Source organism: Alexandromys fortis, unplaced genomic scaffold, assembly GCF_014885135.2.
Source record: "Alexandromys fortis isolate MF-2015 unplaced genomic scaffold, M_Fortis_MF-2015_v1.1 scaffold_48, whole genome shotgun sequence".
Classification (NCBI taxonomy): Eukaryota; Metazoa; Chordata; class Mammalia; order Rodentia; family Cricetidae; genus Alexandromys; species Alexandromys fortis.
The window spans coordinates 4,750,069-4,815,552 of NW_026067947.1; the positions used below are offsets into that span (position 1 = coordinate 4,750,069).

Consider the following 65,484-nt stretch of genomic DNA (forward strand, 5'->3'; position numbering starts at 1 on the left):
ATATATATGGGCTGGAGAGATGGCTCATAGGCTAAGAGCACTTGCTGCTCTTGCAGAGGACCCAGGTTCAAATATGGTGGCATAATTCTAGTTCCAGGAGATCTGGTACCCTCTTCTGACCTCTGTGGGTGCTAGGCATACACATAGTGCACATACTTGCATGCATACACATAAAGTGAAAACAAATAAATCTTTTGAAAATAATAAATTCAGTGTTTGTTGTAGTAGATTTCAAAATGACTATCTGCTTTAGACTTGTATGCATTCTAATCAGGGGGAATATATATATATATGAAATATAATATATATATAATAAGGGTGATTATATATATATAGATATATATATATTCTTCCCCTTAGTGGTAGATATTGTTACATTGTCTTCAAACTTGAAGAGCCTTAGAAAACACAAGTAAATCATCTTTTTTGGTTTGTTTTCCAGTACAGGAAAACTAGGCACTGTGATATATGCCTTAATCCCAACACACTAGAGATGGAGGTGGAAGGATTCCAAAGTCAAGGTCATTCTCAGCTAGAGGAAGCCCGACTTCAAAGAAAGAGAGAAAACAGAACTGAGAGGCCAGAGAGTTACATGATTCCATGGGGCTGTGCCACTGGGTCAAAACGTCGTCACTTTGCACTGTGTCGTGTGTTTTACTGAGAGGGATTTGTGGTTTTAATCAGCACTTGAATCACAGGCTCTTTCTTTCTTCTGTCATTCAGTTTCCCTTTCAAGACAATCTGTTCCAATCCATGTACTACCCTCTCCAGCTGAAGTTTTTGGAGACAGTGCACACGCTGTGTGGACGGATCCCCCAGGTCTTTCTGAAGCAGATTGAGAAAACGATGAAAAGGGCTTACGAGAAGCACGTCATCATCCACATGGGCCCCAACTCCATAAGCTGAGTGCCCCCCTTGCTCTGAGTCAGCCTGGCATCTGTGACTGAGGACATGGATCATACGCTGCCCGGATATTTGTGTGTGGGCATATTTACTGGTGCTCTGTGACTGCTGAGGTTCAAATGCCTGGTTACATTGTGCTTGAGTTGTTTATCCCTAAAAGGGAATGTGCTTTTCTTTATTATTTTTAAATACTATTTATCTTTTTTTTAAAAAAGTTATTATCATGAATTTAAAACATTGTCTCATTGGATTGAGAAAGAAAAGGGAACTTTTCCTAGCCCTCAAATATGAGACCCTGTCAGTGTATGCAGGATGATAATTATCTGATATTCTTTAGAATCTTCCTATGCAACTTGCTCTCTCACCCCCATTAAGAAATAATGTGTGTTGGGGCTGGCAGGATGGCTCAGTGGTAACAGCATGTGCCACCATGCCTGATGGCCTGTGTTCCCGATTCCCTCGAATCGAGAGGATTCTAAGAGGATTGACTCAAGTTATCCTGACCTTCATGTGGGCCCACACTCACACCCACAAATAAAGAAATGTAATATTAAAAATAACAATAGGGATAGCTGGGCAGTGGTGGCGCACACCTTTAATCCCAGCACTTGGGAGGGAGAGGCAGGTGGATTTCTGTGAGTTCGAGGCTAGCCTGGTCTACAAGAGCTAGTTCCAGGACAGGCTCCAAAGAAACCCTGTCTCGAAAAACCAAAAAAAAAAAAAAAAAAAGAAAAGAAAAGAAAAAACAATAGGGGGCTAGAGAGATGGCTCAGTGGTTAAGAGCACTGACTGTTCTCCTTGAGGATCCAGGTTCAATTCCCAGCATCCACATGGCAGCTCAAGGCTGTCTGGAATTCTAGTTCCAGGGGCACTGAATGCTTTTCCAGAGAACCTGGATTTCATTTTTAGTACCCACATAATGGCTCACAACCATCTGTAACTCCAGCTCTAGGGGTCCAGCACCCTCTTTTATCTTCCACAGCCAATAGGCACACAGTGTGCACAAAATAATAGCTTTTAAAAATTAAAATAATAATAATATGTTATGAGACAGACAAACTTGGAGAGAATAAAGGTCAGTGAACCACAGTCAAGATTAGATTAGATGTAATCCTACCAACCCCTGGAAAAGGTTGTCACCATTGTAATGTATTTCTTTCCAGACTCGTTAAGACTTCCCTGACTTCTGTGTTTCCATTGTAACACATTTAAAACGTGCGACCTCGGTAAAGACCAGCCTCTGTGCTAAGGTTTCACATAGGAGACTAAAAAGCCAGACGAGATAATTACAGCACCGCTGTGTCTGGAAGAGGCTTTCAGACCAGCTAATTGGGGCAGCATTTCAAGATGAAGCGTATGTCTGAGAGTGCATCCCAGAAGAATTGCTGCGCTCCAAGGAGGGCGCAATCAGGAGACATTTCTATGCAACAAAAGCCTCGGAGAGAAAGCCCAAGGGATCTCTTTAGCAAAGAGGTCTGATTTTGTATTTCTCCACGGACAAGAGCACTTGACCGAACTTCTGCGCAGTGGGTAGAAATCAAAGGACAAGTTCAGGCTTTTGAGGGGGCTTTCCTTGTTGTTGTTTTAATTGTATTTTTAACTGTGTGTCTGTGTCTGTGTACGGGCATGTAAGTGCAGGTGCCTGTGGATACCAGAGCAGGAGGGCATTAAATCCCTTTGAGCTTGAATTACAAGTGGTGAGCCTCCTGACACGGGTGCTGGGCACTGAGCGTGGGTCTTCTGCAAGAGCAACAAGTGCTCTTACCCACTGAACTATCTCCCCAGCCCTTGCTTTGTTTTCTTTTGTATTTTTAAGACAACCTGCCTGCCTCCACTTCCAAGTAAGTACTGAATAGACAGGTGTGTGCCCCCACACCCAGCTCCAGTTTCAGAGTTAATGTGGTCAAAGTAAATATTTCAGTTGATTTCACAGGCAAGAAAATTCAAATTCCTGCCAATCTCAGGTCTCTACCTTTTTTTTTTTTTTCTTTTTCCGCTGTGGTTAGCCAGCGCTAAGCTTAGAAGCTTTGCAATTCTATCACCTAGCTACAGTAGAGGAAGTTCTTATTCTATCCCCAAGAGGGATCTGACTTAATCCCTAGTTGCTCTTAAGGTTGCTATCAGGGTAGGGACATTTTGCATAATGCTTTATTTATCTCAAATGACTTTGACATAAACAACCTTTTTGAAGTCTCGGGCAGCCTAGGGAACTAGGAGGGGCCTGTATCACCTCCGTGAAGTAACGGAGGGAAAAGGGACGTAGTTGATAGAAGTACATTTCTATAAAACACGTGTTTGTGTAAGATGAATCCTGTTTCCCAGGGAGGAAGAAATTGAAAATAAACACCCTGAGTCCTCTTCCTCCTACACAGAAAGCAGACAGAAAGTGAGAAGTAATAAACATTATTTTTACTAATGCGATGTAGTAGCCCGCGTATCAGAATCCAGCAGGTTATCTCCGCCCCTGTATCAGCAGAAATGGCTCGTCCTGAGGAGACAGCGGAGAACCTGTGCTACAAAGGCAGTAGGGGTAGACGCAGCTGTGGTAGTCACAGGGGCAGAGCTGGAATGCTGAGCTACGGCCACTCTCCCCTCTCGCCTACAGCCTGGTTCTCAGGGAAACCACCCTGGGATGCACAGCTCTCATTTCCACTCTTGTTTGTGTCCTCACCACTGCTGGTGACACTTATTTTGTTTTTTCCCCGGCTGTGGGCACGTGGGATGCGCAGTAAATACCCACAAACTAGGTTTTGGTGACAGAGCCAGAATATACACATACAGCACTGGCTTCGAGTCCAGTCTTGTTTTTTGTCTGTTCAGAACATTCATTGAACCCAAGAGCGCTATTTAGATTTTTCACTGGTTACCAGATCTAAAAACCTTTGGTCTGGTCTTCAGAGAAGTCTTTGAATACAAAATACAACAATGCCTTTGACTTTATGAAAACCAGGTCCACTCCCAAGGCTCTTCTGTTTGATGCCAGCTGAATCTGTAACACTGTTGCCAGTGAAGGTGTAGAATTATAGTAAATATTATTTGGCATTTGCTCATAAAGAATGAATGCCATATGTTTGATGAACCAAAATGGACATTGTTTCATGATCAAGTTCAGAAATTCACTGCTGGAGTAATTGTGTCATAGAACAGAGCAAAGTAATTCTTCTGGTTTTGTTTCTTGCTACCTTTTTGTTTTTGATTTTGTTTTTGTTTTTTAGAGACAGGGTTTTTCTGTAGCTTTGGAGCCTGGAACTAGCTCTTGTAGCCCAGGCTGGGCTCAAACTCACAGAGATCCACCTGCCTCTGCCTCCCAAGTACTGGGAGGCGTGCACCACCACTGCCTGGCTTCTTGCTGCTTTTTTAATGTTTGCTTTCCTCTTTCTGTCTCTGATATAAATATCTGGGTAGTATAGAACCTGGGCTTTAGTGGACCAAGAGACAGAACTTGGAGACCTCTGTGTAGGCAGAAGAGAAGTCCATCTAGATAGGACATTTCAGGCATTTTTAAAGTCTACACATGCATGTATGTACTCACGCCCCATGCACACACATCACATGCCTCTTTTTTTTTTTTTGTTTTTTTTGTTTTTTTGGTTTTGGTTTTTCAAGACAGGGTTTCTCTGTATTGCCTTGGCTGTGCTGGAACTCCTTTTGTAGACCAGGCTGGCCTTGAACTCACAGAGATCCACGTGCCTCTGCCTCCTAAGTGCTGGGATTAAAGGCGTGCGCCACCACCGCCCAGCCATCACATGCCTTTTAAAAGAGACGCCAACTTCGGCTCTATCTGTGAGTTGAAGAGTTATACAAGGTCAACGCTTAGGTCATTTCTTAATAACCTTGCTGCCATCTAACTCCGACAAGATTTCTCAGACATGAGAGGGTGCTTTGTTCTCATTTTTGTTCTTCACAGGTCAAAACTGGAAATATTCTCCTGAGTCTTCAACAGAAAACTCGTGTGTCACTACATGTGTGAACATATGAGAATCGGGTGCAGTTTTGCTTCGCTGGGTTGACATGCCAGTGGTGTCATTGAAAAAGCGTGTCCGTTGTTCAGAGCCCCTAAGGGGTCCTTGAGCGCATTTTTTTTTATTGGAAAATGCCGATGTTTTTGTGGTTGTACGTTTTGTTTGCAAAGAAATACATTTAAAAAAGAATAATCCAAAGACAAAAAAAATTATTACAATGAAGTAAAATAGGAGACAAGTACCAAGATGAAATAACTATCTCGTCTTTTTAAATGTCATCTCTCATTTTACCTTTTTTAAACTAAAAGCTTTAAATATGTGTTATTTGATATTACTTTTGAATTATGTATGTATGTATGTTTTTCTTTGTAAGATGTTAAGCCTAAAAGTGTATCTTAAGTATGTATAACTAGTAAAGAGTATTTAATAAGTAGCATAGTTTATTTTTAAAAAAATCATTAAAAATTTTACTGTGCTTATAATAGTGTCAGAAGTTATTTGATTTTTGTTGTTATTGTTGTTGTTGTTTGTTTGTTTTTTAGTTTTTGTTTGATTTGGTTTGGTTTCTTGAGACAGGATTTCTCAGCAGCTGTAGAACCTGTCCTGGAACTAGCTCTGTAGACCAGAGTGGCCTCAAACTCTAAACGCTAACTAATGCTGCTACCAGGGACCTGGGTACTGAAGTAGGAACTTGTGATACAATAAACCCAGTTGGATTATACCAACCCAAAAGCAAACAAAGGCTGCTCTGCCATGGCCTTTGACCTACAGAGTATGGGATGATGTTGACTTGTGTACATCTCACTTTTCATCACTCGAGAGTTCATGAAAGCGTCTTTAAACTCATTTTAGTCGGTGAATATTAAGGTAGTATAAGGCTAAAATATTAAGAGAGTGAAAGCAAAGGTGTGAGGTCCCAGACTGGTAGAACAACGACAATACCTACGCGGTTCTTGATGTTTATTGAACGAGTGGATGTTTTTCACAATATGTTTCCTTTATGATGCCACATAGTTAGGAAGGAGATGGAAGTTCAGACCATGGAACAAGTCTGGCATGTCTTCCCAAGGTCTTATTCGGAGGATTTGGAAACTATACTAAATAAATTGCTACTTGAAGGTGGGGGTGTAACTCAGGGTAGGACACTGGCCTAGCATGCTCAAGGTCCTGGTTTTGATCCCCAGCCTCTGATCCCCAAATAAAGAGGGGAAGAGGAGAAAGAAGGATGGAAAGGAAAAAGGAAAGAGAGAAAGATGCTAGGATAGAAAGCAATAAACAATAATGGTTAAAGATACATTCTACTTCCCCTTCTGGGGAGATCCATATCTGTCTTTTGTTGACTGAGGTTTCTGGCCCTCCCGGTCTCGCAGTTGTTCACCCCAAAGAAAACACACAGAGGTCTACATTAATTATAAACTGATTGGCCTAGTGGCTCATGCTTCTTATTAACTCTTATAACTTATAATTAGCCGATAATACTTGTCTGTGTTAGCCACGTGGCTTGCTACCTTTTTCCGCTGAGGCAGTAACATCTTACTTGCTCTGTATCTGGCTTCCTGTGTGTCTGGGTGACAACTGCAAACTGAAACTTCCCTCTTCCCATAATTCTCATTGCCCCGTCTCTACTTCCTGCCTGGTTGCCCTGCCTATACTTCTTGCCTGGCTACTGGCCAATCAGCATTTATTTAAAATACAAGTGACAGGGTACAGACCACAGCAGTCTCTTGTAGGGTTCTCCTTATATCCTGTCTTCTCTGGGGTTGTGGACTATAGACTGGTTATTCTTTGCTTTATATAAATATCCTTTTATGCAAGAGTACATACCGTGTTTGTCTTTCTGGGATTGAGTTATCTCACTTAGGATGGTTTTTATACCTTTTTCAGCCTAGATAGAGAGAGGAGGGCATTGGTCCTGCATCAGGTGATATGACAGACTTTGTTGACTTCCCATGGGAGGCCTCATCTTCTCTTCTCTGAAGGATAGATGGGAGGTAGGGTGGGGAAGAGATGGTGGAAGCGGGGGGGGGGAGGGGGGGGGGGGGGACACTTAGATTGGTATGTAAAAGAAGATTGTTTTTAAAATAGAATTTTAAAAAATCATAAAGTAAAATAAAAATTAAAAAAAAAAATACACTCTAGGTCAAGCACCACAGAGCATGCCTGTAATTGCAGCTCTCAAGAGACTGAGGTAACAGGATCTTGAGTTTGAAGCTAGTGAGACCATGTCGTGTGTATGTGTGTGTGTGTGTGTGTGAGCGTGTGTGTATGTGAGACACACAGAGTTGTATTAAGATCCTGAATAACAACCAACTGAGTTAGCTTCCTCTGTTTATCTTCCCTGCAACTCTTCCACGCAAAACATTATTACTCCCTGCATCCAAGTCCTCTGATCCAGATTTTCACCCTCCTGCCTGTTTTGGCTCTGATTTCCTCCTAGCTCCACTCCTCCCTGGGAAGCTCCTTTACCTCTTGTTTTTGCTCTTAGAATAATGCCCAAGCTGCTTTTCAGATCCCGAGCAGTTTCTGTGCGATTCATCCCCGGGTTTCCTCCTGGCGCTCTTTCCCCACTTCTTCCATAACTTCCAGTCTTCTCTCCAAGCCCTTTATGTCTTAGCCTCCCCTTTGCCTCCCTGATCAGAGCTTAATGAAAGAGGCATTTCTTTTTAACGGCTTCCCGTGATCCCCCAAGGATGACCAAGCCTTCTCGTACACACATTTGTATGTGTCACCCTGTACATTGTCGTGTCTGTCTATTGAAATAATGACAGTAAGCCAGGTGTGGTGATGCACACCTTTAATCCAAGCACCCAGGAGGCAGACGCAGGTGGATGTCTGTGAGCTCCAGAATACTTTGTTCTACATAATTTGGTCTCAAAAAAAAAGAAAGAAATGGTAACAATACAATACTAATGTCACTTAGTTTACTAACTACCTTCCCCAGTAGACACACCTTAAAGGAACAATACATTCTATCCTGTTCTCTGTACTGGACTTTGATGATGAACACGCACACTCCTCATCACAGTTAATAGAAGAAATAGATTATTTGGCTACATGCTCATCTGGGACCCAGTCCTATCAACAAAGCTTCAGAACATTGATTTTGGTGACCCTTAAAAATGGTTTTACCTAAGTTGGGCAGTGGTGGCATACATCTTTGTGGTGCAGAAGTAGAAAGTCCTGTTCACTGAAGGTTTATTGAGTTGTTTCGTTTCTTAGGGATTTATTTACCCATAGAAGATAAAACTATCTTCCCCAAAGCAATATGCCTTACCCTCTCTGAGGACTGGATGGGGGATTGTGGTGGGGGATTAGGTGGACAGAATGGGAGGACAGACGGGAGTGGGAACTAGTATTGGTATGTAAAATGAAAAAAAAAGATAGTTTGTTTTCTTTTAAAAATTAAATTAAATTAAAAAGAAGATAAGACTAAGGCAGAGACCATTTTAAATTATTTTCTGCTTGCTTGATTTTTCACTCTTTCCACAGACTGTTCTGTATGACTGTATGGGGGGCTTTTTCCTGAAAACCACCCTATTCCTGGTACCAATTTATTTCATCATTAACTATTTAAATAGTAAATGACAGCAAACATAGCTCATTTAGTGTGGAGGTGTGTGTGTGTGTGAGAGAGAGAGAGAGAGAGACAGAGACAGAGACAGAGACAGAGAGACAGACAGAGAGGCAGATAGAGTCAGAGACAAAGAGACAAAATATAAACTTGGATTGGTTTGGTAAGTGAAAAAGTACCTGTTTTCCACCCCCACCCCCCAAAAAAATCTGTGTATATCCAAAGGCCCAAATTATGCCAAGGTAAATGTATCTCTTTCTTCAATGCCTTTGTCATGAATATTTTATTGAAAACCTTTGGACATCCTTCTAGGATTCCAGCCATCAAATTTTTATGTCCTTTCAATAGCATCTTTCCATCTGCAGAAACTGTCTCCATGTCCAGATGATAAAATGACATTGCCAAGCTGGGCCAAAGCACCAAGAAAATTATTCTCCTAGTGTTTGTTTTTAAATAATTAAAAAACTCATTTTCCCTGAATGGTGAAGAACCATTGGCCACATAGAGACCTCCTCAGAAATAATTCAGTAATCTAACCAAATAAACAACAGAGGTATCTTGTTATAAGCCTTATCTGTTAGACAAGAGCAGTTTAGAAGTCCCCTACAATTGTAGGCAAAGTCATGAGCGTCAATGTTTCTTCCTCACTTCTTTTCTTTACCAGAATTGTGTTTGGACTGACTCCCGGGTCAGTCCGCCCACGTGTTAGCACTGCACACTCCTCATACAGCGCACTCAACTGGGGACCCAGGGTCCTCCAGCTTCTTTATCCTTTTTTTCCCATTTCTTCTCTTTTTCTCTTCTCTCATTGTAACTTTTATATATTTTTTAAAAAATGCTTCAAAATCCATGGCGGCAGTAGGCAGCAGAAATGCTGTAGGTCCCAAATGGCGGTAGTGGGCCATGTGGTGGCAGACAATGGGCCCTGGAGGCAGCCAGTCCCAGGCAGAGATGGCTGCCGGTCCCAGAGCGGTGGCGGGCCATATGGCAGCAGGCAGCGGGCCCTGGGAGCAGCCAGAAGTGGCTGCTGGTCCCTGAGCAGTGGCTGGTCCCAGGCAGGGAGACACATGGGGGGGGGGGCAGAAGACAGAGACATGGATAGACACCACTTGCAGAGTGAGGTTGAATATTTATTTAGGGGGTTACGAAGGGGGAAGGGAGAAGGGGGGCAGAGAGAGAGAGAGAGAGAAGAGGAGAAAGAGACAGAGAAGGGGGGAAGTGGAGAAGTAGGGAGAGAGGCAGAAGCGAAGCTGCCTCTCTGAGAGGAAGATGGGAAAGAGAGCGAGCTCGGGCCGGAAGCTGAAGATCAGCCTGCCTCAGCGGATGGGGGAGAGAGTGGGCGTGGCTTGTCTTTTAAAGAGACAGAAAACCATAACAGTAACCACTGCTCAGAGTGGGCCCCTGGCCTCTCTGGTTTCTGGGTCATCTGACCAAATCCAGCTAGGTTATAACATTCCACTCGCAGTCCTTGTCCACGAGTCCTGAGTGTTCACGCTGATTTGCATCCCGCCTATTTCTTGGAAGATGTTCTGTGATAGGCCTTGGGTGCCGCTGTTTTCGCAGGTTTTCACGATTTTGGCTCTGGATAGCAACCGGCTCCTCAGCTTTTTAAATTCCAGCCCGGTTTTCAATTCCAGCTGTGGCATGGTGCAGTTTTTTCGGTTCCATCCTTTTGCCCCCCTCTGTGGCTTATGGTATGGCATGGCGGCTCAGCAACAGGGCAGATCACGCCTTTAGTTCCCTCTTATTAAGCTTAAAATCCTTATAGCTCAAAAATTGTGACTTTTTTCATACAACAGGTGGTTGCCGCCATGTTGATTGGGGTCAGGTGACTTTTTCGCCATCTTGACTGAGGGCCAGGTCAGGTGACCAAATTCCACCATCTTTACTGAGGTATTCCCTGCCAGGTTCCCCAGTGGTAACTTTATTACATAGGTGACTTCACCACCATCTTGGCTGAGAGCCAGGTCAGGTGACCAAGCGCTCCCAGTTTTACTTATGTATACCCTGCCTTTTCCCCAGGTTTTCACTAAAATCCTCTTGTTAACTCTGTTACATATGTTTTGCACAGTGTCATGCCTTTGATAGGGTCCATCAAAAGCATCCATGTTGCTTAATTCCTTTTCACTTTCTATATATAATTGTTTATTACATCTCATTTCAGACTACAAAATCATAAGTCTCATATTTTAAACTGGTATGTACTCTTAAGTTTGTTAAAAATATATTAAATTGTTTTTTATTATTGTCAATTTTGTCATTAACCTTATATTACAAGCAGTTTCTTTTTCTTCTTTCGGCCTTTTTACGAGTGTAAATCTTACCTGTTAAGAGCCAGTACAGTCAAGCTCAGACCCAACCTTCCAGACAGATTCTATACTGTACCTATACCTAATAAACACCCCTCAACTGCTCAGAGATCTGGGGAATGTGATATTTAAATATTTAATTATTAAAAACTTTTCATAACTCAGGACTGTGAGGGGTGCACCCCCACACTGAGACAATGGGGATGTTCAATCGGGAACACACCAAGGCCAGCTGGCCTGGGTCTGAAAAAGCCTGGGTTAAAACTGGTCTCGCTAAGCATAGCGGACAATGAGGACTACTGAGACCTCATCAAGAACAATGGCAATGGGTTTTTGATCCTACTGCACGTATTGGCTTTATGGGAGCCTAGGCAGTTTGGATGCTCACCTTACAAGACCTGGATGGAGGTGGGTGGTCCTTGGACTTCCCACAGGGCAGAGAACCCTGATTGCTCTTTGGGCTGACGAGGGAGGGGGACTTGATTGGGGGAGGGGGAGGGAAAGGGGAGGCGGCGGTGGGGAAGAGACAGAAATCTTTAATAAATAAATAAATTAATTAAAAAAACTTTTCATAACAAAAAGAGATAGGTTGGCTCCTAGCAATAGCTCTCTGTTTCCTCTAAATAAGATAGAAGACAAACAGGCACACAGGACAACGTCCTTCTGCAGTTCGCTTTGACTGCTGAGTGCTGACTCATTGGGATAAACTGCCTTTCACCTAAACTAAAGATCTCCAGATGTGGACAGAATCTCTGGAATCCACAGCCTAGCTGCTCAGGTCAAGGTAGGCCTGTCTTCCTACAGATTTCTTAGCCCACAGGGTCTTCTGGAGCCTGGCAGGCCCTGCGCTAAACAGCAAAGGTCAAGTGCAACCTTCAGCGACCATGGAGGATCCAAAAAAGAGTAGTTCTGGGTGCCAACCAAGTAAGTTCTCTGTCATTTTTTAATCAGTAACTCAAGTAAAATCTTATCCTTCTCAAAAATTTCTGACAGTTTGATAGCTAGGAGGTTTTCCCAGGTTATCTCACCAAACAAATTTCAAATAAACTTTCTCTCTTATGCTGCCTTCCATAGTCTTAAAAATACTTTTCATTGTACAAAAATATGCCACAGTCATTATGTGTCTAAAACTTCTGTTTTCACAAACCCAAGGAATTCTTGTGAGTTCCAGGGAGCCAATCCACCTTAAACAGGTCAGATACAATTCCCTGGTCCTAAAAAAATTTTTTCCCTTAATTTAACTTTGTCCTCTGTTCTGCCAATACCTTAAGCAGGATAAGAGACACCAGACATTTCCATGCCACAAACACCGGTCAGAAGCAAAGAGGCCAGCTATGCCAGGATGTGGCCAGCACCCAGCCTTTTCTCAGGTCTCCCCCCAAAAGACGACACCCACAAATAAGCCAGAAGCAGTTTTGAGAATTCACTGCCCCAATTCCGTCAAACGGTGGTGTCCAATCTCCTGCTTTTTATTATAAAAAATAGATGGGAATGTTATGTTTTTTGTCTCTTTAAGAGGCAAGCCATGCCCACTCCCGGCGACTTCTGCTCCCCCCTCCCCACCATCTTGAATCTCTTACTGTTTCCTCTTCATGTGCACGTCTCCCCGCTTCTCCTCTTCTTTGTCTCTTTCCTCTTTCTTGTCTTCTCCTTCTTTCTCCACACTCTCTCTTTCCTCTAAGTAATAAATATTCAATCCTATTCTGTACGATGTGTCTCCCTTCTACCCGCCGCCTGCTCACACCCGCCTGCATGGCGGGACCAGCCTGCTCAATCGCTCGCCTCTGGGAAACTGCACCAGGAAGGACCTCCGGGAACCGACAGCTGTTGTCTCTGTCTGGGACTGACTACTCATAGTGGGACTGGCTGCTCCCAGAGCCTGCTGCTGCCTGCCATCACATGGCCCACTGGGGACCCGCCAGCATTTTTAAAATAATCATAAAAACTGGCACATGTGTGATACTGTAGGCAACAGTTAACAAAACTGAGATGCATTCAAATGGGAAAATGTTTAAAGTCAAGTTTTAATTAGGAGGCCAGAGAGATGGCTCTGCTCTTCCAGAGGACCATTGATTCCCAGCACCCGCATGACAGCTTGCTACCATTTGTAACTCCAGGGGGAACTAAGAGGTACAACATATTCAGAAGATATTGACATACATACAGGCATTACACATTAAACAAAAATATAGATTGAAAAAAAAGAGAAAGAATTGGTCAGGTGGTGGTAGCACACAACTTTAATCCCAGCACTCAAGGATGCAGAGGCAGGTAGATCTCTGAGTTCAAGGCCAGCTTGGTTTACAGAGTGAGTTCTGTCCAGTCCAGGACAGTCAGACCTACACAGACAAACCCTGTCTTGAAAAACCAAGCAAACAAACAAATAAACAAGCAAGCAAAAGAATTAAAGGAGTTGGTTTGTTGTACATTAGGATTGAAACTTTCTAAAGTTGCCCTCTATCTCACAGTTTCTGCGTGTACAGCTATCACTTGGCTCTCTGTGTTGTTCTCCACAACACACACACACACACACACACACACACACACACATACACACACGAGCCACAGGCAAAGCACTTCTCATTCCACTTCCCAGCCCTGGCTGCCTGAAGGCTAGCCTCTGCCACCACACCTGTTCTGCTTGCTTTATGGCGTGCTGAAGGTGCCTCAAATATGAACATTTCCTGGAATACTCTTCTAAATAGCCTGACCGGAGTGGGTGTGCCTATACCCTGGCTGACTCTCAGCAGGTGGCTAATGGAATTTTCTGCTCCACAATTTGATCCCAGAGTCCCCCAGTGGAAGAAGTCCAAAGAGCCAACAATAGGAACATCCTTGATAGTGGGTGCTTTATTGGCCTCCTTGCTTTTCTGTCTTACCTTAATCTTTCTACCCACAGTTCCGCAGTCTCGGCCCCCAGGGAAAACACTTATGCAAATCTTTGTTTTATCATCTGCCAGGGATAACACCTTTGATTTTTTTTAATTATTATTTTAAACAGCTAGCATCTCACTGATGTAGACACTTACTGAAATGGAAATCCTCTATCCTACTCAGTTCTGAGGCCTTTTGTCTGAGAATCTTAGGGGTTAAGATTCAAAATGTTCGCTTTCCTCAAGCTTCTCCAGGCAATTCTATATCTCTCTGCAATTTGAGAATTATCAGTCTGGTGTGTGACCAATGGCAGATTTTAGAAGTGTCAGGACCTGGGCATCTCTGAAAAATGAGTGTTCTCAGCCCAGCAGTGGCGCTGCACACCTTTCATCCCAGCACTCAGGAGGCAGAGTCAGGTGGATCTTTGTGAGTTCGAGGCCATCATGGTCTACAAAGTGAGTTCTAGAACAGCCACAGTTGTCACACAGAGAAACCCTGACTCAAAAAACAAAAACAACAATAAAAAGATGAGTATTCTCTTGGGAGTCCAGGAAAAGAAGATTCAATAAGAACACTGGGATTTTATTTTCTTGAGACAGGCTTTCTCTGTGTAACAGCCCTAGCTGTCCTGGAACTCACTCTGTAGACAAGGCTGGCCTTGAACTCACAGAGATCCACCTGCCTCTGCCTCCCAAGTGCTGGGGTTAAAGGCGTGCGCCACCACCTGGTTGAACACTGGGAATTTTGACAAACATAAATCAGTGTCTGTCATTCTGTCATTTGATTGTGTAACACATTCCATTGTCCCTGGATGTGGTGGCACTTGCCTTTTAATCCCAGCACTCAGGAAGCAAAGGCAAGCAGATCTCAATGAGTTGAAAGTCAACCAGATTACAAGGTAAGATCTTATCTAAAACAAACAAACAAACAAACAAAAACCCCACCAATCAGAACAAAACCCATTCTACTGTGGAGGCTGGGAACAGCTCAGTGGGTAAGATCCCTGGCTCTGCCACAACAAGGACCTAAAATCGAATTCCTCAGTACTCATGCCAGAAGGCTTGGTTGCATATAGTTGTAATCCCTGCTTTGAGGTGAGGGCAGGTGTATCCCCTGAGCCCAGTGGCTCGCTGAAAAACCCTGTCTCAAGTCACTAGGCCGAGAAAAGGAGACACACCAGGCTCTGCTCTGACCTCTGCATTTGCATGCTTGGGTGCAGGCACTCATTCAAACACACACACACACCACACACAATGAGGGATTCCCCTCTGTGTGCTGTGATTACCATTAATGAATAAAGAAACTGCCTTGGCTTGTTGATAGGGCAGAACTTAGTTAGGTGGGGAAAACTAAATAGCATGTTGGGAGAAAAAAGGCAGAGTCAGAGAGAAGCCATGTAGCCCGGAGCCGAGATAGACGCGAGAACTTTTCCCGGTAAGCCACAGCCTTGTGGCGATACACAGATTAAGAGAAATGGGTTAAATTAATATGTAAAAGTTAGCCAATAAGAAGCTACAGCTAATGGGCCAAGCAGTGCTTTAATTAATACAGTTTCTGTGTGATTATTTCTGGGCTGGGCAACCGGGAACCAACAAGCAGCCTCCTCCTCCTCCTACACACACAAACACACACACACACACACACACACCTAAATAAACAAACTTTTCATTTTATGTCCAGTGAGAATTGAGAGTTAAATTCTTCAGCATGGCTTCGCAGGCATGCCTTAGCTGCACTGTCTCCTCTTTTCTCTCACACGTCAGTCACCAACCTTTCTTCCATGTCTGCAACCACAACAGTTCAGTTTTAGCAACTGACCATATCCCCAGCCCCCAACTAGTGTTCTTTTAAGGCTAAGGGTGGGGCTGGTGCGATTACTCAGCTGGTAAAGGCACTTGCTGCCAAGCCTGAGGATCTGAGTTTGACCCCCGGGCTCACACGGTGGAAGGAGAGAACTGATGCCTGCAAGTGTGCTCTGAACACCAAGGTGTGTAGTGGCAATGCATGCCATTCTTACACACACACACACACACACACACACACACACACTAGTTTAAAACTTTTTCTTTAAAGAATAAGGGTGAGGGTTCCAAACCAGGCAGAAAATATGCCTGTGAGAAAGATAGAGATAGGAGGATCAGGGGTTCAGGGTTATCCTGGGCTATATATAAAGTTTGAGGCCAGCTTGAGGTACACAAGATTGTCCAAAAGAACCAAAAGAGGGGGTTAGGGAGATGACTCAGAGGTTAAGATCACTGGCTGCTCTTCCAGAAGTCCTGAGTTCAATTCCCAGCCTCCACATGGTGGCTCACAACAATCTATAATGAGATCTGGTGTTCTCTTCTGGCATGCAGAAATACATGTAGGCAGAACACTGTATTCATAACAAATAAATCTTAAAAAAAAAATTCAGGAAAGAGTCCAAAGAGGGGTAAGGTCAGTTGATGAAATGCTTGCTTTCATGAAACCCACAAACCAGGGCGTGTTGTGTGCTCCCACGCTTTGGAGGAGGAGTCAGAATAATCAGAAATTCCAGGTCATCTTCTCATTCACGAGTTTTGAGGCCAGCCTGGGCTACATGAGATGAGAAGAGAGACAGAGAGAGACAAAGAGACAGCTTTCAGAAGAGTCAGCTCCACCGCAGTGACCAGACCTGCCCTCTCCCTGCCCCAGAACTGCAGAAGGCTACATTTCCATCAATGAGTTAGCAGTAAATTGCCTCTGCGGTTTATAGAAAACAGATGCAATCAGGGCGTGAGGGAAGGGGACTGCACACAGCAAAAATCTGCTGCATTCTCTTGATGTCACCATTAAAGTGAACGTCACAACGACACATTACCATGCTATAGGGTAGAAAGGGATGACAGCATCTCTTCATGGCATTCCTGCCAGGCACTTCTGAATGATGCCGAGCAAGGTCCATTTTTACGAAGGACTACCTCGGATGGAGGTATATCAGTGTTCATTTCTTGATAAAATGGATAGTAATAAGTTGTCTTTGTGGTAGGAATTTACAGTAAAGTTTTGGGAGCCTGTGGTACCTCAAGCACCTGGTCTTAAGCAGCTCAGAGAAAGTGTTCTTGTATTAGTGCTGAAACTCTTTGCATCTGAAATTATTCAAAAGACAAAGGAAACAAAATCACAGATATTCTTATCAGTTGGCCTAAATAAGAACACCAGGTTATAGTCACCGAGGCAAGTCACCTGCTTAACTGGTTAAGTCACCTGGGTTGGCTTCAGGTCATAGCTGAAGAAACAGGCATTTTAGGCATTAATGATTTACCTGAGCTCTCGTAATCAGGAAGTGAGACGCTGAGAGTTAAACCTAGGTGTCAGATTTGAGATCTTTGTCTAAACCAGCGCATTCAATTTTATATTACTGACAGTGTATGTATATCTGTATGATTACATGTGTATGTCTGAGGATTTTCAAAGAAACAGAAATAATGTATCTGTGTGTGTGTGTGTGTGTGTGTGTGTGTGTGTGTGTGTGGAAGAGAGACACAGCCTCTCACTGAACCTGAACCCACTGATTCCAGTGAGCCCCAAACATCTTCCTGTCCACCTTTCCAGCACTGGGATTATACACCCACACGTGTGGGCCTAGTATGTGCTGTACACTTTCTCTCTCTCTCTCTCTCTCTCTCTCTCTCTCTCTCTCTCTCTCTCTCACACACACACACACACACACACACACACACGCGGGGGAAGTGGAGGTGAAAGGGTAAGAGGACAAGAAGGAGAGGGAGAAGAAAGGTTGAGAATTATTATAAGGATTGTCAGTACATTGGCTCTTATGATTATGGATGCTGCCCAACCTAAAATCTACCAGGTGACTTAACAAGTCAGGTCCCCTGCAGAAGCAATCAGATAGAAAATGTTTGCTCTCATTTTGGGAAAGAGGAAGACTTTGCTGTATTGAGGCCGTAGCCTGGCTGCAGGAGGCCCACCCACATTGAGGAAGGCCAGCTGTTCTCAGACGTCCAATGTAGAAACTCACTTGCAGATGTGCTCGAAGTCTACTGTCCTCCCTTCTCTGGGAACTTCCACCCCTGGCCTGTCTGCTTTAGTGGCCAGCAACAGCCAGAAGCATTCAAGGCCTTGGTGCCTAGGTAGAGTGGTATGACTGCTTGATCTGAGTCAACCAATCAAATACTTTGTAACTGAGGTGCACTGGCAGTTGTCCTTAGTAAGCCAATTAGAATGAAGGTGTGTACTTCTGAGCCAGAGAGGGTGATTCAGAGAGAAAAATAAAGAGGCAAAAAAAAAAAAAAAAGGACAAGAGGGACAGGGCTATGTAGTGATAAGAGCGGTGGGCTACGTTCCCACCCAGCTCCCGCATGGCTAGCTTTATACCCAAAATAACAACACACACATTATATTCTTTTAAACACTGCTTGGCCCATTAGCTCTATCCTCTTACTGGCTAACCCTCACATCTTGATTAACCCATGTCTAATAATCTGTGTAGCACCATGAGGTGGAAGCTTACCAGGAAGGATCTTAACCTGCGTCCATCTTACAGAGAAGAGCTATAGCATCAGCCTAACTTCCCTTCTTCCCAGCATTCTGTTCTGTTTTTTCTGCCTACTTAATTTTTTGTCCTGTCAAAGGCCAAGGCAGTTTCTTTATTAACCAATGAAAGTAACACATAGACAAATGACCTTCCTCTATCAGGGCTGGGGCAATGCATGGATGAGTAGAGAGGAAGTCCTGATCGCATAGAACGCTGCCCTCTCCCAGCAACCTCCTGTTTTGTGTTTTTCCAAGCTTCTGGAAGTCCACTTCTCAATAGCTGTCAGGCTGAATGAAGACAGACCTTTATCCAGTCTGTCTATTGATTCTCAACGTGCTCCTAACTGCAACCACGTGTGAGCACTAGCGATGACCATGGTGGTCATGACACCACAGAGCACAGCCTAGAGTCTTTAACAACAGATCCTAAGTTACTTGTCTTTTCACTAAAACCTGTTAGCTTTTGAGAGTCTGGGGGAAGGACAGGAAACCCAGTGGGTTTGTGACGTATCCTTCATACTTATTTAGAACATTGTAATCAGTCTGGTTTGTCCATCTCAGCTCTGTCTTCATATCATTTATGAGATATAAGTAAGGACTCAAAGGCAAATTTCCACAGAAATCACAGGACTTCTAAGACTTTATACAGTGCATTTTAATTTTAATTCATTTTTAACAGACACATATAGACATAAAAATTGTATAAATTTATGGGTATAATCTATATATCATGTCATTTTATTTATTTATTTATTTAGAAACAGGGAACCTTCATTTAGATCTTGCTGTCCAGAAACTCACTGGACCAGGCTGGCCTTGAACTCAGAGATTCATCAGCCTCTACTTCCCAATTATTGAGATTAAAGGCCTGTGGCACTACACCTGACTTTTGTATGATAGTTAAATCAACATAATCTTATCAATCTTCACAAACATTTATCTTTTTTATTTGTTTGTTTGTTTGAGACAGAGTTTCTTTGTACACCCCTTGCTGCCCTGGAATTCACTCTATAGACCAGGCTGGCCTCGAACTCAGAGATCTGCCTGCTCTGCCTGGGATTAAAGTGCTGAGAGTAAAGGTGTGTGTACCATTATCTCCTGGCAACATTTACCATTTCTTTATGGTTAAGATTCTAATTATTTTTTCTAGCATTATTTATTTAGTTTATCTATCTATCTATCTATCTATCTATCTATCTATCTATCTATCTAGGATTTCTCTGTGTAGCCTTGGCTGCCCTGGAACTCACTCTAGACCAGGCTGACCTCGAACTCAAAGATCCATTGCCTGCCTCTGCCTCCCTAGTGCTGGGAGTAAAGGCATGCACCACCATGCCTCGTGATGAGGATCAGTTGTGGAGTGGAAGGGGGTTGAAGTGTGAGGGACCCAGGTGAGGACAGCAGCCTTCTCAGTGAAGTCCCTACAGGCCCACCATTATTAATTTACTTAATTTTTGAGACAGGTTCTCTCTGTGTAGTCCTGGTTGTCCTGGAACTCTCACTATGTAGATCAGGCTGGCCATGAACTCAGAGATCCATTTGCCTCTGACTCCTGGAGTGCTGGGATAGTCTAACCTGTGTTCTCATGAGCAACAACTAACTTCTGCCATCAAGCCCCCCGAGGCAGAAATCCCCAGGGTCTTCTATGGTACAGCCCTTGCCCTCCACCACACACATTGATTCAATGTAGGGAGAGATCTTATATAGGCGAGATCCCAAGAATCTTGGGGAGTTCTGTGACCGGCAGTCACATCTCGGTCCTGCTTTCTTCCCAGGGAGTTTGCAGGCTGGCAAGTCAAGACATTCAGGAGAATGTAGGAAACAAACCAAAGGAAACACAGGCTCCTCTTTGCCTCTAGTCTCTTTGCAAGCCTGATCTCCAGATAAGACACAAAACAGAAGAGAAGTGCACGCAGCAAGGCCAGCCTAAGCGAACAGAGGGAAGTGGAATTTAACACAAGATCAGAAAATGTATGTATGAGGAAGGTTGCACAGTGAACTACTGCAGGGGAGGAGCTTTAAACAGAAAACTCTAAAGGAGAAAGCTGAAGAAATGACCCATGGAGGCTGGGCATGGTGATCAAGACCTGTAATCTCAACACTCAGTAGGCTAAGAAGGCAGGAGGGTAGTGAGCTGGCAGTCAGTATGGGCTACATAGCCAGTTCCAGGCCAGCCTGGTCTACAGAGTGCAATTTTGTCCATAAAAATTCGAGGTGTTGGGGGAGAAAGGGGAGAAGAAGGAGGAGAGAGAGAATAGGATAGGTGAGGGGGACAGAAGGGAGAGAAAGAGAGGGAGGAGGAGAGAAATGAGAAGGGGAGAAGAGAGAAGTGGAGAGAGGAAGGCGGAAGAAAGGGAGAGAAAAGGCGGACAAGAGATGGGAAGGGAGAGAAAGAGAAGAGGAAAGGGAGGAAGAAGTGGAGAGAGGGAAGAAAAGAAGGGGAGAGAAAAAGGAGCTAGAGGAAGACTGGAGAGAGAAGATGAGGACAAGAGAGGGAAGGAGAAAGGGGGAAGAAAGGGAGAGAGAGAGAAAGGAGGGAAGGGAGAGAGGAGGAGGAAGGAATGGGGCGGCAGGTTAATAAATAGAGGGGGTGGGGTTCAGCAGGAGAGCGCTTGCCTAGCATGCCAGAGGCCTTGGGTTCCATCCCCAGCACACAGAAAAGAAAGAGCTACGTGAATTCTGAAGAGCCACAAAAAATGTTCCATTTGACCCAAGCCGAGAGTGATGCAAGGGACAGAGGAGCGTGACAGGAACGGACTTGGCTTGTTCTCCAGAGGAAGGTTCCAGTAGAACTCCCTGTAACCTTGTAACAGTGGAATACAAGAGCCACTGGCCACTTTTGGTTCTGAGCGCTTGAAACGTGGCTGGCTCCCGTGGAACTGGTTTCTATTGAAGAATCCAGGAACTGAATTTTAAATTTCATTGAGTTTGACTCCTTGGATTTAAATATCTGCCCTTGGCTCATGGGAGCTGTATTGTACAGCGCAGAATGCTTTGATGTCAGAGACTCAGCTCTACGGTAGTTAGGGGGGTAGAAAGGAGAAGTTAAATTTCATTGTGGAGTTAGCGGTCCATTCGGAGCTGCAGGGACACACGGCATATGGCAGGGACGACCAATGGTTTCAACATCGTCCTCCCCCAAAACCTTCTTGAGATTGGACACATGTTCTGATCAGTGGTGGCCTAAAGATGGAGACAACTTGTCGGCAAAATTGACAGGGGTATTCTGGGTATGGGAGTATTTTGCTTGCGTCTACAGCCTAGGGTTAAGTGTTCGAGCCCTGCTTGTTTAAGATCAACTTTGTAATGGCTGTGTCCAGATTCTGTCTCTTGTCTCAGACAAGTCAAGCAACAGGCTTCTTCCTTTCTTTGTTGACAACGTAGTCAGTGGGCCTTGGGAAAAGAAGGTTGAATAAGCAATCATTTTTATTTTATTGTATGTGTATGTGCATGTGCGTGTGCGTCGTAGAAATCAGAGGACAACCAGAGGGAGTTAGCTTTTCTCTTTCTGCCACATGGGTACCATGGATCAAACTCTGGCTCGAAGCATCAGCTTGCTGGTCCTACATTATAAAAAAGCTGAAAGTAAAAGTATAAAACAGCTCATGCTAGTAAGAGCCAGATGTGTTAGGTTCTGAGTTCAGGGAACTGTTTTGACATAATTTGTCTCCTTTGGTCAGGGCTGAAGAGCCCCTCCTAGATTCCTGCCCTCTCCTTCCTTGTCCTGTAAGAACTGATGCCCATGATAATAAAACAGTAGCTGCCTGAACACTTTAGAATCGTAGCCAATGTGTTGATTGCCTCATAGCCACCTTCCTTCCTTCCTTCCTTCCTTCCTTCCTTCCTTCCTTCCTTCCTTCCTTCCTTCCTTTCCGTTGTGTCTAAGTATCAGGGGACAATTTGTGGGAGTCAGTTATCGCCTTCCATGTGAGGCCCCAGAAAATCAACTTAGGTCCTAGCTTGGCAGGACGTGCCTTTACCTATGAACCATCTTCTTGACCTTACTTACAATGAGAAAAGCAAGGCTTCAAGGGTTGAGGACTTAGCTCAGTGGTAGAGCCTTACCCAGTATATGCAGGGCTCTGGGGTGCTTACATATACACTGAGGCTTGGGAATTTCGTGACTTTAGGTTACTAGCCCAAGCTCACACAGGGAGAAGAGATGAGATAAAAATCCAGTTTCTAGATTTCCAGGCCTTTGGTCACTCAGTTGTAGCCATCACTCCTCACCAAATATCAAAGTTGGGTTCAGGCAGGCAATAGTAAGTCTGTTTTGTTTTGAAAATGCATAGGGAGCAGGGAGAGGCCCCAGTAGGTAAAGGCATTTACCAGGAAGACTCAGGGGTCTGTGCTTCATCCTTGGAAGGGGTAAAGAGAAAAAAGTTGTCCTCTGACCTCTCCATGCACGCTGTGGCACACTTCTTCCCCAGTACAGAAGTCAGTAGACTGTATATTAAAAAAAAAAAAAAAAGGCATACTGGGCTCGGTTGGTAAAATGCTTGCTAATCCTGGGTTTGTATCCTAGCACCCATAAAACCAGGAATGGTGGCACACCTCTATTCCCCTAACACTTGGGAGGAAGTCAAAAGAATGAATAGCATAAGGTCATCTTCTAGTTTGGGAAACATAAGATCCTTGAAAATCAAAACAAAACACAATGAAGGCTGGCAGTGATGGCCCATGTCTTTAATCCCAGCACTTGGAAGGCAGAGGTAGGAGGATCTCTGAGTTCGTGGCCAGCCTGGTCTACAGAGCGAGTTCCAGAACAGCCAGGGCAGCACAGAAAAACCCTGTCTTGAAAAACCACCTCTCCCACCACCACCACCAACAAAAAAAAACCAACCCAAAATTGGAAAAATGTATTCTCTGAGCTCCAGCGATCATTGTAGCAGTACACAGTGATCGGCACCAGTGCCGTCAGTGTACGGATGGAGAAACCGAGGTTCAGAGAGGCAAATTGACACATCACAGGCACTCTATCGCTTCAGCGACTTCAAAGCGCCCCGGCAGCCGCGGGCTCCGAACTCGCGCCTCCCGCAGCGCACGCGCACTGGGCTGGACCGAGCGCGCGCGCGCACACACGGGCGTGTGCGAGTGCGCGCGCGGGCGTGGCGGGAGCGAGGACGACAGCTGGGGGGGCGGGGGAGCGTGCGCGCGCTGACGTGCCGGGCGCCATGTTGGAGGGCTGGTGGTAGCGGCTCGGGGAGGTTCTCGCTCTGTCCGTCTCGCTCCGTCTCTCGCTTCCCCCCCGGCTCCCTCCGGGACCCCCCCTGCCCGGTCGCCGGCGTGTGGCGGAGTGTGTGCGAGGGCGGGGGCGGGCGTCGGGGGGGCGGGGGCGGGCGCCGCGGCCCCCGGGACGGCGGCCGAGGGAGGCGCCGGCGGCGAGGGACTCCGCGGCGCCATGGACGTCGAGAGGCTGCAGGAGGCGCTGAAAGGTGGGGGGTCGCCGCGCTGCCGGCCGCGCGTCCGGGCGGAGGCCGCCCGCGTCTCCCCGCGGCCCCCGCGCCGGGCTTTGTGTGGGCCGCGGGGGTGGGGGGAGGGGAGCGCCTGACACCGGCGCGGCCTCGTCGGGCGGCAGCGGCGGCGGCGGCGGCGGCGGCCTCTGGGCCTGGGGAGCCCCGCTCGCCCTCACCACGCCGGGACCGAGGCTTGGCGAGCAACAGGCTCGAGAACACTGCTTCCCAAACTTGGAACTGTGGGGTCCTGGCGTCCTGAGAACCCCCTTTTGACATCCAGGAGCATTTGGGGGATGGTGGCTTTAGTGGGCTGACCTGGGAGTAGCTGTATTCAGATGTACGCTGCGGGGATCGGGGCTGGGATCGGTTGCTGGGGCTCCCCTGCACCGCTCTTGGGGGAACGCTGAAGGATGGTTTAGTGAGGTGGAGTGCCCCCTTTAGGAGAATTCGCGCTGTCGGTGGAAAAGGGTGACACGGAGGTATTCGGATGAGAGGCAGATTTTCTTTCGTTTTTGTTTTGTTTTTGTTTTTTCGAGACAAGGTTTCTCTCTGTACACTTGGCTGTGCTGGAGCTCACTCTATAGACCGGGTTGGGCTCGAACTCAGATCCGCCTGCCTCTGCCTCCTGAATACTAGGATTAAAGGCGTGCACCTCCACGCCCAGCTGAGACCAATTTTCTTAATTGTTTTCTAATGTTGAGAAAGACTTTGTGAATAAAGTTTTCTTGGAGAGGACGTGCTAATAACCTTTCTCTTCTTTCCCTTACCTAGATTTTGAGAAGAGGGGGAAAAAGGAAGTTTGTCCTGTCCTGGATCAGTTTCTCTGTCACGTAGCCAAGACTGGAGAAACCATGTAAGTAGAAGCATGGATGGGTTCATGTTTAGAGTTGTTTAAGAAGGTGGGAAAAGAGGACTTCAGAATGCTCACATAATAGGCGACCTTGGGGGTAGGTGAGACAGTCCAACTGGTTAAGGTGTTTAATACCAGGTCTGAAATTCCACTTAGGGAGTCCCACTTAATGGAAGGTGAGAACTGACTCCGCGGAGTTGTCTTTGAACTCATACCTAAGAATAAATCAATACGTTTAGTAAGAAAAATTGGAAATGCCTTAGTTAAAGATCACAGTGAAGGCAAGACTCCTGGTGTGTAGCCTAACAGTTGTTAAGAATCTATCAGTTTTCTGGATATCTGCTTTGGCACAGGGAGAACCTGCTAGCTTGAAAGAACCATAGAAAAGAATGTTTCAATATGGTGTTCTTGATTATTGAAAACAGGTTTATTCCCACAGTTTTGTGGCTTTGATACTACTATTAGAGCGTTGTTGGCATTTTTTTTTGTGTTGTCCTGTATCCAGTCTTTTGTTGTCATACTTACCCTTGTGGTTGTTTGACGTCTAACTTGTATTTATGAGGGTGATTATATGACACATACCAGATGAAGCTGTCTCTGTCCTGACAGAATCTTTAGCTAACTTACTACATATACCCAATATCTTACTAGGCTTGTTTCCAAATGTTGTTAATCTGAACTTATACTGTATTTTTCAAAAGGAAAAATGTGGTTTATTGTTCTGTAGTTGGTGTAATAGAAGTTGCTTTCACTCTCTGGCTCAGGTACGTTGTGTCAGACAGCCTGTCTTTGTAAATTGAGGACGGTCGGGTGAGGATCAGGCAAGAGGAAAGGGTATTTTGGGTTCAGTGTTAGTGAGCTCTGCTTAGTTTTAGTATAACATTCAGCAAGGAATTATGTATCTTGTCTGCCATTATCATTTTTCAGACATGGTCTCATTCTGTAGCCCTGGTTGAATTTGAACTCAGTAATTCTTACTGTCCCTGCCTTTCAGGATTAAAGCTTTGGGCAGCTGTGCCAGGCAGTTTTTATTTTTATTTTTTAAGGCAGGTTCAAGCTCCAGCTCAGATAGCTCTAAGTTATTAGGTAGCCTAGACTGACCTCAAACCCTAGACAATTCTATCTCAGCCACCAAGTACTGGAGTTACAGATGGGAGCTGCTACCCTCAGCTTTCCTCGTTGTTGTTGACGTCATATTGTTGTTGTTGTTATTACTATTGGCGCTGGAGCTGGACCCTAGAATCTCATGTGCTAGACAAGAGCTCTTCCACTGAGCCACATTCTCAGCTCCCTTAAAAATTTTGTGCTAATGTCTCTTTAAGGTACCTACACTGACTCTAAATTTAGGTTCTTTCTGCTTTCATCTCTGTAGTGCTGGGATGACATGCAGGCCCCGACATGCTCAGCTCTGTCTTGGTTAACAAGTGTTCATTTCTTACAAGATTTGCTTATGACTGCAGTTTAACTTTCTAGTAAGTAGCTGGATTTCAGGAAGAAAAAGTATCTGATATAGTGCATAATTTAGTAGTTATACAAGCAGAACCTCTTCAGTGGTCTATTAAAATACGTCCATCAGGGCCAGGAGGTAAGTGGCACACACCTTTAATCCCAGGATTTGGGAGGTTGGTGGATCTCCGTGTTCAAGGTCAGCCTGATCCAGTGTGAGTTTTTTGGATGGTCTGTCTTAAAAAAAAACAAAACAAACAAAAAAAAAAAAACTAAAACAGTCAGGTGGCAGTGGTGGTGCACGCCTTTAATCCCAGCACCCAGGAGGCAGAGGCCGGTGGGTCTCTGTGAGTTCAAGGCCAGCCTAGTCTACAAGAGCTAGTTCCAGGACAGGCTCCAAAGGGGGAAAAAAAAATCCTCAGAAACAGCTGAGTGTGGTGGTGCCTTTAATCTCAGGAGGCAGAGGCAGGTGGATCACTGTGAGTTCAGGGCTAAGAATGGAATCTTTGCCAGGCATGGTAGGGCCCAGCAGAGGGTTAAAGGCAGAGACAGGCAGTTCTCTGAGTTGGAGAATAGCTTGGTATACATAATAGTTCCAGGATAGCCAAGGCTACACAGTGAGTCCCTTTCTTAAAAACAAAAATCATTTGCTGTGCCAGAGAGATAGATAGCTCAGTGGTTCCAGAGGACTCAGTTCTGATTTCTTGTACCCACTTGTAGTCTCACAACTCTCTAACTCCAGGTCCAGGGGAGCTGATGGCCTCTTCTGCTTCCATTGGCACAGTCCTGTGGTGCACATTTATATGTTATGTGCACATTATATGTAGGCAGAACACCCAAGATGGATGCAAGTCACTGGTTTTACTTATTTAGGAAAGCCTAAAAATGACTAGGTGCCATCTTTTAAAAATAAATTACTCCCTAAAATATCATTGCCTCTTTTGCTTGTGTTGTTGACAGGACTAAGCTATTTCTGTATTACTAGAAGAAAAGCATTTTATTTCCTCAAGTTTTTTTTTTTTTGACTTGCAAGATAATTTTAGCTGGGTGTTAGTGGTACATGCTTTTAATCCCAGAATTTGAGAGGCAAAGGCAGGCAGGTCTCTTGAGTTTAAGGCTAGCCTGGTATACAGAGTAAGTTCTGGTATACAGAGTAAGTTCCAGGACAGCCAAGGTTATGCAAAGAAACCCTTTCTTGGAAAAGAGGGGGGGTATATTAGAGACTGTGATGCTTATTAGTCTGGTCTATACAAATTGCTTTAACTTTTTGTTAAGCACATTGCTCTAGTGAAAGTTTCTGAAAGGTAACTTTAATGTTCTATCTTATCCTGTCCTACTGGGTCACCAGATTTTGAATCTTCTGCTTACTACATTTGGATGTTGTATATTTAGATGTTCTGTATTAAATGATTGGTGCTTTTATATTCTTTATTACATTTGGTGAAGTTTGGATGATTCCCCCCCCCCCAAATTAGGTGTGGCCTTTGCTTGCTTGTTTTTCCCTGGTCCTAGAGTAGAACCTGGGCCTTGCACCGTGCTCAGCCATTGAGTCAAGCTGCAGAACCAGATAGTGATTACTTTGTTTTCCTGGTGTTGGAGATCACATCCAGAACTTTCTGTGTGCTAGGTAGGTGCTTCGCTCCTGATCTACATCCCCAGTCCAATATGTGGAGTTTTTTTTTTTTAGTGAACTTTTTTCCACAAGAAAAATCCCTGGTTTTGGAGATGAAATGATTGGATTAGTATAGCCCAAAATTATGACATGGATCTATCATTACACACTCGCAAGTGTGGATATGATGGTAATGTTAAGAATGTTAAGTTTTTAATGTGTATGGGTGTTTTGTCTGCATATATGTCTGTGCACTGTGTGAATGCCATGCCTGCCAGTATCAGAAGCCTGTGTGAAGTTATGGTAGTGAGCTGTCTTGTGGTGTTTGGAAATGAATCCAGATCTTCTGGAAGAGCTATTAGTACCCTTAACTGTTGAAGTATCTTAAGATCCAGCCCCAAAAAAGTTTTTTTTTTTTAAACAGTTACCTAATTTGTAGTGGTCACCCCTGTTTTGAGTCTCATTTTGTAGCCATAGCTGTCTCCTTACGGGGTTTTGGTTTCTAGGCATGATCTCTGTTGTGCCACATTCAGGAGCTCAGTATGAGCAGAGTGGTCCCTTCAGATCTTCACTCACTGGCACAGTGGCCAAGAGCATTTCATTTTTAACTGCTGCTCTCAAGTTGGGCTGCCAATGCTTCCTGGTGGGTTTTTTTTGTTTGTTTGTTTGTTTTTTGTTTTATTTTGTGATGATTTTTAGTTTAGGGCCTTGATCTCTATACTATTATTTCCTCTTGAACAGGTAGGTCCCAGTGATCAGCTTTTCCTCACCCTTTGGGGAGTTTGCTTGGGCTTTTTATTTTATTGTCTAGTCTGTCTGGTGGTGCTTTGAGAAATGACCTAAAGCCAAGAATACCATTCTTTCTGATTTTCATTTTTAAAGAAAAACTTAAATCCTTGCTAGACCAGTGCTGTGTAGTCTTTTTCCACTCATCTACTCACCCCAGATAGGGAGCCCACGACAGACCAAAGTACGGAACTTGGTGAGCTAATGAGTTTTATTGGGGATACTTATAGGGATATGAGTGAGGAGTTGTTTATAGGAGCGGAGATGACTCAAAGACAGTTGCATCACCAAAGCCCACCTCCGCATGGGTGTCAGTTCACAAAATCCGGGAAGCCCGGAACACATGTTTATTTCTTACTTTTGTGTGTCTGGGTACAGGTGTGGAGGTCAGGACACCTGGCAAGAGTTATCTCCTTCCACCATTGGCCCCAGATTCAAACTCAGGTCAGGTTGTGTGCCATCTTACTAGCCTCAGGTGTTTTGTTTTTTTGTTTTGTTTTCTTTTTAATGGTGGAAGGTACAGATTAAAGACTTTTTCCCCCCTTCCTCAGATCTAACTACTGCTGATTTCTCCTTTAATTTTAAGGGTGTGTAGCATCTGAAACTTGGTCTGTTGTATGAGCTTTAGTTTTGTTAGTTAATTTCACTGTACCTATAACCCCTAAAGTAATACTGCTTTTGTGTTATTGTTTGTGTGTATGAACTTCGGGAGCATGCCTGTGCACAGGCATGTGGATGCCAGAATTGGAAGCTCACCTTTTTGGCTAAGCGGGGTTGATTGGAGCTCTCAGGATCCCCCCATCTCCACCCTGTAATGCTGGGGTTACAGGCATGAAAAGCCACACCCTGCTTTTTATGTGGATGCTGAGAATTCAAATTTAGGTCCCTTAAGCACTCTTACCTTCATATCTCCCTAGACTTTCCCTCTCCCACCAAGGTTTTCTTATTAGCATATATTACTTTATACATAATGGATGGATTTCAGTACTTTTTTTTTTTTTTTAAAGGTAGGATTTCTTTATGTAGCCTTGACTGTCCTGGAACCTGACCAGGCTAGCCTCGAACTCAGGGTCATCTGCCTCTGCCTCTGGAGTGCTGGGATTAAAGGTGTGCTCTACCACCTTGGCTTCAATATGAGGTTTATGTGTGCAGGATCTCACTTTGTAGGTCTGCTGTAGGGAATTAATTATATCTGCCTACCTCTGCCTCCTAAGTGGTGAGATTAAAGGCATATGCCATCACCTCTGCCTAACAAAATTTTTTTAGATAAAATCTTGCTCTGTAGCTCAGGCTGCCTGCCCTTAGTCGTCTTTAGTCTTCTTAGTACTGAAATTGCAGATGTGCATATGGCTGGCTCACATGGGAACTTTTGCTTTGGATTGTTAACTGTCTCCCACCAAACCCCAGGAGAGACAGATAGAGCATATTTTGTATAAGATGTCAAATATTTCCTATTCATACCCTGCTTTAATCCTTGTTACTGTTCTCTGTAAAGTATATATTCTGTTTAAAGTGGGGCAAGACTTAGAAAGCTTAGGAGTGTACAGATGGTAAATGATGCAGTTATACTTAGGCGTGGTCAGTACATGTTATTTTTGAAGGGACCTGCACTCCTCAGAGTGTTCCCTCCTGGACCCTAAGTTAAGCATAAACCACACCCAAGGACCTTTTTTCAGAGAGATCCTTTATTAAACAGGGAAGACCAATGACTGATTTCTGACCTAGGCTGAAAAACAGCAAATGGCCTTACAGGTGTAATTTTTAAGAAGAGAAAAGGGAGGGGGTCTGTGTTAGAATGGGCTGGGATGCTGTAGTGTATTTTGATTGGACATGTTAAAGGGGGATTTTGGTTGGACTTTTTGATAGCTGGACCTTGGTCTCTGGAGGAGGAAATGGCCAAAAGGAATGGATTCCAAAGGGAATGGATCTTGGTATCTGGCTTTAAGAATGTAATGTAATGGTTTTAGGAAGAGGGGATTAGGGAAGGGCAAGACTGGCCAGAGCCGTGTTTACCTGCTGGAATGTGCTAGAGCTCCTTCAATTTTAGTTTGTCGTACATAAACCTGGCCTTTTCTTTATTATATGGAAAAGGCATATATTGTAGAAGTGTTTGAAATTTGAGGGATATGAGAGGCTTTACTGATACTTGGGTTTTACACTATTCTAGTGTCTGAGTTGGGAAGATAAGGTGTCTTATCCATTATCAAGTTGTCTCTAAATTTTTCATGCTAAATGAAATTTGTTTTTCTAGATTGTTTTATTCTGGTTCTGTTGTAGGGCTTTTTCCATAGTGATTTGCAGAGGTTTTTTTTTTTTTTTTCTTTTGAATTTACTGCATTCTATCTCACTGGTTCTTGTCATGGAGACTGGTCTCATTGTTTAGGGATTTTATATACAGTGCTTCTTCATGGAGCAATATTGAATGGGTAGAATGTGAACACTATTTTTTTTTAAGAGAAGGACAGTATCTTGTAGCTCACATTGGCCTTGAACTCTATATGAGCTGAGGATGGCATTCAACTACTGTTTGGTCCCCCTGCTTTCAGCAGTGTAATGTTAGGATTAAAGGTTTGTGCTACCACACCCAGCCCTACATTTGGAGGTATTTACTGAGTCAGTGAGTAGGCACTGATGACGATACCAAGACTGTTGTAGGTACAGGACTGTTGTCTTTCCTGTCTTCATTCAAAGATTTTGATTTCTTTTTTTTTCTTTGCATTATGTAAGTCTTTTACCCTTTTTAGTCTTTGCCCCTGTTTATTTTAGTAGGTTCATAACTACCTTGTTGCTTGCCTTTCTTGTTTTTTCTGTGGTCTATGGTCTTGCTGTCATATCCACTGTAGGAAATCACTGGCCCAGCCCAAGTGTGGCAACTTTAAAAACATGGTTGATGGGGTTGGATAGGTGTTTCAGTGGTTAAGAGGACTTGTGTTTGCTTCTCAGTGCCCACATGGTGGCTTAAACCATCTGTGTAACTCCAGTCCAGAGGAACTGACACTCTTCTGATCTCCGTGGGCACTGCATGCTCACGGTGCACTTACATAATGCAGATAAAGTACCCATACTGTCAGGCAGTGGTGGTGTACACCCTTAACCCCAGAATTCAGGAGGCAAGAAGCAGTTGAATCTCTGAGTTCAAGGCCTACCTGGTTTGTAGTGTGAGTTCCATAGAAGACAGCCAAGCCTATACACAGACAAACCCTATGTGGAAAAACCAAAACAAAACTAACCAAACAAAAACCATTTATACTGATAAAACTTCTTTAAAAAATTAAAAATGTATGCTGATAATATTTTACGTTTTTCTTCATAGGGTAATTTCAGTTTTTGTCATTTAAGACTGTTCAAAGGGCTTTCTACATCACTCAATAGGGATATTTTGGAGAACATTGTTGAAAGTTGATATTTGCAAACATTGGTGATTGCAGTCAGTGGGTCCTCTTGGTGTCTGAGGCTGCAACTGGCGTTATGCACTTTGCTGTTACACAGTCAACTTTGCTTTAGCTAGATGTTCTCCATCAGTAAAATGTATGTAGATCAGTGAGTCACATGTTCATACCAAGTGTTGTGAACTGCATATGTTTTGCTGTTATAAAATATACAGTGTGGTGGGTTGTTGGGATACTCACAAGGTCCATACCATAGTGTTTGTTGCAGCACGTTATTTTGATGGTGTGGCTGTGCCATCAAACTAGGCAATAGGAGTTTTTCATTTCCATTGTATTCTGTTAGTGTTCTGTTGCTGGCCAAAATATAGTTATGTACTGTGGAATCAATATTTTATATGCAAAATTTTCATGATTTCATGTCTTTCTTCATAGAAACTTTGATGTTTTATGTATGCTTTGTTTTTACTCAGTTTTGTAGCTGAGTGGGCAGAACTAGACTTTCTCCCCACTGTGGCAACACAGAACTAGGTTGAAAGACAAAAGGAAAAGCTTTTATTTACAACAAAAACTCATTTTATAGGCATGCTAGTGCAGATAGGTAGGGGGAGGGGTTGGGGCAGGTGTTGGTCTTCAGTAGCTATTCATGGATGGTAGGTAGGTAGGTAGGTAGGTAGGTAGGTAGGTAGGGAAAGAGGTAGATAGATAAAGGTATAGTGAGGTTCTCTTCTTCAGCCTGGACTGGAACTCAGTATGTTGACCAAGCTGACCTAATTCAAAAAGCGTTATCTGGTTCTCTAAGTGATGGTATTAAAAGTCTGTGTCATTACACTTGGCTACCTTGATTTTTGAGACAAGTTCTTACTGGGACCCTGGACTCACCAATTAAGTTAGGTTACTGACCACAAATCCTAGGAATCCTGTCTTCACCTATTCAACACTGGGATTACAGGTACACATCACCTTGCCTAGACTTTTCTCCAGACCCAAGACAACTCCCTACCCCTCAATCCCCCTCCCCCAAATAGGATTTCCTAGTAGCTGTGGAGCCTGTCCTGGAACTCACTCTGTAGATCAGGCTAGCCTTGAACTCACAGAGATCTACCTGCCTCTGCCTCCCGAGTACCACCGCCGCCCTGCTTTGACAGTACTCTTAACTTTAGAAAATATGTGAACCTTGACTATGTGTGTGTAATTATTTGGAGATAAGTTCGTCTTGTTTACTTTTTAATTTCTGTATGTCCAGAATCTGTCTATTATTTGTCAGAATAGCTGCCATTTAAGACCTTAGATTGTCAAAACAGTGATCTTGACTTTTAAAATCTTACTTTACTATTATTTTTTTATTCTGCATTATGAATATTTTGTTAAAAACAGGTGTCATGCCAAGCCAGGCTCTTTTGGTTATCTGAACTTATCATCTGTCTCTCTGTCTTCTGTGTGCGTGTGTGTGTGTGTGTGTGTTTGTTTTTATTACTTTGGAGTATCTAGTTCTGACTAGCCTGGAACTCACAGAGATCTTACCTCTGCTTAACAAGTGCTGCTGGGATTAAAGACATACACTGCCTTGCTTAGTTTTTTTAAATTTTTAATTGGACACAGGTCCCTAGCCCAGGAAGAGCTTGAACTTTTTGTCCTTATTTGCACCTGTAGTCTGTCTTCAGCTTCCAAATACTATAGGCCTGTGCAACCACATTCGCTCCATCCATCCATCCATCCATCCATCCATCCATCCATCCATCCATCCTACAGTGTTCTGCCTGCATGGCAGAAGAGGGAACCAGATCTCATTATAGATGGTTGTGAGCCACCTGTGTGGTTGCTGGAAATTGAACTTAGAACCTCTGGAAGAGCAGGCAGCACTCTTAACCTCTGAACCATCTCTCCAGCCCCACTTTATTTACATGTGTATTTGGGACAAGGACTCGTTTTGTAGTCCCAGCAGTCCTGGCACCTGTTATGTTTCTGCCAGGCTGGTCTGGAAAGTATGATGCTTTTGTTGCTGTTTCTCAACTGCTGGAATTATAGGCATGCACTGTCACACCTACCTGGGATCATGCATTTTGTATCATTGGTTCTTCAAAATAGTAGACTTAACTATTTTTGCTTGGGCTGCTGTTATAATATAGAGACTATGTGGCTTACTGAGCAGGTCTTTTCTCCCTATTTTTCAGACTGGGAAGTCTTAAAGTGAGGGTATCTGTTGGGGTGTTCTGTATTATGTTGTTGGGTTGGTAAAAGAAACAGGTTACTCCAAGATGGAATTTTAAGGCTTAGGTGGCAGCAGGAAAGTCTAGCCTCTGATGAACTGAACTGAACTGAACCTCAAACAGATGTACAAAGGTTTATTTGATTGTTATACAAAGTTGGTTTTTTGTACAGTATTTCCTCATACCAAGATCTGTAGTCTAATTATATGTCTCTCTAAAGGAAAGGATCAAATGCCAACATGACTTTATTCCTTTATTGTGTACTACTGTGCATAGTTCACAATAATCCAAGCACCTCAGGTGTGCCAGAATCATATTGTGACCAAAGGCATGCTACGACTGTAAAGCACCCTCAGAAAAACAATTCTTCACATTACAGAAAACAGGCAATCATTGTTTTAGATAATGATTCTTCAAGGTCAGAGTGCTTGTAGAAAACAACTGTTCACTTTCATGTTTACCCCAAATACAGTGACTGCTAAATTCCTATGGCAGGTATCATTAAGGCCCTGCGATGGTGAAACTTTGTTGTCTGCCTTATTAATATTTCATCATATCACATTTGAGAGAATGTCAGCTTCTCTTGTCTCTAGACACTAACCTATTCATGAAGGTTCCATGTAAATGACCTCATGTAGCTATAATAACCTTTGAAAGGCACCATCTCCACTAGTCATTGCATTGAAGTCGAGGGTTGCAAATTATGAATATTGTAAGATCAAGTTGAGTTGATACTTGTCACAGATTTGTGCAGGAAATGAATCTCAGGTTTACTTGTTAAATTGAAGTATGGATGTGTCTTAGGGTTCTATCACTGAAAAGACACCATGACCACGGCAACTCTTTTTTTTTTCTTTTTGGAGTTTTCTCACAAGCACTCAGAAATCTCCTCCAACACTGTCTTCCCTCGCTCCCTTCCTTCCTGTCCTTTCCTCTCTTTCTCCCTTTCTTTGTTTTTTTTTTCCCCTCCTTTTTTGGACAGGGTTCCATATACTCCAATCTAGACCAGCTTTTTTTCTTTTTGATATTTATTGAGCTCTACATTTTTCTGTTTCCCTCCCTTCCTCTCCCCTTCGTCCTTCAATCCCCCCCCCCAGGGTCCCCATGCTCCCAGTTTATTCAGGAGATCTTGTCTTTTTCTACTTTCTACTTCCCATGTAAATTATATCTATGTAAGTATCTCTTACTGTCTGTATTGTTGTCTAAGTTCTCTGGGATTGTGGTTTGTAGGCTGGCTTTCTTTGCTTTGTTTAAAAACCACCTAGGAGTGAGTACTTGTGATGATTGTCTTTCTGTGTCTGGGTTACCTCACTCAAAATAATGTTTTCTAGCTTCATTTATTTTCTTGCAAAACTCAAAGTGTCATTTTTTTTCTGCTTTGCAGTACTCCATTGTGTAAATTACCACGTTTTCCTTATCCATTCTTCAGTCGAGGGGCATTTAGGTTGTTTCCAGGTTCTGGATATGACAAACAAAGCTGCTGTGAACATAGTTGAGGACATGTCCTTGTGGCACGATTGAGCATCCTTTGGATATATATTACTGGGTCTTGAGAAAGGTTGTTTTCCTAATTTTCTGAGAAATCGCCACACTGACATCCAAAGGGGTTGTGCCAGGTTGCACTCCCACCAGCAATGCCGAAATGTTCCCTTTTCCCCACACCCTCTCCAGCATAAGTTGTCAGACCATGGCAACTCTTATAAAAGGAAACATTTAACTGAGGTGGTGGCTTTTACAGTTCAGAGGTTCAATTTATTATCATGGGGCCATTATGGTGGGGAGCATGGCATCATGCAGGCAGACATGGTGCTGGCTACATCTTACAGTCAACAGGGAATGGTCTGTCTGAGTCAAGCTTGAGCAAAGGAGACCTCAAAGCCCACACCCCCCACAGTGACACACTTCCTCCAACAAAGCCACACTTTCCTAATAGTGCCACTTTTTATGAGCTTACGGGAGCCAATTCAAACTACCACATTGTGCATTGTTGGAAGATGGGGTTCTTGTAAGTGTACGTTGAGTAGTGAAAACATTATTCCTGTTCCTTTAGCTGCATTTAAAGATGTGAGAAGGACCTTGGATTTATTTAGTACATCCTGTGTGGCTAGTTAGGTTTTTAGACAACCTATACACAGTCATTTGTAGTATTTTCATAGTAAAGTATTAAATTTCACTTTAGTCTTTTGGTCACAACCTTTATCAGTATTATACTGTCCCAGATATATACTGCATTTTGAAAACTAGGTCTAGAGGAAGCTTTTATAAATTTTTTTTGTTGTTGTTGTTCATGTGAGATGCTTTGTACACCTTTATTTTCCTATTTAAGCCTCAAGCAACTGGAATAGTGGATGGGCTTGACTAAAAGTGTAGTTTTTTAAGAGAAATGTTTCAAGTAGTCTTTTAAATGAGTACAAGATCAGTTGGGTCCAGTATTAGGTTGACAAACGACTATGCCTTTCTACTTAAGTGGATGTAGCTTTTTGTTTTGCATTTCTACTTAAAAGAATGTAGTTCTTTTCATGTATGTAGGGAAGGGTGTGTGTGTGCGCGCATGCATATATCGGTGCCCATGCAGGCTCGTATAATGTTTCTTTTTTTCCCCTTGCCTTGAAGCAGGGTTTCTTTGTGTCTGTGAGTACCAGGTAGGTTGACCCTCAAGCTTATGTTGCAGATTCCCAACCAGGTACCTTAGGGAACTGGGGAGATGCTCACTGAGTAAAGGAAGTTTCAGTGTCATGTCTGTATTAGCCTAGTTTTTCTAACGTGTGATATATAACAGAAAAATGTAAAATTGAAATCAGCTTTATTTACCTTTATGAAAAATTTTCCTGTGTTTATGAACATTTATGTGAATTCTTTTTAAGATTTTAATGTAATTTTAAACTTTACCTGACTAATAGCTTAATTTTGGAATCTTTTGCAAACTAGAAATTAAAAAAACTAAATAAATTATTTTTTCCAGTATTTCTTTATTCACCACATTTTTTAAAAAAATTATTTAGTTTTCTGCCTGTATCTATGCCTACAAACCAGAAGAGGGTTCCATGACAAGGATGTTACCCCCTAAAAAGAAACGTATTTTCCCCCTCATCCTCCTTGTAGACAGGATTTCACTATATAGCTCTGGCTGTTCCGTAACTCAGTATGTAGACCATGCTGGCCTGGAAATCAGAGCTCTGCCAGCCTCTCTTTCTGCCTTCCCAGCACTGGGAATAACTAAGAAAGGTAATTTCTCATTTATACGTTTTAGCATCAAGGTATCTAATAAGTAAATTAGGTCAAGTGCCTAGAAGGGATTAGCAGTTTTTATTGTACAAGGAAGGGGGGGGGCACTACAGTGATCAAAGGAAGTCAAGACTACTGGTTGCTATGGGAGTCAGAAACTACTTAAGATGTGGAATTTTTGGTTTTTTTGAGACAGGGTTTTGATGTAGCTTTGGAGCCTGTCTTGGAACTAGCACTTGTAGACCATGCTGGCCTTGAACTCACAGAGATCCGCCTACCTCCTGAGTGCTGAGTGCTGGGATTAAAGACATGAGGGCCACCCTGGCAAGATGTGGAATGTTTCAATGTAGAAAGATGGGAAGTGGTTACTTAAGGATTTTTTGTACCAGAGGGATAAATCATAGCTTTGCCCTTGCAAAATCCAGCAAACTTCAGGAGTGCTAGGAAAATTCCCCAGGAAACTATTGTGGTGTGTAATTTTGAGAAAATGAAACTTGGAATAGGGGTTATAAGATTCTCAATTTTGAGTTTTCTATCTGGGTTCATTAACTACCTACTATTCTCATTGTTTTTTGATTTCGTTGTAGACTTTTTATGAATTAGTTTTATTTGCTTTCTTTAGACATACTGAAAATTCTCATGTGCTTCTACTGTTGAATTTAGAATGTAAGGCCCAATGAAGTTTCAGCGTCTGTGAACATATATGTCTGATTAAGCTGTGGCCCTCTTTTTCTGCTTACTTCATTCATTAGTTCTCTGGTAGATAATGTTCCCTCTTCATGGTGACTTTATGTTCCTCTAAAGGCTTTTTAAGACCCCTCTGGAAAAATCTTTATTCCCATGTTAGATGTGCTTATGACACTTAATGACTTCCATAGTCTTGTGTAATTTGGAGTTCCACGGAGTTAGAAGGACCTTTTAACCTTTCTGTCATCACATGGTAATGTAGTGCATCCTTTAGTTGATGTTTTGTTTTGACGTTCTCCTGGTACTTAAACAGTAGTGGGGTGTGTAGCATTTTCACACTAGGGAAGGGCTGGAGTAGGATGACGGAATGACAAAGGACTGGAAGAGGTGACGGACTGGAAGAGGTGACGACGGAACCAGATGCATCTCCTCCTGTGAGTCATTTTGACCCTTTTGAAAACTTTGGTCTTTACTCTTAGTGAAACCCAGGTTTGAAGTGGAGATAATGATAGATTGCCAGTGGAATTGTTCTATGGGTGACTGTGCTGAAATCTTTTGGGCATTGTAAGGGAGAGTTGGGTGCAGTTTTTTTCTTATTTTTTTTTTTTTTCATTGGAATGGATAATTCAGCCCAGCACTCAAGTACAGCTCCACCATTAACCCACGCTTACACATTAAGCCCCATGCAGGCGTAGCTTTAGTTCAGGCTAAGGAATAGTGGTGCTTTGGAATAACTAGTAATTTATTTTGGGACAGGATTTTACTGTATGCCTTGGAACTCACTGTGTAGTTCAGTCCTCAAACTCTTGGAGGCCTTGTCTGTCTTTTCTGTCTGCTGGGCTTAAAGGTGTGTACTGCCGCACCCAGCTTTTGGTTTTATTTTTGAAATCTTATAGTAGGCCAGGCTGGCGTTGAACTCACAGAACTCCTCTGCCTTCTTAGGGCTGGGATTAAAGGCCTGCACAATCATTCCTGGCTCCTAGCTCTTATTCTTTATATATATTAAAGATACAACAGAATTTTTTATTGATGGGAAGATGTGGGGGAGGAATTTCATCACATCAGATATTTTGGCCGGGGTCAGGAAAAATCTGGCAGGAACTATTTATGGGAAAATTAGTTCAGTATTGGATATTGTTAGCGAAATGTAAACATGAAGTACATGGGTTGAATAAATGAGTCTAGGATCTAACTGACATACAGAGGTGTAAAAATGACACTGGGTGAAACCACTGGCTGTACATAGAGAAGAGGTAGGTTGAACTTCTGAGTTGCTGAATTGAGCAGTTGAAAATGAAGAATGGTAACATTTCAGAATGCTCCTGGGGGAAGTTAAGGTGTGAGAAGAGTTGACCACTGGATGCAGCAGCATGGAGGTCACAGATGGTCTCGATAGGGACAATTAATTACATTTAGTGCTAGAACTAAAAGTCTGACTGGGAGCTATCACTAGGACTTTTTCTCTATAGGACAATGAAGAAATGAGGTTAGATCTAGAAAAGGGGGGGAATAAAGAAAAATCATGAAGATGGGAAAAAGGAGAGGTGGGATAATGTACCAGGAAGATGTGTATATAGATTGTTTATTATTGTGTGTAGGTGAGCATATAGATTGTTCATCAGGAGGTGAATATGAGAAAGTAGCTGGGCATTCTCCCTATGCTTCAGTTTTAGAAAAGAAATAGGAAGAGAGGTCAATGGATGTGACATTAAGAGTTGTATTGAAGAGAGTGAAGAATAAGGGTGAGTTCAGTGGAAATCCTGGGGGAGTCAGACTTTTGGGAATGTGAGATACATAAATGTGTTTCCCTCATCAAGTACTGTAATAATAACTCGCACTAGAGTTTGACAAACCTGAGTGATCATTTCCCCCTTATTTTCTATACTGATTGTCATATTTTCTTTATTTTTAAATAAATAGAAATAAGTTGGGAAGTAACATGTGGGGTGTTTTGCCTGTATGTATATATATGTACACCACATGCATTCCTGGTACTTCTGAAGTCATAAGAGGCCCTTAGAGGTCAGAAGAGCATATCAAATCTCCTAGAACTGGATTTACAGGTGGTTGTGAGCAGAAATGGGAGTGCAAGAACAGCAAGTGTCAAATAGTCTGACAGCTAAAGAAGGGTGCATATATATCTTTGCTTAGAGCAGTGCAGTGATCCTCAACCTTCCTAATACTGTAACCCTTTGATAGAATTTCTTATGTTGTGGTGACCCCAACCATAAAAGTACTTTTGTTGCTGCTTTATAACTGTAATTTTGCTACTGTTAGGAATCATAAGGTAATAAATATGTGTTTTCCTATGGTCTAAGGTGACCTCTGTGAAAGGGCTATCGGATACCCAAAGTGATTGTGATTCATAGGTTAAAACCACTGACTTGAGTACTGCCTTAGAGTAAGTATATTCATTCCTGCCAGACAGGCCAAGCATGTCTCCTCTCACTCTTTGTTTTAATACCTCAATCTTGAAGTGAAACATGCCGCTGTTGATACAAGTATAAACAGAATGCAAGTAGGAGCCATGATTAGATCTCTTTTAGTCGGTGTTAGGTGGATAGGCTGTTTCTGTGTTGTCCCTTGACTTGTGTGGCCTTTGTAAGGGGGCTGGCCCAAGCAGCTCCCTTGTAGATGTTTGAGACAAGACTTCCTCTGATAGATTTACAGTCGGGGGCCTCCAGTGATGAAGAAACATTTAAAATTTAAATTGTGTGGGAGTGATGAACATATGTGTGACAGTGCCCATGGAGGTCAGAGGACAACTTGGTTTGTTTCTCTTACAGTGTGGGTTCCATGGATTGAACTCAGGTCATCAGGTTTAGCAATAAGCACATTCTCCTGTTGAGTCATCCTGCTAGCCCAGAGAGCCATTCTTGATTGTTTATTCGAAATTGATTGCCCATAGATTTTTAATTTTACCATGTTATAAGTTATAAAGATAGGAGTCTTCACATCTTACCACCAAGATCATAGTTCTTTTAATGAGGGATTTTCCTCTTTCTAATTGTGATTTATTTGTGATCTTCATTTTCTAGACACTGTGCCATCCTTTCTTGGTTTGCTTGATTTCGTGGGGTGAGGGACGGCCTGGCAGCAAACTGGTTAATTTTGCCTTTATTGTTTGAAAATTTGTTACTGTTGCTGTCCTACTTGATGAATAGTTTGGGCATATAGTTAAAAAAATTCTCATCCTTCAGATTTTAAAGATGGTTTCCTATTGCTCTTATGACACCAACTTTAATAAGTCTGATGTTTTTCTCTTTGGTTCTGAGATTCTGTGCTTTCTCCTTATTTATTTGTTTGTTTGTTTGTTTATTTTTGTCTTTTGAGGTAGGGTTTGGTTTCTCTGTATCTCTGGTTGTCCTGGAGTTTACTGTGTAGACCAGACTGGCCCCGAACTCACAGAGATCCACCTATGTCTGCCTCCCTGAGTGCTGGGATTAAAGGCTTGCGCTACCACTGCTCAGTTAATGCACTTTCTCTATATTGTGCCTTGATACAGATCTGTCTTGTCTATTCTTAGGATGGCTGCTTTCAGTTACCCTTGTGAGCTCTTTGAATTTGCAAAATGATAGTCATCCCTTGTTGCCTTCAGGGTATGGATATAGAAGCCCTGCTGATACCAAATCATGTTTAAGTTCCTTAATATTTATTATGTTCAACCTGTAGACATCTTCCTGTGTGCTGCTTGTCTTGGTGACTCCTTATTACTGTGATAAAATGTCCTGACACAGGCAACTGGAAGGAAAAGGGATTTATTTTGGGTTACAGTTTCATAGTGACATTGCTTGTGGTGTTGCCTAAGGCACAGCTGCTAACAAGACTAACCTGGATGTTTACCCTCCACGGTCACAGTGCTAGACTGTTTTTAAGTAAACCTTTTGTCTCATTGTGAGAATTGGGTTTGAGGTTCTGGGTTTTCTAGTTTCATTTTTTATTGTAGTCCTCAGCAAAAGGGATTAAAGAGTTGTGGTTCTTACCTAGTGGCAATTCATTTGGTAATGTCTGGAGGTACTGTTGATTGTTCCTTCTAAGGAGTGTGGCTGGTGCTCCTGGCACACGTGGATAGTGGTTGGCCATGCTGCAGCCACATAGAGCAGCTTGTCATAAAACATGATTCTGTGACCCATGATGCCGGCATAGCTGAGTATGAGAAATTTTCTTTGTTGACATTTTTATTCTTGTACTACTGGCTTTATCCTTTTCAGGTCTAGCTTATTTCAACTTTGCCAACTTTGTCCTGGATTCCTCCTGTCAACAGTTCTGAACCTACATTGATCCTCCTGAAGGTTCTGTATATAAACACAAAAATCTCGGTCATGAATTTTCTATTTACTATCCAAAGTCTTTTGAAACTAATTTTGTTGATCATGGATCTTCCTGTTTCTTCAGGAAATTTTATGTTGAGACAGTCTGACCAAGTGGTCCTCCAGTGTGTCAGCCTCTTGAGTAGCAGGAATCAATCACTTATTCTTCCTCAGAACCTTTTAATTGGTCTTGACCTTGATGTTGTGGGTTGTTAAAATGAAAAAGGGTGGAGGGGCTTATCTCATGTTAGCCCATGCTGACCTTGTTGAATTTTGATCTGTCCCATCTCACAACTGCTCAGATTACAGTCATAAAATCACCATGCCCAATTTATGTGGTGCTAGGGATCAAGCTCCAAGGCACACTATCTATGCTAGGTGAGCATTCTACCAATTGGGTTACATCTCTAGCTCCAGATTTAAAACACAGAGCAAAACAAACTGAAGTTCTGATAGTAATGTTAGTGTGATTTGGTGCTGCTTCTGGATTGCTGCTAGGTTATCATTTCCATCTACCATTGCTTTCAGTGCTGCCATCACAGTGAAGATTCCTGATTCAAACCTCTTGAATCACAATTGGTTTATAAGGCTGCTATACAGCAAATTAATACTCTGTTTTCTGTAATTTTTAAAGTATCTGCGAGTGGGAGGAAGTTGGAGGGATGGCTCAGTGGTTAAGAGCACTTGTTCTTCCACAGGACTTGGGTTTTGATTCCCACAGCCATATTACAACTCACAACTGTCTGAAATGCCACACTCTTGTGGCCTCTTTGGCCACAAGTATTCAGGCAAAACACCCACACACTGAAAAAAAAAGAGAGAGAGAGAGAGAGACCAGCAGTTCTTACTGTGAGCTTGGGGAAGATGGGTTGCAGTAAGGTCCTCAGTGTTAGCATTTTATCTCGGAGAAACTTGCTACCCAGCACTGAATAGAGATAAAAAATAGGGTACTTTGTTATTTTTTCTCGTGTGTGTGCATGTTTGTATGCCTGTGTGTATGTGTAGCTTTTTTTTTTTGTATTCAAAGGATTATGTTGAAATTTATGATTTCTTTCTCCACCTTACTTGTTGAGTGATAGACTGGTAGCAGTACTCTGAATATCTCAAATGACAATGACTGAAAAGGGAGGGAGGAAAAGAACTTAGTTATTTTGGGTTTGTTGTTGTTTTTTGTTGTTGTTGTTGTTGTTTTGGGGGACAAGATCTCACTGTGTGGTCCCTGATTGGCCTAGAACTTCGTAGTCAGGACTGGCCTCGGTTTGGTAGTTTGAATGTAAACCCCCCCATTAGATCATAGGGGGTGGCATCATTAGGAGATGAGGCCTTGTTGAAGGAAGTGTATCACTATGGATACAGGCTTTGAGGTCTCAGATGTGCAAGCTTTACTCAGACCACTTCTGTTGTCCGCAAAAGCTGTAGTACTTTCAGCTCCCTCTCCAGCACCATGTCTGCCTGCATCAACTGCCTTGTTTCCTTTACAGACTAAACCTCTGAACTGTAAGTGAGCCACTACAATTGAATGTTTGTCTTTATAAGAGTTGCTGTGGTCATGGTGTTTGTTCACAGCAATAGAAACCTTAGGACACAGTCCTCCAAGGGCTGGAATTAAAAGATACATGTCACCAAACGTGGCTTATTCTGTACCTTTTTTTCTGTCTTTCTTATCCTCCTCTTCCTCCTCCTCCTCCTCCTCCTCCTCCTCCTCCTCCTCCTCCTTCTTTTTTTTTTTGGGGGGGGGTTTCAAAAAAGGGTTTCTCTGTAGCTTTGGAGCCTGTCTTGGAACTGGCCTTGAACTCCTGCCTCTGCCTCCTGAGTGCTGGGATTAAAGGTGTGCACTACTACTGTCTGTCTTATTCTGTATTTTTAATGGTAAAAGACTTTCCTAGTCCATATAAGCATTATAATGTGGAAATTATGAGGCATTTTTATAATGTCTGTGTTTGTGCTTAAAGTAATTGCAAGGGTAATTATTAATGTTTTCTGACTTTTTTCTTTTTTAGGATTCAGTGGTCCCAATTTAAAGGTTATTTTATTTTCAAACTGGAGAAAGTGATGGATGATTTCAGAACTTCGGCTCCTGAACCAAGAGGTCCTCCCAATCCTAATGTTGAATATATTCCCTTTGATGAAATGAAGGAAAGAATACTGAAAATTGTCACTGGATTTAATGGGTATGCACTTAATAATATTTTAAAGGTTTAATTTTAACATCGTAGATGTTATTTCTTTAAGTTTTGCTATGTCTTATTAACGCCTCTATCTCTAGTGCTTGCCTGCCTGCCTGCCCCCCCCCCCCCCAAGGTTTCTCTGTGTAACAGCTCTGGCTGTCTTGGAACTCCATTTGTAGACCAGGCTGACCTTGAATTTACAGAGATTCACCTGCCTCTGCTTTCTGAGTTCTGGGATTAAAGGCCTGAGCTACCATCGCCCGCCTTGCTATACTTGTCAATTTTTGGCTTGTAGTTATTTTTAAATGTTTACAGTCTTTGTTAAAAAAAGTTGAATTGGTTTTATGAGTTTCAGGGGTATTCATACTTTATACATGCATTTATTAAGGTAGCAGCAACATTCATTTATCAGAAAATATTTTTTTTGTTTTTGATATTTGTTGAAGACTTAATTATATGTAAGAGGTTTTATATGTTTTAGAGTTTGAACCTGCCTTTCCCCCAATAACTAAAACATTCTTAATCTTTTGTAAAACATTGAAAACACCAGGAACACTAAATAAATGTGCTACTTTAAAAATGTTGCTGTGCTTCCCATTAGTCATTAAGTTCTAATTTAGAACTTTATATTTCCTGAAGGAGTAATGCGTTTGTGAAATTGACTTGTTGAATATTGCATTTGGCACTAGGAATGAGACAGCATTATGAGATACAGTGAATTGGGTTTCTTGTAATAAGATTCCTGTTTAATGGTAGGTGTTAAATGAAGAGGGTGTTTTGGTTTTTCGAGACAGGGTTTTTTCTGCCTTGGAGCCTATCCTGTCCTGGAACTAGCTTTTGTAGACCACTCTGGCCTTGAACTCACAGAGATCCACCTTCTGCCTACGAGTGCTAGGATTAGATTAAAGGCCTTTGCCACCACCATCAGCCGAGTGAAGAGGTTTTAATTGTATGTTTTTTTTGTTGTTTTGTTTTTTAATGTGTATTAGCGTTTTGCCTGCATGTATGTCTGTGAGGGTGTTGGGTCTTAGAATTACAGTTGTGAGCTGCCATTGAACATTGGTCCTCTGGAAGGGCAGTCAGTGCTCTTAACTGCTGAGACATCCCTCTAAGCCCTAATTGTATGCTTTTATGCCATAAACCATATTCTTTGTGGGGAGGGGCTGCAGTTTGAGACAGGGTCTTACTATCTAGCCCTGGCTGGCCTTGAATGCACAGAGATCCCCTGTTGGTTCCTGTTGGTGTTAAATGTGTGCACCACCATTCTCAACGTATTATTCTCATTTTAAGCTTAGGAATTTGCCTACAATAATCAGAAGTTTATGCTCTGGCATTAGGTCTGTTACTGAAACTTTTGTCTGGGAAGATACTTCGTTGTCCCATTAGTTATTTAACCATATGCTTGTTCATTATGAGTTTAGTTGAGGCTTCTTTTTTGTGTCGTTCTGTTTTGTTTTTCGAGACAGGATTTCTCTTTGTACCTTTGAAGCCTTTCCTGGAACCCACTCTGTAGACCAGGTTGGCCTCAAATTCACAGAGATCCACCTGTGTCTGCCTCCCAAGTGCTGGGATTAAAGGTGTATGCCACTACCACCCAGCAAGGGCTCTTTAAAAACACATATGGGAAAGAAGCCACGTGTTATATGTTGCATAAAATTTGTTTATGAACTGGATGTATGCAGCATAAACAGATTTCCTTTGTAGAATACTTGCATATAGTATACACACACGGAGTAGATATTCCAAATGTATAGAAGTTAAAATCCAAATGTATAGAAGTTAAAATACCACTGTATATTGAATATTGAGCTAATTTATAAATTAGTAAGAACAAATATTCATAATTAATTCTACTAGACTAGATATCAGATAAGTAGGTTATTAGATAAAGTTAGTATTTATAATTTCTTAACCTGCTAAAACGTGTATTCATCTCCTTTAAATGATTTGAACAGTCATTAAATGCGTAAGCACACTTAAACATAATTGCTCTTAAGGTGTTTTTCATCTTTGAGCCATAAGTATTTCAATTCCAGTTCAGAATGGCTGTTTGGATTATTTACTCTAATTAGGCAGAATTGAAATTTAATTAGTGATACATTATGTATTCTCATTTTATATCTTCCTTTTTGGTCTATTATTATATACGCTGATTTGAAACATGACAGTCTTTGTTTTCAAGTTCTGAATAAAGATTTTGTTGTTTTTTTTATCATACTTTTTTTTAAATCATACTTTTTGCTTTCCATTCACTTTTTTTTTAATTACATTAGTGTGTAGTATGTGCCACACGCTCATCTGTGCAGTGCCCGTGGTAACCATACGTTCTGTCATACTGTCTTCTTCCATTGCTTCCTGGCCCTGGAGTTCATTAATTGACTAGATTGGCTAGCCAGTGTTCGAGTCCCAGGAATACACTTGTCTCTGCCTGCCAGCATTAGGGATACAGATGTGTGCTGTTTTATCCAAGCTTTTATAAGGATGCTAGGCATTTAGATTCAGGTCTGTGTGCTGTGTACAGCAAACGCTTTATGAGTTATCTCCCCAGCTCTGTTCACCAGTTGAGGGTCTTCTCATTAGTATACTCATCTCATCTTTTATCTATCTATCTATCTATCTATCTATCTATCTATCTATCTATCTAATCTATCTATCTATCGTTTTCTGAGACAGGGTTTCTCTGTAGCTTTGGAGCCTGTCCTGAAATTCCCTCTGTAGACCAGGCTGCCCTTGAACTCACAAAGATCTGCTTTTCTCTGTTTCCTGAGTGCTGGGATTAAATGTGTGTGCCACCACCACCCTGCATAGATTTTTTTTTGTTGTTTTTAAGTGAAGTTGTACAACAGTGCATTGAGCCATGCTTGTTTGTAGTGTGTATTGTACAAACCATCTTTTGTTGATAAGAGCATATCATACTTAAACAGGTTGTTAACCATTTTTTTTTCTTTCCTTGTGTGTGTGTATGTGTACGCATGCACGTGTGCTTGCATGTGTGTGTGTTGCTGGAGATTGAATTGAAGCCTTGCAAATTCTAAGTCTGCACTTTACCACTCAGCTACATACTAGCCCTATTACAAAACCCTCTGTAATAACTATAGCTACTGTAGTTTTGTATTACTGTGTATGGTTTTCAGGGTTTTGTGTACATCTCTTTTGTCTACATTTGAGGTTCCAGCTTGTACTTTTGTAAAAGAAAATGGCATTTTTTATATGTCAATAGTCCCCTTTTTAAATTGCTTTTTGCTTTGCTTGTGTTTTTGCCAGCTTTTTTTTTCTTTTGTGTATGGGTATTTTGTCTGCATGTGTGTCTGTACTATGTGCATGCATAGTGTCTGTCCTTAAAAGCCAGGGTAAGGCATCAGATCCCCTAGGACTGGAGTTAATGGGTGTTTTGTGCTGCCATGTATGTGCTTGAAATTAGACTCAGGTCATCTGCAAGAGTAGCAGCCAGTGCTCTTAACTGCTGAGCCATTTCTCCATTCTTGTTCTGTTTGTTTTATTGCTTTTCTGTGCTTTTAGTTTAGTTTTTATTTATTCTTTGGTTTTTTGAGACAGGGTTTCTCTGTTACAGTCCTGGCTGTCCTTTGTAGACCGGGCTGGTCTCGAACTCACTGAGATTTTCTTGCCCTTCCTCACAAGTGCTGGGATTAAAGGTGTGTGCCACCACCACCCAGCTTTGTGCTTTTTAAAGGCAGTAAGTTGAATACTTTGTAGTATCTTAACGCAGAATTATTTTCTAAATTATTTTAATAAGTTTTGAGTATGTATTTTTTTGCTCTTTGAAGGGTGAAGGGTCTGGATAGTGCCAGTTCAACTCCTTTGTTCAGTGATTAGTATATGTGTTGTTTTCAGCTATAGGGTCTTCTTAGCATTGTTTTGTGGAGAGCAACCAATGGCCTGGCTGTTTGGGGGTGTCCATGGGGCTTCTTTGGCCAACAACTTGATGAGATGTAACCTGTCCCTAGAACTGGAGGCTTCATTTGGTGTCGAGAGATGTCTAATTGGGGCTTTTTTCTCCCCCATTGTTTTGTGATTTCATTTAGAGTTACATATATGTGTATATTTTAAGCTTCTATTTTATGGGTTTTCACAGAACCCCTCAAATGGCTCTTAAGTTTTTATCTCTTTCCATATTTTCCTTTCTTACCTTTCCTCTCTTCCCTCCCTGTTTGTTTCATTTTGGTTTTTTGTTTGTTCTTTGAATTGCAAGGTGTCCACTCACTTTTTCATTTTCTTTAAATTAAATTAAAATAATATTTTTTGCTTGTTTTGGGGTGTTTTTTGATTTCATTTGTGTGTGTGATTTGTGTTTTGGTTTTTGATTACCTGAATGGTTAAGTTCTAGGGATAACTGACTTTCTTAAATGAGGCTATAAAAGACTGAGGAAGACATCTAATCAGATAGGTTTTCAGATGTGCACTGAGAACCTGGGTGGTGGTTTTTGTGTGTGTGCTGCACGTGTGCATCACTTCTGTCTGTATTTGAGGCACTAGTTTGTACTTTTGTAAAAGAGCATTTATTTGGTTTTTATCCTTTGGATTACATATAGCTTTAAAATAGGCTTGTTGTTTGCTTTATCATTAATTCTGGTTGTTTTCATGTGACTGAGAGAGTGGGTTCTTTTTGTTTTTGTTCTAAAGATTAGATTATATGAAAAGTGTTTTTCTGCACGTATGTATCTTCACCTGGCACCTATGGAGGTTTGAAGAGGGTCTGATTCCTTGGAATTGGAGTTAACAGATGGTTTTGAACCATCATGTGAATGCTGGACCAAACCCAAGTCCTTTGCAAGATCAGCAAGTGCTGTTAACTGCTGAGCCATCTCTAGCCCATTGAATCTATTTGTTAAAATGTACTTATATTCTTCTCTCCCCTTTCCAGAGTATAATTAGTTGAGACTTGGTATATCATCTGGTACTTATCGTTGTGATGATAGGAAGAGGTAGCTTTGAGGTCAGTGTGGTCTACAAAAATGAGACCTTGTCTGATTTTTTTAAAAAGTGAGATTTAAGCCAGGCGCTTGGGAGGCAGAGACAGGTGGATCTCCTTGAATTAAAGGTCAGCCTAGTCTACAGAGTGAGTTCCAGAGGCTCCAAAGCTTAGAGAAACCGCATCTTGGAAAACAAAAACAAAACAAACAAGCAAACAAAGTCTGCTTTAAGTGTAGTTTATCCAGTAAGAACTACTGTGATTTCCATCAGATACGTGTGCTACACACTAGCTACATTGCTGTAGGGTAGACTATTGTATGATATTCTATGTGAATCTGAGGCTTTGCAGTTCTCTTCATAAGCTGCATAAGTAGATTTTAATGGAAAACACTGATATCCAAAGACTCACTCCATGTGTTTTTTTCTCAGCATTTGTCACATCTAGTGCTTACAACATTACACTGAGCTGTAATTCTGATGATTGCTAACTACTCTGAGCCAAAACCCTTCTTTAAAGAAATTCTTTTTTATGTATGGTTGTTTTACCTGCATTCATGTCTTTATGTACCCCGTGTGCCTGGTTCCCATGGAGACCAGGTGATGGTCTTTGATCGGGTCCTGAGAATTAAACCTGAGTCCTGGAAGAGCAGCCAGTGCTCTTAACTGTTGAACCATCTTTCTGGTTTCTTCAAAACTCTTTGATTACTGTTCCAAGATTTTTACTCTTTTGTATTTGCTGTGATTAAGGGAAAACTACATTCTGGTAAAAAGTGTTTGGTATAGTTAACCCCAATATTCTTACCAAAATAATATAAGTTTGACTAAATTTATAGGTTCTCTTTAAAGTGGTAAGGGAGCAGAATCATATTTAAAATACTTTAGTGTTAGACTAATTTGTCATACTTGATCTCAGTAACAAAGTCGTTTATGATATTTAGTAAAATGTTTGTGTGCATTAGAATGCTTGAAGAAACATTGTTTGTAAATAAACGGACAAGCATTATTGTGTTACCTCTGGTAAAGTGCAAATTGAGCAGTCAGAATTTAGAATATTGCACTAAATTTTTTCCAGAATGAGTTTTGACACATTGTTTTCGGTGTTCCTTGGTATTGCTTTAAGTGACTCCTGCATTTATTCTTTGTGGCTTGACACAGGGTGACTCTCCATAAAGCTTTCACTGTGAAGCACAGCTCCTAGCTTCTTACACTTATGACCTCAACTATAAAATTATTCTTTTGCAGTATCCCTTTTACTATTCAACGACTATGTGAATTGCTAACAGATCCAAGAAGAAATTATACAGGAACAGACAAATTTCTCAGAGGAGTAGAAAAGGTATGTATTCTATCACAAGAATTAAAGTGTTACAAGAGTTGTTTCATAGACTGTTTACTGAATTGTTTTCTAAATTACATTCAATGTTTCAGAGAGAAATTTATAGGCAGGACCAGAAAAAAGGCCCAAGAGGCCCCAGACAGCCATTATTTTAAGTTTCAGGAAAGCTGCTTAGCCAATTTCATTTTTCCATTAAAATAATTTAAATTACTAATTTATTATTTTTGGGTTTTTTTTTTTTTTTCTTTTTCTTCCTGAGACAGGGTTTCTCTGTGCAGCCCTGGCTGGCTTGGAACTCATTCTCTAGACTAGGCAGACCTCAAACCTAGAGGTCTGCCTCTGCCTCATGAGTGTTGGAATTTAAGGCTTGTGCCACCACTTCCTGGCTTTTATTTTTATTTGCAAACATTTTGTTGTTGTTGTTGTTGTTAAGCATTTAGAAACAAAACAAGAACCCACCAGAAAGATGTTAGCAGTAAGTTGTAAATGTCACTGGAATTCAGAGGCACACGACCTTATAAACTTGTGTGTAAAGCGTGTTAGTGATATATTGAGTAGAAAGATCTAATCCACATTGTGGTTGGTGGGGTACTGCTACTAAAGAAAGAACATTCTGGAGAATGAAGTAATACACAAAAGTGTCAAAAGTGTTTAAATGATCAAAACGTTAAATCACTGCTAGACAAGTAATTGGCTCAACTATATTTGGACAGATGATGAATTCTTAGGGTAGTTGATCCTAAAGCATAGTAAATATTACAATTTTTTTTTGTTTTAAAATCACTCCGTTTACTCTGGGAACAGAGTCCAAGACCATTAACTGGAATTTTTGGTATAGTTCTTGGGTCTTATATTTTGTTGATCCTTTATGTTGTCTGTTTAGTGAGATTCAGAAGGGAAGGAAGCTGCAGGGTTCGTCAGTACTGCAACTTAAGGACCCTTAGTAATTGTGTTTTGGAAGTTTTTGATGAACAGACAGGTTATCACTGCCTGTGTTTGCCAACTCAGTGCTGTGAGCCAGGGATTTAAACAAAATGTTTTCTCTGGAATTGGAGTGATCGGACCGTGACGAGACCTTCCTTAAAAGTATGATTTCCAAAGAATGGGTTTGATCTCTCCTCGGGTTGAATATTGCTTTATAGATACACTTGAATATATTTGAATTTCAAAATGGTTTTAGAAGAGAGACTGGGGATTTGGCACATACAAGCCATCACATTTTAGTTCATTGTCATGCTTGTAATGAATTTCAGCTTTGAAAGATAGAGACAGGGAATCCACAGAGCCAAGCTGGCTATCCAGCTCTGGGTTTAACTGATTCTGTCTTACTGAATGAGGTGTAAGAGATTCGGATCAGGGCTGGAAAGATGGCTGTTCTTCCAGAGGTCCTGAGTTCAATTCCCATGGTGCCTCACAACCATCTGTAATGAGATCTGGTGCCCTCTTCTGTCCTGCAGATGTACACGCAGGCAGAATACTGTATACACAAGAAATGAATAAATAAATCTTTTTGAAAAAAGCATTTGGGTCCTGCATATGTAAGTGCTTGCATGCACAGGAAAATGGAAAACAGGCCCTACTTTTACATATACGCCAGTGCCTGGGTTCCAGTATGGTTTAAAAAAAAAAGAGAGAGAGAAGAATTAAAAGTGAACCAACATTCTCATCCACAGTATAGCTTGGTGAGTTTCCAGGAATTGTAATACCATTTATCAGATTTAAATTATCAGAACTATTGGAATTAAGAAAAGAAAACACTTCAGGCTCTCATGGTAGTACAGGCCATTAATCTTAGCATTTGGGAATCAGAGGCAAGTTCTTCTCTTGAGTTCTTGGCCAGCCTGGTCTACATAGTGAATTCCAGACCAGCCAGGGCTTTAAAGGAAGGAGGTCGGGTGGGGAGTGGACGTAGGGGTCATACCCTTTGAGGTGGCTCGGCTCCTCATCAAATCACCTATCTCTCAGGCCTGATTCTGAGACCCATGTGATGGAGGGTTCCTCTGACTTGAACTCAGACACACAGACATACAGGATAAATGTTAAAGCAAGCCAGTGAGCGTGCAGTCAGACCCTCCTGAAGTCTTACTGCTCTTAGTTTTTTTTTTTTGTTGTTTTGTTTTGTTTTTATCCAGTTGCTTTCAGTTGGAATAAATGGACGCTTAACCCATGTGGGTGATTGTGAGAGTTTCAAACGAGTTACTAACAGTTGTATTACTGTGCCTTTCTCTCACTCATCAAGTCATCATTTTTTGTTATTTCAGAATGTGATGGTTGTTAGCTGTGTTTGTCCTTCTTCAGAGTAAGTATACAATGTTTTTCTGCTTTTGATATCAATTACTATATTCTAATTTCACCATTTTGGTAAAGTAGTACATTTATTTTATATGTACCTAAACATACTTCTATACATTATGAAATCTGCCACCTGGTCCCTGAGGTGGAAAGTTGCCAGAATGCTGTGCAAGTGTTTCCAGTAGAGAGATGTGGGCTAGAGGTGGGTTAACTGCTGAATTATGGCCACCTAGATGCTTTTCCAGGGCTGCCAGTTAGTTTTGGAATAAGATACTTTGGTGGTTCTTCAGGATGGACAAGTATTGCTGCTGGTTGTCAGGATTTCTAGACTAAATTAAAGATTTGGTTCCAGGCATCTGTACAGGCATGGCACTATGACCATGTATATAATTCTTTGTTATGTGTGGATGTCATGGAAATTGCACGAGAGCCCATGCATGCACTCTACGCACGCACAGTACCCTCGGGTGTGTGAAGGGTGGGGAAAATAGAGGCTGCTACTCCCATGGATCCGATGACTTAATCTTAAGTGCCATTTATTTCTTAGACAATTTTGTTTTTAGAGTTTTTAACTTTTTCTTGATAAATCAGATAGTGAGATAATCCTTTGCTTCTTGGTTAAATGTGATGCTGAATTGATTTCTTTTTGAATTTAATGTTTTGCTTTTTTGATGAATATGAATATTTGAAGAACATTCCAAGATGTTCGAAAGCATGTGTCACTAATAGATTTTTCCCCGTACTTGTGTGTATGTGCATGCTAATTTCCCCATTATCTGTGTTTGAATTTGACAGCCCTGTTACAAAATGGCTTTAAAAAAAACAAAGACAAAAAAACACAGGTTCTTTTAAATGTGTTATTTTGCTTCCTATCTGTGTTTTTGCCTGGATGTAATGTATACCTTGTACACGCCATGGAGCTCAGAAAGGGGCATCAGTTCTTTGGAATTGGAGTTACGGATGCTTGTGAGCCAATGTGCAAGTGCTGGGAACAGAATCCAGGTCTTGGAAGAGCAGCCTGTAGTCTTAGCTGTTAAGCCATCAAGCCATCTATCTCCCCAGTCCTGCACTCAGATTAGTCCCAAAATTAAAGAAGTCTTTCCTTTCCTTTCCTTTCCTTTCCTTTCCTTTCCTTTCCTTTCCTTTCCTTTCCTTTCCTTTCCTTTCCTTTCCTTTCCTTTCCTTTCCTTTCCCCTTTCCTTTTTCCTTTCCTTTCCTTTTTCCCAAGACAGGGTTTTTTTTCTGTAGCTTTGGAGCCTGTCCTGGAACTAGCTCTTGTAGACCAGGCTGGTCTCGAACTCACAGAGATCCACCTGCCTCTGCCTCCTGAGTGCTGGGATTAAAGGTATGTGCCACTACCGCCTGGCAAGAAGTATTTCTTCTATTTTGAGACAGGATCTCACTCTGAGACCCTGGCTGGCCTAGAACTTGCTGGGTTGTCAGTGCTGGCCTTGAACACACAGATCTGTACTTGCCTCTGCCTCCCAGTGTTGGGGTTAAAGTCATGTGCCACCATGCCCAGCTGAAGTGTTCTCTTTTATTACAGGAAGAACAGTTCTAATAGCTTAAACCGAATGAATGGTGTTATGTTTCCTGGAAACTCACCAAACTATACTGACAGGTGAGAATATTGTGGTTTGTTTTTTGTAAACCATCCAGAATGTTCCAAGTTTCTTGGTAGTGCTTGAGGTAGCAGGCTCAGTATACTATTTTTAATTGAACATTTTATGGGGAAGATACAAGATTTATGTTGTAGGTTCTACCAGGCTACATTTGCTAATTAGGACAAGACTCTGAAAACCAGAATTCGTGCACATACTTGTGATGTATACTTTGGAACGGGTGATGTTTACTGGTGATGTGTGTAGAGGTATATAATTTTTCCAAAAGTGGAAAATAATGTTTGTTTATCTCATTATAGGTCTAATATAAATGGACCTGGAACACCAAGGCCACTTAATCGACCAAAGCTTTCTTTGTCAACCTCCTTGACAACAAATGGTTTGCCTGAGAGTACAGATAGCAAAGAGTCAGACCTGCATTCAAATGAAGAGAAAGCCCACAGGTTTGTGTTTTATATTTAAAGAGACAGGAAGATGCACATAGAAATTTAACGGTTGTTGCTGTTATTTTAGCACTATTTACTATTTACAAGGTACATGGATCTTTTATGTCTTGGGTTCCGTCTCTGGGTTTGGTAGATTCAACCAGTAAAGATCAAAAGTAATTGAGAAAAAGGTTGCTTTTGTATTGGTTAGGTATGGACGTTGTCCCCTGTGCCCATGGTGTTTACATGCCTTGGGTGTTATTTCACCTAGCGGTGGGAGGCTCTGTGCACATCCTGTGCTTTTCATACGTGCAGCTTGAGGTCTTCGGATCTTCGTGTCCTACAGGTCCTGGAACACTGTTTACTGTTCTGAGGGACAGAACAGGCCTTAATGTGGCTATAGGAGCTATGACTTCTCTTCAGCCTGGATGATGGTGAATGTAGACAAGCTTTTCTAGAATTTCCTAGAAAGGTAGAACTTGTCAAGTAGGTCCCAGTGGGAACATCCATAAACCAGTTCAGATTGCTTTAGGGTTGTTGTTCTGTTTTTTCTCAGCAGCGGTACTTCCATCTAATTTGACAATACAGTTTAAGTATTTCAGTTTACAGATGAGAATGTAGATTACAAGGAAAATAATTTTATTAATAACACTTTAAAAACCATCGGCAGTGATTCTCCAGCTTCCGAATCAGAAGTTTCTTCACTGAGCCCTGTTAAAAATAAACACCCAGATGATGATACTGTGGAAGCCGAGGAGCATGAGGTGAAAAGGCTACGGTTTGACAAAGAAGATGACGTCCGAGAGACAGCTAGCCAGACGGTGTCCAGTGAAGGCTCAGTTAGGGCAGAGGAAGCTGAAACAGCATCTTCCCCTCCGGAGAAGGACAGAGAAAATCGCAGCAGGCAACATTGTACAGACGACGACGAGGACGAGGAGGAAGAGGAGGAGGAAGGTGAGAGGAGAGTCCCCAGCATACTGCGGCTCTCCTTACCATGCTGATACTGGGCTGGCTCTCTCTCTCGCTCTCTCTCTCTCTCTCTCTCTCTCTCTCTCTCTTTCTTTCTTTCTTTCTTTCTTTCTTTCTTTCATATATATATTTTTTATTTATTAAAGATTTCTGTCTCTTCCCCACCGCCTCCCATATCCCTCCCCCTCCCCCAATCAAGTCCCCCTCCCTCATCAGCCTGAAGAACAGTCAGGGTTCCCTGCCCTGTGGGAAGTCCCAGGACCTCTCACCTCCTTCCAGGTCTAGTAAGGTGAGCATCCAAACAGCCTAGGTTCCCACAAAGCCAGTATGTGCAGTGATACTGGGCTCTTGTACCGCCTGAGTGTTACTAAGTTTGAGAAGTTACAAGCCGTAGATAACTGATTTTATAAAACAACTGCGTGTAATTTGAAAGTAAATTTTAACTATAAAATTTGCTTATTTCTAGAATCTTTTATGACACCACGAGAAATGGTCCCAGAAAGAAAAAATCAAGAAAAAGAATCTGATGATGCTTTAGCTGTGAATGAAGAGCTTTCAGAGGAGGATACTCACATGGAGGACTCTGACGGGTCTGCAGCTCAGAGAGATCCTCGCTTGGAACGGAGTGACAGTGCAGGGGCTGTGAGTAGTGGTTCTGACTACCCTGAGACAGAAGAGTCAGCAGGGTCCGCTTCCAGGAAAACGGGAGAAAGTGTCTCCGTGTCATCCATGGAGAGTGACGAAACCACAGACGTCACAGACGAACCAATGGAACAAGACTTAACTACTTAGAAACACTTAGAGGCAGTATTTTACATACAGTTCTGGTTTTACACTGTAGAGAACTTTTAAGTAATAAATGGACCTTTAGTTTTACAAGAGAAACAGGCTGTAAAATAAAGAACCTTAAGAATAAACCCTGACAGTTGTGCGTGGAAGAGCTGTGAATACTGGCTCCTCTGGGTCCTGCTTATTGCCGATTTTCTTGTTTTTGTTGGGTTTTTGTTTGTTTGTTTTTTTTTTTTTTTTCCTGGTGTACTCAAATCAGTGGTTTGTGTATAGATTTTTTTTTTAATTTAGAATTAAAGTTTTTAAACTGGAAGATAATTATAATTTTGAAAACTTTTTAAAGATAATCACATTTGGTTTATACATGCGCAAGGAAGATTTTGTCTTGTCTCTAGCAGTTTCCATATTTCAGTCATAGTTTGAACATGTTAACATGTGAATTATAGGGTTTCATGTGGTTTCAGATTTTATTGTTCAACTGTACAATGGGACTTTAAGTCATATATACATATATAGATTATTCTAAGGGGGATGTTATATTTTTCTGTTTCTATAAGAGATGAATACAGTGGATACTTTTTTATTGGTAATGACTGAGTTCACTTCTTTAAGAAGACATTTTCTTTTCTTCTGAGTAATTGAGATAAAATCTGGCCCCTGGAAAACCCTGGGAATCTTTAAGTCTGTTGAAATACCAGGTTAAACACATTCCAAGAGATCTGTGCAAACTAAAATTCTTTTGTATACTTCTACGGTGCCTGAAAAAAAAAAAAAGACTTGGTTATTTATGAGAAAATGTCCTTTATCTTGGGAGTTGTGTGGGAGCATTAGCTCACCATTTGGTTGGACGAGTGCTTAGGAGCCTGACAGGAAACCATCTCAAAAGAGCCCACAGGTCCTGTAACGTTTCACTTGCTTTTCTGAACATTGTGAACATTACACCTTTCTGTCTAAATTACCTTATATGCACATGGTACTGGTGTGAAACAGCACTGTACTACTGGAAGAATTCGTGGATTATTTCAGTAATGTACCTGAGCTAAAATGACTAGAGCTTTAGGGATACACAGAAACCACCATGATTTGTATAACATTTTGAAGTGAATTAATATTTTTGAACATGCTTCTTCGACAGCCAGTGTTCTATTTTTCAGATCAACACAAAGCACAATGGTTACTACTCTAAACTCACTATTTTCAAAGTCACGTATTTAAAGTCATGCAAGCTGCAACTCCCTGTCAAAATTACTGGCTGCCAAATTTATACCTGTTTCTTCAGCTGTACCTTTTGATATTTAGAATTTTTAAATTTCTGTAAAGTAGATTTTGTAGACTGTAATGTGTTCACTGCCTTTGTGAAGCGGTATAATTGTATAATTTCGTGTGTAAACTGAATGCTTGGGCTTTCAATACAGTATTCATATAAAGCAATAAATATTAATGTTATGAAATATTCGAGTACATTTTTATCAAAATACTAAAGAACCCTTTTTTAGTTTCAGACACCTGAGGTACACAGATGGACTTGTAGTAGATGCAAACAATTTCTCACACTGTATCATAAGCTTTGGGGGATTTGGAGTGAAACCACAACGTTTGCATTTTGACTACTTAGACATTACTATGCCTAAAAATAAAGATATTTTGGCTCAGTTTGTTCATAGAGTAATATACTACTGACTTACAGCCTACAGGTTCACAACAGCTAGACAATATATTTATGGATCTGTAAAAAAATTGAATGTTGATTTAATTGCACCCAAAAGGGGTAAAAAGTCAAGTGTAATTTTTTAAAAATTGGCAAAAATGTTAAAATGAAGCAGATTTTGAATGTGACATTTATGTGTAGTGACCTGTTACTCTATTTTGTTGAGGGATTGCCAGTGAGAGCATATTTTAAATATTTTAGGTTTAGAAACTTTGAGATTTTTTTCCTTAGGGTATTTATGAGATTGTTGTCAATAAACCTGTTCTCTAAGCTCCTGTGACCTTTGATAGTCTTTCTTTGTGGTGCCACGGACCATTTGTAAACAAATCAGTTTGCTGCTGGTTAAAAGTTGAAGATTTAGCATCATGAGTGGAGGTCTGTGGTTTTATTTGTAAACTTGCAATTGCTATCTTTGCAAGGGAAAATGTATTTCTTTATTAAATAAAGTACAATAATGGTGAATGTACCAAAATCACATCACTCAATTCTATGAGAGGTCTGCATTTTAACCTATAGTTTAATAGTTTTAATATTTATTAGCGATGCCTATGTTGATCATAGATGAAAGTTGTTGCTGTTTATACAGATTCATGTAGGATACTGGTGGAGGGTCTCGGGCAGCTGCAGTACTCAGTACATTGGGAAGCCATTCAGCAGGCTGCAGATGCATTGCCCCTTGGAAGCCCATTTTCACAAGTGTTAGATGCAAAGAAAGCATCAGTTCTAACATGAACTGAGTCATTTGTATGTTCAAAGGGCAAGTTTTAGGCATATTTCCTTGATGTACCCAGCAGAGTCCTATGGGAAGATCCAGAAGCATCAAGGCTTTGATGACTGAAGTAGCTGGCCCTCTGATAATTGAAGGACTTCTTAATCCATTTCTCCATTCCCAACCTTGGACAGTAATTGGGTGATGCCAATGAGGAAACAGTATACATGTGACTTGTTTTTGCCTTTTTCCCCTTTTAAAAAGTGAACATTTTTGAAAAATGTCTTTTCATTTCTGAGAATGTGGCAAAACAGAAGTGAGTAGTCAAAATACATTTTGAGTTTTGATTAAACTCAATCCACTTACTGCTTGTCACAACTACAGCCTTTCCCACATGAGGCCAGGGCAATGGAATTAGTCAGGGAGCTATACCCTGGCTTGGGAAAGCTGTCCCAGAAGTCTGGATCAAAGTCTGGCTTGCCTGTTAGAGCATTGAGGTTCAGGGTTTTATTTTGCAGTGTAGATAGGCATGTATTTATGCATTTGTAAAATCAACTTTCAAATAATGTATGTAATGTACTAGTTTACTTAATGGTACTTGGGCAGAGCCTAAAGCTGCTGCAATGGTTGAATGTGAAAACTGTACTGAGAGGACGGAAATGTACCTGCAGAGCCAAAGCAAATTATTTTGAGTAGTGTTTCAAATTGTCTTCTGAGCAGGAGTTTCGGAGATCTATTGGTTTTGACAAAAATGAAGGTCAGTTCTTGAGTTTTATGCTAACCATAAGATGAATGGATGCAAAAACACCTTGTAAATTCATATGGAATTATGAAAATTAGCTTGACTGAGTTATTGGCCTAACAAGGATGCTAGTATGTATTGGCTAGAATACATATATTTCACATTTAAAATTAATCCGGACACCAGAATTCTCCTTTATTTCAACTTGAAGCCTAGATCACTTTGCCAAATAAATGTACTATTTTTCATAATGCAATAAAATGTAAAATAGAAGAATGTCTTCATGTGTGGAATTACTTTATTTACTATCCTAGCACCCCTGCCTCTTCCACATTTTCCCTCAGTTGGGAGGATGCACAGGGTAGGAGCTTAATGCATGTCTTAAGTACCTGAGCTTGAGGGTGCCAGCAGGAGGATACAGAGTTGCATGGACAGCGGGGTCTTGTCAGGTCTGCAGATTAGTCTGCATGCATTGATCTGCATGTTGATATCATGTGAGAAACCCTACCTTGAGGCACCTGCTGCATGGTAAGTGTGATTGGAGAGGGGGTTTACAGTTCCTTTGTTTTGTGGCTTTATACGTGCAGGTAGGATGAGTAATTCAGGATTACTAGTCACTAAAATTTAGCTGCTAAATGCAGCCAGTACAGATAGAGTTGAGTGTACTACCAGGACCGGGCTTCTCTAGCTATTTTTCTGGATAAGGTGTAGATAGTGAAACAGGCTTTAGTTTATGGTCTTTGGGTTCATCACTACTCAGAAATTAGTAAAGTATATTTTTGAGTTTATTATTCAATTTAATTCTGGGTTTGATTCTCAACACCCACGTGGTAGTTGTCTGTAACTGTATTCCCAAGGTATCTGACTTCCTCTTCTGGCCTCCTTGGGTACTGCAAGCATGTGGTGGAGAGAGATTCTCACAGACAAAAACATCTAGGCACATAAAAAGAAAGGCAGAATTTAAATAATTGGATTTCTGGTGATGAGGTCAGGCAAACCTGTCCTGCCCAGGTTTCCAGATGTGCGGTGTGGACTTTGTGCTTCTCTCGTCCTCCAGTTCTGAATAGCAAACAACCCAAAGTGGGAAAAGATCACTTACACCCGGCAAAAGCACAAATTAGGGCACTGTTTCTGCCCACTGCCCTAGTCTCCACATCCCTCAGTCACACCCTTCCCCTTCCCCTAGTGCCCTTTCCCATGGAGCGCAGCACCATTGGAAAGGAAAATCTGATTCCTTGGGTTTGAATCCTAACTGCCACCTGTTGCAAAACAAGAGGACAATCTGTTAGGAACCACAACAGGCTCTGGTAGGTGTTAGTTGCTTACTTGCACACGGGGTCAGGCCCCAGTACTGTGCAGCTTTGTCCTGTGTCCACAGATAAAGTTGCATCTTTGCAAACATAAGGCACTCAGCATAGTGAATGTGGCTCACACGTTGAGACACCCCCCCTTGTTTACCAAGCAGATCTTTGTGAAGTTTCTAAATTGATAAGCTGCCTCCCCTGTCTTATTAGCTTTCTCATATACACGGTGTCCTATAAATGCCTTTGTGGTATTTCAACTTGCCAGTTGAAGCAGCCTAATAGTTCAAACCAGTCCCCTCATTTCCTGGAAAACTGAACAAGCTAGTAAACTTAAATTACTTAAAAAATGGTTAGGCAGGGCGTGGTAGTTATCGCTGGGTCTGTGGTGGAGGAGGGAAGGACTGGATGATAAACCCATGTTCTATTTCAAGTCAAAAACACCTGTATTTAAGTGTAAAGTATATGTCCTTGAAGACGGGCGCTTAAATGCCACGCTAGCTCAGAATTGAGTATAATAGATATATAATTTATTTAGGGGTACTCACAGATTTCAGTCCTCCACCCAACCTGGGAACTGTAAAGGAATCCCGCAGCCCAGAGAGGCCAGATGCACCTTTACATCAGTATTTATAGAATGGGAGGCCACGCCCAAGTGGGCGGGTACTTAAAGGCTACTGGCTGTAGGATTTCCTACAGCTTGTCCTAGTTTGCTTCTCTATTGCTATGATGAAACACTAGCTAATCCCAGCACTTGGGAGGCAGAGGCAGGCGGATCTCCGTGAGTTCGAGGCCAGTCTGGTCTACAAGAACTAGTTCCTGGACAGGCTCTCTCTCTCTCTCTCTCTCTCTCTCTCTCTCTCTCTCTCTCTCTCTCTCTCTCACACACACACACACACACACACACACACACACAAAAAAAAACAACTAGCTAAAAGTAGCAGGTGGGAGGGGAGGATTTATTCTGTTTACAGGTAACAGTCCATCATCAAGGGAAGCCAAGGAGGAACTGAAGCAGAGAACAGGAAGAAACACTGCTGACTGGCTCCTGCTGCCCCAGCCTGTTCAGCCAATTTGTTATACAGCTTAGGCCCAACTGCATAGGGATGGCATTGCCCACAGTGAGCCAGACTCTCCTCATCAATTAGCAATTTCTAAAAATACTCCAGATTTGTCTGCAGGCCGGTGCAATGGAGATAATTCTTTAGTTAGGGATCACTTCCGCAGGATGTCAAGTTGATAAGACTAGCCATCACAATAAGAATAGTCGCTGCCTGCTGAAGATGGCCACTTGCCTTCATGACACTCTTGCAAACACCTCCAGCTCATCACCATCCCTAGCTCACCACGTTAGCTTGACAGTCCAGTCTCTCCTGAGGACTCCTGTCCTTTCTCCACCTCCTGCGGTGGTTTGGCTTGGGGGGGGAGGTGACACTATAGTGAAGGAAACCAGCTGTGCTTGTTTGTGGGTTCTGCAAACCCATGCCTGCTGCTTGTTACAAAAACAACTTCATTTGCACAAAGACAAGACCTGCTTTGCCTGTGGCACTGTGCCTCTCTGCTGCCGTTCGTGGCTCTTGGAAACTGTTCTAATTCTTGTTTCTGTGGGGAATCTTCTTGAAGACATGGTCTGGTGAGTCTCAGAGGCGGTCAGGACATGCTCCACTAGCGAGAGTGAGCACACCTTGGCTGGAGCGGCTGCAGTGTGAGCACTGGGCTTCCTCTGGGTGATAGCAGCCACAAGATCAAGAGAGGTGTCTGGATTTCTGAATTGAGGCGTGGGACTCAGACTTCTCTGGAAGAACCATCGATAAGTGTGAAACACACTCGTTTGTTGCTAACTCCATCCTGAGGGACTTAGGATATGCCTCCGCTGAACATGCAGCAGTTACTGGAAGCCGAAGGAGATCAGATCTAAGTGAAATGGCTAAGAGTGCTTGAACCTCACTAGCGGGGTAGAGCAGTAGGGAGGGTGTCCTTTCGTGTGCTGCTTCTGAATTGGTGCCAGAGCGCAGTGTGTGATCGTCCTCCACCGAGGGGCTCAGCTTCCAAAACAACAAAACAAAAAACCCAGCAAAACACATACTTATTTATAAACAAATATACTTACTTATTAACATGCTGCTTCTGAGAGACCCTATCCCGGCAGTTGGGAGCCAGCTGCAAGGGGCACTGAGTGCAGATGGAGGCAGGTCCGGGGCTACAGAGTAATTGATGGGGTCTGGCTGGTTAAACTGTGAGAACCACAGGGAACAAGAGAGAGTTTATTCTGAAGCCATTTTGAGTGCCCATAACCTGTGAACAGAGATTTTAGGTTACCCCAAATTCTATGTTCCAACATGGAAGCAATTTCGTGTGGTCTTATAGTCGTAGAGATCATAGAAAGACATAAATCAAGGCAAGTTGGTGGGTATATCAGGCAGACACAGCATTAGGAGATTGGGGGAGTTCTACAGAGAGGCAGACATAGCACTATGAGATCGGGGAGTTCTACAGGTCTGATGACATTCTTGCTTTTGGGTTGGTGGAAGCTTCTGGTCTGGTCAATTAATAGATTCCAAAAGTTTTTGTGTGTGCTTTTTTTTTTTTAATTCTAAATTTTCAATACAGGGTTTCTCTTGGCTGTGTTGGTCTACTCTGTAGAGCAATCAGCCTGGCCTTGAACTCAGATCCACTGCCTCCCAAGGGTTGAGATTAAAGTTGTGCGCCACAAAAAGTTTTTATCCATTAGTCACAAGGTGTTAGTCCTCACCAGATGGTGAAGGCACACGCCTTTAATCCCAGCACTTGGGAGGCAGAGGCAGGCAGATCTCTGTGAGTTTGAGGTCAGCCTGGTCTACAAGAGCTAGTTCCAGGACAGGCTCCAAAGCTACAGAGAAACATTAGCTCTGATTCCAAGGTCGGTAAGAAATGGCTGTTCCAGGGGCCAGAACTAGCCTGAACTAAGGCAATCAGGTTCTACACCCGCAGCATCCCAACCTCTCCACAGAGCAGCATTCAAACCAGCTGACCGTTTTTGCAGACACAGCTCTCTCCTAGTCCTTCTCATTCACAAATTCACACCAGGATTCTAGAAGCAGTCAGGACAATGGCTACATCAAGACTGTCAGGGTGATGCCAGCAGAGCATCTAGGTGACAGACCCATCACTTCTTCAGATATTCATGAGGGAAAAGGAAGGTTTTACATTCTAATGGTTGGGAAAAAAGATCCAAAGAAAAGCAGGACTTTGCAACAGGTGGAAGATTATTTGATGCTCAAAAGTCAGCATCTATGTTAAAGTAAGTTTAAAAACTTTTTTTGATATTTATTTTTATGTGTGTCAGTGTTTTGCCTATGTGTGTATCTGAGCATGCGCTTGTGCAAGCCAGAAGTGGCCACTGGATCCCCTGAAACTGGAATCACAGATAGCTGTAGGTGGTGGGACTTGAACCCAGGTCCTCTGTAAAGGCAGCCAGTGTTCTTAACTGCTGAGCCATCTCACCAGCCCCATTAAGTGTTTTTTTTTTTCAATTTTCGAACACAGCCATACTCCTTAAGCAATAGTTGTCTCAGTTTGTGAACACTCAGCAGTTAAGAGCACTGGCTGCTCTTCCAGAGGTCCTGAGTTCAATTCCCAGCAACCACGTGGTGGCTCACAACCATCTTTAGTGGGATCTGATGCCCTCTTCTGGCTTAAAGTTGTACATCCATCTAGAACACTTACATACATAAGTTAAAAAAAAAAAGAAAATGTAAAATGTTCTGTTCATGAAATGTGAAGCCGCTCATGTCTACCCTGAACCCCCAAATCCAGAACCTGACAAAGACGAGAGGAGAAGGTGGGGATCTGAGAGGGCTCCCACCACCAGTGTTTAAGTGGAAGCCCGACTGGAGTCCATACGTACCCAAAGAAGATGGGATGTTGGGTATCTCCAGCTTGAGGCCCCATTCTATGCTCAGGTCTCACGCCTCCCATCCCAAGCCCCACCCCCTCAGAAAGCCCACCAAGGGTTAGCTCCTCTCCCAGGGGCTGCTCAAGACCACACCTATAGGCGACTTAAGATCTGGCTCCCATATTTGCTCTGGGATTCCTCTCCTGCCCCCGTTAGGGTCCCTCGGGTCACTTTGCTCTGTTCATTAACCCTGGATTTATTAATTCAGTTTGATTGGCTTATTATATCAGCTGCGGTGGATATCCAATAACGAGGGATTCAAAACTTATCAACCAGGGCAAGGCTGGGCTTTCTCTGGTGGGGAGTAATCTGCCATTTCACCAGTCAGGATGTGAAGTCTGTTTTCTTCCAGGTGAAGACTATTTTCTTTCTTTCTTTTTTTCTTTTCCTTCATCCCCTTTTTTGTTTTGTTTTGTTTGTTTGTTTTGAGACAGGGTTTCTCTGGGTAGGCCTGG

At 42.1% G+C, this 65,484-nt stretch overlaps 2 protein-coding genes across 2 annotated transcripts in view; both read left to right on the plus strand.

Moving 5' to 3' along the window:
• Gxylt2 (glucoside xylosyltransferase 2) overlaps positions 1-2,717 on the plus strand; it is a 94,282-nt gene extending 91,565 nt beyond the window's left edge. The window contains exon 7 of the mRNA XM_050149342.1: positions 724-2,717. Coding sequence (XP_050005299.1) covers positions 724-906 — 183 coding nt within the window. The 3' untranslated portion in view covers positions 907-2,717. The remainder of the gene's footprint in view (positions 1-723) is intronic.
• Positions 2,718-23,288: 20,571 nt separating this feature from the next.
• On the plus strand, positions 23,289-58,623 carry Ppp4r2 (protein phosphatase 4 regulatory subunit 2). Its single transcript, XM_050149339.1, has 9 exons — positions 23,289-23,569; positions 24,362-24,443; positions 44,103-44,273; positions 50,445-50,538; positions 52,800-52,837; positions 54,377-54,451; positions 54,752-54,895; positions 55,548-55,831; positions 56,313-58,623. Exons 1-9 carry the CDS (start codon positions 23,536-23,538, stop codon positions 56,636-56,638), a joined length of 1,248 nt encoding a protein of 415 aa, XP_050005296.1. The 5' UTR covers positions 23,289-23,535; the 3' UTR covers positions 56,639-58,623.
• The last annotated feature ends 6,861 nt before the right edge of the window (positions 58,624-65,484 follow it).

Coding starts and splice junctions, on each gene's coding strand:
- Ppp4r2 (XM_050149339.1), top strand. CDS start 23,536: ATGGACGTCGAGAGGCTGCAGGAGGCGCTGAAAG. Junction 24,444..44,102: donor GCCAAGACTGGAGAAACCAT/GTAAGTAGAAGC, acceptor TTTCTTTTTTAG/GATTCAGTGGTCCCAATTTA. Junction 54,452..54,751: donor TCACCAAACTATACTGACAG/GTGAGAATATTG, acceptor ATCTCATTATAG/GTCTAATATAAATGGACCTG.